This window comes from Amblyomma americanum, chromosome 11, assembly GCF_052857255.1.
Source record: "Amblyomma americanum isolate KBUSLIRL-KWMA chromosome 11, ASM5285725v1, whole genome shotgun sequence".
NCBI lineage: Eukaryota > Metazoa > Arthropoda > Arachnida > Ixodida > Ixodidae > Amblyomma > Amblyomma americanum.
In genome coordinates, this window is record NC_135507.1 from 33,444,465 (window position 1) to 33,514,946 (window position 70,482).

The window sequence follows — 70,482 nt, forward strand, 5'->3', positions numbered from 1 at the left end:
ATATATATATATATATATATATATATATATAGAAAGGCAACAGTAACCGAAGCCAAGTAGCATAGGGGACTGTTTTCTCTCGTTTTATAATTTGTGGGCTTAATCAGTTGGATAACAATAGTGTAGTTATTTTATCGCTGAAATATAAGTGCATAGAAAGAAGGAGAAAAACAACCATATGCCGCCGGTGGGACCCGAACCCGCAACCTCCGAATTTCGCGTCCGGTGCGCTAAAAAGTTGTCTTTCAGAGATAAAATATTTACAGTGATTACGCGCAGAAGTTATAAAATAAGAGAAAACACTCCCCTAGGCTTTTTGGTATCAGTGACTGTTGGCTTCGTTCATATATATGTCACAACGAAGCCCTCACTTCATTTCCCTATTCTCGGCATCAAGCATGAACTGAGAAAATCCGGAAGTTTATATACACAAACCGCAACGCTATGCAAGTTCTTTAATAATTTGCTTTGCCCGCTAGTTAGAGCAACTGCTAACCATCAAGCAGCGAAAAATTAAGGAGATAATTTTATCAATCTCAGCTTGTAAACTTTAGAGTTGGCTCTTTTTGATGAGAAACTCGGTTTATATGACCCGTCTTTGTTTGGAAAACTTTATTTCTATAGCAGTAATTCAAGCTCTGATGTTGAAAAACATTGCTTTAGCATAACTATCTTATGAATGCAGTTGGAAAATATTTGCAACATTCAGTTTGTGCAATCAGGGGCATTTCTGTACTCCATCACATGCAACTAAATATAAAAAGGAGGATTTTGTCAAAAGCGCAGAAATGGCAGCCTTTTGTTGTTGTGTTCACACTTCGGCAGCAGTAACCCGCACAAACTATAGAATGTATGGAAACTGCAATGCATTCCAGGTCACTGTAACATCCTAAATTCAGAATTAGTAGCAAAATGGCAGGTGCCGACAGGACGCGAAACGCAAGACAACCACTAATCCTGTCGTATCCCTACCAGGGTTTGAGGCTCAAGATTGCAAGAAGGTTTGGTTTATGGTGTTTAACGTCCCAAAGCGCCTCGGGCTCTGAAAGATGCCGTATAGTGCAGGGCACCGTATAATTTCGACCACGTGGGGTTCTTTAACGAGCCCTGACATCGCACAGTACACGGGCCCCCCGCATTTCGCCTCCATCGAAATGCGGTCGCCGCGGCCGGGATCGAACCCGCGTCTTTTGGGTCAGTAGTCGAGCACCATAACCGCTGGGTCACCGCGGCGACAGTTTACAAGAAAGATCTCACGCGTGGATTTAGCTCATTTTGATGCTCGAATCAGAATATGGCTCATTTCAGATTTTAAATCGCTCGCAGGTTCGGCAGGCGTTAAGCGGTCCCTTTAGTACTACCAGATTTTACAACGGAAATATCCTCAGATTGGCTTCTCATTAAAATATGATTCGGTCAAATGTTTAGTGATGGCTGCGCTTGGGTGGATACCAATGAGTAATTACTCCCTTATTGCAAATCTACTCCACCTTGGGGGATTTCCATAAACATTTGACCTACACTGTTCCCACTTCGAGTTATTAATCAATTCGATCACGCCCTACCATACATGCTAGCCGTCCCGGTTAGCTCAGTTGGCAGAGCGACTGCTCCGGTGAAGCGGTGGTCCAGAGTTGGAGCCCCGGACCAGGACGAATTTTTATTTATCTACGGAGTTTCTGACAAAGAATATACTTGCGCAAAGAACACAGAACACAACAAAGTAACACATCTGAGTAACACAACCAAGTAACACATTCTGAGAAAGCTGTACAGCTTTCCTTTGTAGCCGTGTGGCTGCGCTTGGGTGGATGGCAATGCGTAATTGCTCCCTTATTATAAAGCACGATTTCGATTTATGGACTTAGTTTCTGTTTCTGGATTTGGCTCTATTCCAAAAAAAAAAAACTCTTCGCATATGTTTCTCGAAATACCAGGGCACCTTTCCATCTATACGCGAAAGCGCTGCAGAACGTCAAAACTTGGAGCCTCTTCACTCGTTGCAGGTATCCTTGCAGACACTGGGTCAACAGGGGCAACGAACAGCCGTCGTATCTTCCGGAACTTTCCATCGTTTCGCGTCCTTGTCTTATCTCTCTTTCCGCCTCTGGTGTGTGCGAGCGTTATCATCAGCGCACGTTTGTTATGTCTCGTGCGGCCGCCGGGCTGTGTTTCTTTCCTATAGGCAAATGAAGAAAGCGTACAGCAGGGAGCAATGTACCATGGAGATACGGCCCAACAAGCATCTCTTTGTTTCCTTCACGTGGCATCGCTGTTAACAACTCTTTCCCCTCTCCTTCATAGAGTAATCATTTGTCCCGCGTCAAACCGCCACCCTGTATACACGCCCAGTACAAAATGAAAAGCAACAGAACGCTTCGTGTCTCTGTAGTCGGATGCAACTCAAGAACGCAGCGCATTTTCCCGGTCAAAGAACTCCCTTCCAGCCAATGGCGTCGGCCAGTTCTCATGACCCTGCTGGTGCGACAAAGCAGGGAGTGGTAGATGAAAGGGGATAATCGCTTGCTTCCTTGGTCGGGGATAGAGCTCTCTCTCCATTGTGGCGCTGCTCCCTGCACTGTCACGCTAGCAGGGTCATGAGAATTGGCCGACACCACTGGCTTGAAGGGAGTCATTTGACCGGGAAAATCCACTGCGTTCTTGAGTTGCATCCGACTATAGATGTAAGTTAGTGCACGGTTTAGGTCTATGTTTATGGGGGTTTAACGTCCCAAAGCGACTCAGGCTATGAGGGACGCCGTAGTGAAGGGCTCCGGAATAATTTCGACCACCTGGGGTTCTTTAACGTGCACTGACATCGCACAGTACACGAGCCTCTAGAATTTCGCATCCATCGAAATTCGACCGCCGCGGCTGGGATCGAATCCGCGTCGTTTGGGTAAGCAGACGAGCACCATAACCACTGAGCCACCGCTGCGGCCCGTAAGTATTCCTCTTTTAGTCACAGGTCTGGCGTTGCACGACGACGATGATGATGACGGAAACATTCTAATTGGTCCTAAAATTGGTGATCGGTGCCCCCATTCTTGGAGCCCGTTGGATCAGCGGTTTTGTACGAGAATACTGAAATCTGCGGACCGTCGAGGCACTGCTGGGGCACATTGAGAGCTGCGTTTGTAGTAAGCCACGAAATCAGAGTCTCTAGCGTGGGCGGGTAGTGACAGGCGGGAGACGTCAAATCATGAACAGCCACAAAGGACATTTCGTGATGGTCTCATTAAATCCGCAGCTGTCGCATGCCGGGCTCTCTGACGCGCCAATCAAGTACGAGTATATGATCAATCGCAGCTGTTTTCGGAAGCGAAGACGCGTGTACCGTGACCTCGCCGTCCGATAATGCACAAAACCAATTAATTGTTTTTGCAGTACTAAAACCGGCGGGCTTCAGGAGCCGCATATGGACTTCGTGTGCCCCCCCCCCCTTTTTTTTTCTTCTATATGGGCTATACGGGTCTGAATGCCTTAAGAAGACCGTAACAGCGGCTTCTGAGAAATATTCAAGTCAATACATACGCAGAACAATACATATTAAAACAAAAAATCGCATAATATCCTGGCGAAGATCGAGGAACTTGGCTATTATTTGACCGCTGAGAGCAGGAGGCTGATTTACACAATGCAATCGAGTTAAAAAGCTGTTCGGAGCGCCCCCTACTACACAATCCTTGAAATGGTGACCATGCGAAAGTACAGTGAGTATACTCTTTAACTGCCAGTGGCACTTTGGCTGTGGCACAGGTGCTTCATTTAAAATCGCCGGAGAATAGAGGTGTGTTTTACAGTCTAACGTTGTTATAACGACGTTGAAGGAGCCCGGCGATTAGTTCGTTATAGCCATAGATTCGTTGTAGCCCGTGTTGACCGAGCTTCCGAGGGGAATGGTCATTCCTTCGTTAGTACGCGTTAGTACTAAGTCATATCCAATACTGCAGCTTGGTTTGGGGAACAACAGGGGTAACAAATCTTCATAAATTGCATTTGCTGCAGAAAAAAGCCGTCCGGTCCATAGCAAATGTGCCATTCCTTTTCCCCACAAGAAATATCTTTATAAAGTATGATATCCTTCCAATCTTCGCGTTATACTTTTACAGGCTTCTATTATGCTATAAATACTCTTCACAACAACGTGAAAATCCCTTTATTGTACTTGGACAACTGAGAGAAAATAACAGCTGCCGTAACACTAGATACAAAGAAACTTGGATCACTCCAACACCAAGAACTTACTCTATGAACCAGTCCTTAAGTTACAACCTTCCCCTTTTGCTAAACAAACTAATCCATGATAATTTTGATATTACCAGAAATTCAAAACACAATATCCGTGACTACTGCCGAGACAATTTCAATCTGTGAAATTGTGTTTTTGTATATTTTAGTGATGTAAAACATTTGATTTGAGTACATGTGTGTATTGCGACTTTCGTTTTGCATGTGTGTTCGCGCTTCGCGTAAATGTGGATTTGCATCGGATATCCATGACATTACTAATTGATGTAAATGATGTGACCCTCGCCTTCCTTCTGTACTGCCACTGTCTCAAGGAGTCGGGACCTCCAGTCAAGCTGTTACCACAGCTTTTAGTCCCGGCTCCTCCTTTGTAAGAAAGGAAAATAAACTTGAACTTGAACTTGATATCCGTTATTTCGTTATAACGAGGCTCGACTGTATCAATTCCAGCTTTCTCGGGCACAAATTTTGAAAACTTGAAAATTGTAGGACACCGTTATGACAATATTGAAGGTAATGGTCCATTATTCCGATATGTGGCAAAATCTTTCTTTTGAAGTGTTAAGACAGCCAGTTAAGACAGTTAAGACAGCCATAGAAACCAATGGGGAACGCTTTTGACCATAGAAAAAACGTGAATATAAAAAAAAATGCAACACTGCCGTCGGGTGATCCGCGGATATATCGTTATAGTGAAATCTTACATTATATGAAAGTATTGCGTTCATAAACGGCTTCCCCCTCAAAAATGCCTTTGTCCAGAATTGCTGATTATCAATCCTTGAAAAGGTGACCACGCGGAAGCACAGTGGCACTTTGGCTGCAGAGCAGGTATGTTTAATTTGGACCCGCCAGAGAAGAGAAAGGCGTATTACAGTTGCACCTCGTTATAATTGAGTTGAAGGAGTGCGGCGATTACTTCGTTATAGCCATAGCTTCGTTATAGTCCGTGTTGACCGAGCTTAAAAGGGGAATAGTCATTTCATCGTTATATCCATTATTTCGTTATAAACCGTTTCGTTATAACGAGGATCGACTGTATATATTTGCATTGTACGTATACCCTGGTGCCCGTGTGCTGTGCTATGTCAGTGCAGGTGAAAGATCCCCAGGTGGTCAAAATTATTCCGGAGCCCTCCACTATGGCACCTCTTTCTTCCTCTCTTCTTTCACTCCCTCCTTTATCCCTTCCCTTACGGCACGGTTCAGGTGTCCGCCGATATGTGAGACAGATACTGCGCCATTTCCTTTCCCCAAAAACCAATTAATGTTATCTTATGCCCTGACAGGAATAAATACTGTGCACATCCTTTTCTTCCGACAAACAGGCAGCTGGGTACAAGCACTGGAGTCTACGCGCATATATCTCTTAAACCACTTCAGTGCTAGGTGTCACGAAAACGTGCAATGCACATTCAATCGCAATCCGCAGTTGCGAGAAACGATCCACGCGTTGCACACCTGCACGAGCGGATGAGCACTGACGCGCAGCGCCGTGTGAAAGGGGAAAAAGTAAAGACAAAAAAAAAAGAAAGCCCACGTGTCACGCGGTGCACATCAGAATCGCCCGGCAAGCAGTCAAGCATACCGGTACAGGCATATGGATACAGCTCACAAGTGTACCTGTACCGCTGTCCGCTTAAGAGCGTCATTGTGCGATGACGCACCCCACCGCGAAGCGTATAGTCGTCCCGCTTTTGGCAGCGTTGGCTGTTTCATCTCCTACTCGAAAAAAAAATTGAAAAAAAACCGCGAAGCTCGATCGTGTCTCGTTACAGCAACCGTCGTTCAAAACGAGAAATCGGTAAACAAAGACTTGCACCGCGACCGGGATTCCGTCTTTATCCGACGATAACTATCGCCAAAGCACGCCGAAAGACAAACCAATAGCCTCTTCTCTTTTTTTCCTCTCCCCCTCTCCTAGACGCCCTCGCCCTCCTTTCAGCTGCTGCTGCAGAGCGAAGTTTCCCTATCTCTCTCTCCCCTTCTGCAGCAGCACAGAGCAGCCGGCGTGATAGGCACCGGAGGTCTCGTTAAAGGTATACCAACGCATCCGCATTGGACAATACTTGGAAACACAGCTGTGTGTCCATGACTCACGTATACACTGGAGTCGATAAGCGGACCAGTTCGGTATATGAATAGGAGCCTCAGCCATCGGCTGGTATAGTCCGTGCGATTCTCCATCGAAGTCGGAGTAGTGTGCAGTTTTACGCCGAAGGTCAGCAAGCATGCATCGCTACGCGAAGACCGTCTCGGCTATGGTGCTGCTGCTCGCAGCCACGTGCGTCGCCGCCCAGAGGGCTGTCACTTTCGACAAATGCGAAGGTGAGGCTGTCGCGTATGACGAAGTCGTTCGATTTTCGCGTTGAACGTTTCTTTTAGCGTTCGCGAGCCAATCACGATACTAGCACTGGGTATGAGTGTTGTATCTCTAGAAGCTCACCAAGACCGCTAGTCTACCACCACTGTGTGGTCCTGACTTTGAGCAAATATTTTTTTGTTAGCGATTGGTTTGCCAAGTCTTACTCTTCAGTAGCTCAATCACTGCAGGTTGCGGGAATATAAAACTTTTTTTTTCAGAACTATATATGAATTAAAAGTTGCGCACCTGTCTTGGTTCCCTAAAATGGAGTGATAGCAAGGGCCTTTAGGGCTTTAGGGTGCCATTATTTTAGCTGATGTTCGTTTATTATTTTACAAGGAATGGATTTTTTGCTCTCAATTTAGTGGTGTAGCACTCTTTTTTTTCGATATTCAGCTCATAATTTAGGTAACATTCATTAAACGAGGATGAGAGACACATTGTCAACCTGACAGGACGTCGGCTGCCTGAAATAGAACTGGAACGAGCTGCTTTGCGGCTTCTTGAACGAAAAACGTATATAACAGCGACGCGAAAAGCAATGTTACATAGTGTCCCGTAATAAAAGGACGAAATTGTAGTCGTCACGTCTGTTTCATCTACACTGGCATCCTGAATTTATTTGTTGCCGGCCCCCCTTACGAAAAGTCGATGTATTTTGAACTGAATGAAGTTTATTTCCACGCATACAGGAAATGGGCCACGGGCGAAAAGCTACTGGATATGCGCGGCTATATAAGGAAAAAAAAAACAAATGCAGATAGCGGGAATTGGGCATATATGTCCGTATATGGAGGCGTATATACCCAAATCAGCCGAATATCCATATATCTTTATCTAGAACGTAATGCAGGGCAGTATATGTAAATATGGCGCATATATACCCGTATGTTCATATCTGCACAATTCCCTACTTATCTCTATCTGGAAGAGATCAAATACGAAGTATGTACGAATATATCTGCCCAAATTCCTATATTTATATATCTGGAAGGTTCTCAAATACGGAAGATTACAATATGCGCTATATAGAGTCATATTACGTCAATTATATGGAAGTATATATGGATATTTCAAATACGAACGACATATAGATATATCTACAGAAATTCCTATATTTTGTGATGCCAGTGCGCGTTGAAGAATCCCAGGTGGTCAAAATTTCCGGAGCCCTTAATATACGGCGTCCCCTTACCACCCCCCTCCGCCCTCCTGCCTTGAGTGCTTATAAAGTAGCCTCATTTAAAGCACCAATATTTGTCGCAAAATAAAGAGTTTATGGGGATTTAACGTCCAAAGCGACTCAGGCTATGAGGGACGCCGTAGTGAAGGGCTCCGGAAATTTCGACCGCCTGGGGTTCTTTAACGTGCACTGACATCGCACAGCACACGGGCCTCTAGAATTTCGCCTCCACCGAAATTCGACCGCCGCGGCCGGGATCGAACCCGCGTCTTTCGGGCCGGCAGCCGAGCGCCATAACCACTCAGCCACCGCGGCGGCCAAAATAAAGAGTAGGCTCCAACTGTACATATATAGAAACGTGTCTCTTTGAAACTCTTCACCTCAGCGCATTGCAAAACTAAAATGCCTCAAGAGATGCGCTCAGATTTCGCATTACCGACTATCGTAATCGTATTTTTCGCTGGGAGGCCTCAGTGCTGGCCTTGAATAAAGTTATTTTCCCCTCCTCCTCCTCCTCCTCCTCCTCCTCCTCCTCCTCCTCCTCCTCCTCCTCCTCCTCCTCCTCCTCCTCCTCCTCCTCCTCCTCGCACACCTGCGGTACGAATCTGTGCTGGCATGCCTCGCTACTTCAACGAGCAAAATAAAGTGACTAAACTGAAATAACTTTCATAAAGCTTTCAATGGACCACTGAAATTTCCTCGTACACAAAGAACACCTTTCACCTGAGGCTGAATGGTGCGCCTCAAATTGTGGTTTATTATATAACTCAGGCTTATTATCTGCATGCTTTTCTGCGCTCCTCCATATATGTGCTTGCTTCGGCTGTAGGTTTCCAAAACATGGGATACACCATTCTGACAAACGAATGATGTGCTGTTGATACAATTTCATTGATATTTTTATTTCATGCGACAAGTATTCTTCGGTTCCGAGAGAGACTTCTGATTATGGGACTCGATTCTGTGTAAAAGCACGCATGCATGGTCAACCTCGTTGAACACGTGCGCAATAAACCAGACACGCAAGATCGAGTTCGCACAGGTAACGGTGATGTTTTCTTGTTTATGTTTTTTACGTTTTCAATGTGGCTTCAGGACGGCGGTAGCGGCAATAACTCGCGTACTACTCCCCAGGAAGAGATTCGTGACAAACAACGTATATTTTGTTTTGCTCTTTCTCCTTGCGAACCATTGACTGTGACATATAGACTCCCTGCCTTCCACACCTCTCGCCAGTTGCGTCCCAAACCGCGCACGCTCAGAAAACAGGAAGCGATGTGCTCATCATTTCCAGCGCACTCGACTGTATACAGAACGCTTATTGCCTGCTGCTCGTATATTGGTGAGCAATCACGGGTATAAACTTCGGCGTTTGAAATTCTTCGGGGACACGTTACGTGCGGGAGAACGACACATGTTAGCTGACGCCTGATCACGCAAGTATTTTAAATAAAACTGGTGTATCGAGTCACCGGAGGCTCTGATCGCAAGAATGGCAAGCACCTTTCTGTGCATGTTGCAACATTAATGCCCTAAATGAGAATCGTGTTCACAAAAACACCAGTTGTAAGAACGTTTTTACGCCAATAAATGCCATTTCGTGTGGGTTCATGGGTATATAGACAAAGGCAGGCAAGGCAGGCAGGCCTGCATACAACAAAATGCAAGTGTGTAAATTATAGCAATCTATAGGGCAGTATTAAGGTTAAAGTTTTATTTGGTTTGGTTTATAGGGGTTTAACGTCCCAAAGGGACTCGGGCTGTGAGGGACGCCGTAGTGAAGGGCTCCGGAAATTTCGACCACCTGGGGTTCTTTAACGTGCGCTGACATCGCACAGTACACGGGCCTCTAGAATTTCGTCTCCATCGAGATTCGACCGCCGCGGCCGGGATCAAACCAGCGTCTTTCGGGCCAGCAGCCGAGCGGATAAAGGATAAAGTATACTCGCTCTCTGCATAAGTATATATTCAAGAATGCAATCATCATACTTACGAATCTCCGAATCAAAATCCACCTATCACCTGTTGCTAGCTTCCGGAAGTTTGCAGAGACGTATGCGCTGCCTCAGGAGATTAGCAGTCAGCTACATTTTTTCGGCTCACCCTATACATGTCCTATACAGCAGTCTTGTGCGGTTCATTTGAATGCCGTGGGCATAACAGTCGGCTAACAGACAAGTTCTGGTTAATCAAAATGCCGGATTTGAACAAATGAACCCTGAACGTGATACGTGAGTGGGTACCAGGGCCTAGCAATCAATGTAGTAGCGAAAAATCTCGTTGACTTATGTGCAGTTTGCATGGATAGAATAAGTCTAGGTAAATACATTACGCTCCAGGTATGTCCACAAGAAATGATGCTCAGAGCCAGCAGTCAGTGCTATATGTATAAGGGTTCTTCTCACAAGCCTTCTTTCCCACCCAGATGGCAAGGACTACCCCAGCTTCAAGAACGTCACCATCGACCCGTGCGAAAGCGACCCGTGTGTCATCAAGAGGGGCGAGCGCTACAATGTTACCTTTTACGTGGAAGCGAGTGAGTATTCAGCCTATAAAGTCAGCACCCGTGCCAACCTACACTATCCAAGAGCTAGTAGCATCCAGAACCTCAGCGATTCTAGAGCCAATAGCATCCATCCAGTACTGTGAATATCTGAAAAGTAGCCTAGGATCAGTGCCATCCAATGCCTGTAGAGTATCATACAGCCAGCAGTATTCAATATCTAGGGTATTCTAGAGCCATTATTGTCCAGTACCCAGGAACTCTACAGTCGATCAGTATAGTAACCAGTTCGCTTTGGCACTCTAGAGACAGCAGTACCTAATACGCTAGTTTCTAAAGCTAGTAGTACTGATGATTATGGATCTGTATGGCGCAAGGGCACCTATGGCCAAAGAGCGCCATGGCACAATGTATTTTCAATTTCTCAAGGTAGGGTCGAAGACCCATTCCTCAAGAATTTCACCCCAAATAAGCCGAGCACCAGACCAGAGGAAAGCTTGTACCCATTGTATCACCGCTGGGTACCCGGCGGCATTGCATGGGGATCGAACCCCGCACCTCCCGCATGCGAGCCACTAGTATTGAATATCGCATATTATTTTAGAATATCACACATCTAGTATCGTCCAATACCCTACCGTATCGTGTATTACTCTGCAGCCACTAGTCTCCGATCCCTTGAGTATCCTGGAATCAATAAGAATCCACTACAGCCAGGTATTACCGCAAATTTCCGGGGTCCAGTATGCTGGTCATGAATACGGACCCAGTGGAACCCTGCCGGTGACGTCAGGAGGGTCACCTTGGACTGGAGCACGAAACTACGTCATAAGAACGCTTAAACAAAGAGCAACACGAGATAGAACGAAATCCACACGTCAGGACTAGCGTTGAGCTTCCCACTCATAATTATTGAAAGAGTAATTCAGTTTGAAACATGCGCTACGCATTTCATCTGTTGCATGATCAACGAACGCAGAACCGAAAAAAAACTGACAATGCTCTGATTGCATAAGCAAATTATGCGCGTTGTCGTAAAACCAGGGAAAGCGAGAAGTTAGAACAAAAATGTACCAAAACAACAAACAGAAATAGAAGTAATAAAAATAAAACAAAGCACTTGCTCTTTATTTTGGCTCTTTTATATGAATTTCCATTGGGAATTCAGAATTTGTCCTGTCGTGTTTGTTTTGTGCTGTCTCTCCTTTGGCGCTGCGTTTAATCGACTAGAGTACTAGGCCAACAAGTACGACTGCTCCAGTAAGGCGGTGGCCCCAGGTTCGAACCCCGGACCGAGACGAACTTTTCTTCAACTACAAAGTTTCTGTGGAAGCTGTACAGCTTTCCTCTGGTGACGTCAGGGGGGCAGCTTGGGCTAGAGCAGGAAAGTACCATACGAGAACACTCAGACGCAGAAAAACATGAGATAGAACTAAACTCACACGGCAGGAAAAGCTTTGAAGTCGTTTGGCTACGCTTGGGTGGATGCTGATGAGTGATTACTCCCTTATTACCAACCTAAAAGCACAGGAAAAGATGTTGATGGTGGGTGAACAAGGCAACAAAGGCGGGACAAAGGCCTTTGTCCTTTGTCCCGCCTTTGTCCCAAATGCCTTTGTCCCGCCTTTGTTGCGCTGTTCACCCACCATGAATGCTTACCAACTCGCCCAAATTTCAGCTTTACGAAAAGGTGTTGCACATCAGGAATGCATAACAAAACAAGAAAACGCATGTAAGCGGACTCGAACTGTCACCCAACGCTCTTTTGACATAAGCAAGGCAGCACAGTAAAGCAAAGAACAGAAGGAGGACGTACGCTACGATTGGTGCTGTATTACGTCATCGCTATGTTAATGCATGAAAGCATTACGCTCAGAGAGTACGCTCCCCTTTGTGAACACGACGCGACAAGCATAGTTGCGCCCCCCCCCCCCCCCCCCCCCAGACGGCTCGGCGCGTTCATTACCGCGGAAAGTGCTGTTCGTCAAAGTATAAAGCACTTGTTAGGCGGACATCGCGGAGCTCTGCTGAGAACTGTTTTCTTTGTTGTATACGTTATTTCGTTATGGACCGTTTTTGTTACTGCACATTTCAAGCGTACATAGGACCCGAAAGGCAGGGGTGCCTATCTTGAACACTTAAGGCAGCCACTCAGTAGCTGTCTCTATGGTTGATGTAGCTCACGCAGATATTTGCTCATACGTACATTCAATGGCTGCTTTAGCACTACAGTACTTAAAGGGGCCCTGAAAAGGGTGTCTGAGGTTGCCTATATAATGCTCGCATTATGTAGCGTACAGGCCAACGAGCATTCATGCCGCGTACAAGACCTCGAAAGCGAGCCGGTAATTTACAATACAATTTAAAACTCCCGCTTCCGCGCCTAGAGGCGACCTGCGGTGCTGGGCTTTCGCCCTAATCCGTGCTCGTTACGTCAGCAGCGGACTGCTAGCATTGGTTCGCGCGCGTCGGCAGCCGGCAGAGGGGGCGAGTGAGAGGGGCCGGCGGAGGAGCGCCGACTATTCAGCGCGCAAGAGTGACGAGAGGAGAGGGAAAGGCGCGAAGACGCGGAAATTCAAATTTTGACTACAGGTAACTCAGCTTCCACAAAACGCATCTAAAAAATTTTTGCTGAAGGTTATTTGTAAAGCGGCGTCCTATAGCATCCTAGGCACATCGCATCTTTGTTGAGGCCCCCTTTCACAGCCCCTTTAAATGTTGCCATTGAAGCCACCCGATGCATGTATGCAGCCGGAATCAAGAGCATAAAAGTGAACTGTTGGGATGTTAACATGCACAATTAATTTTAGTGTGAGTGCAGTCCACTTGAATTGGTTTAATTGCTTTGAAATCAAACACCAGAGAACTTATGCGTATATTTCATGTAAATGAGAGTGTCTCCACCTTGTGGTCGCAAGATGAAGCTTACGCGCGGCTTTCCGGCGCCAATTCTTACGCAGCCACCGACGAAGACAGCGTCCAGGTGACCACGGTCAAGCAGCACCACTCTGACAACACCCAGATAAATATGATGAGCACGGTCGGCTGCTCCTTCATGGACGTGCCCTGCAACGTGACGAAAGGCGAGGTCTTCCGCGGATCGGTGGAACTGAAGCTCCTCAGGTTTTTTGCACCCGTAAGTGCCTCTCCACCCTCACCGGTATACCAGTCGTTCTCGTTCTCGATTAAGTTGACTACAGGCATTCAAATAAGGTGGCCCTAGACAGACAAATTACCTCGCAGCGAAATCTGAGCAATAGAAAATTTGCTGTGGTTCTACCTGGCTGAACCTGGTAAGATGAGCGAAAGTTCTGTTAAGTTAGTTAGACGTGGTTTAGCTTTGATTAAATTTTATCGCATACCAATGCTCTGCCTTGTACGGCGACGGTACATCGTCGAAGCAAGTTGGTCATCCACGGCTTTGTGCGAAGGTAAGCACACGCCACACGCCTTTACATAGCGAACGGCCCGTCACGCCATTTCCGGCAGTTGTGAGAGTGGCGTCGGCTCCGCATACGCAGCTGTGGCGAGGCGCAGCGAATCACGTGATTCGATAGTCGCGAGGCGAGCGAGCGCCGTCGGCTCAACGCGCGTAGCCGTGGCGAGTCACGTGCCATGACGTCAGCGCCAAGCCTCCGCTCCTCCTGGTCTGAAGGTCAAATTCAAGAGCCACATGACCTTGAGCTTTGTACGGGAGGAGTAGAGCTTTCGCACAAAAAGAAAAAACAGCTGTTTAACGCCGTGATGCAAGACAATGGAACTGTAGTTAAAAGTTCCGAACTTTCAACAATGTTTAGTGTCGTCCGGGCACCTACCTTGCAGAAATGAAAAAAAAACTAAATTTATTATGAAATATGTTACGCTGCAGATAAGTTAGAAAACTGTGTTAATATCTGATGGTCTAGGAGCGACTAAATTGTGCACCACATTTCCGGGCACACGCAACAAATTAATCGCAAAATTCAAAACCTATACATCACCTGTTGAAGTATTCGTACTCATAATATAGAGAGGGCAGGAGGTTGGGATTCTTGATAACCAAGAGAACAAGGGTTGAGCAAGAGCATTAATCCGCTACCCAACGTCTCGACGAGAAGACTTGTCTTCGTATCAGGTTGTTGCGTAGGGAGGTTCAGCTTTCGCAGTCTTCAGCACGTCTTCTACATGTATTTTGCAACGAACAACGAACAGAAGCGTGTTGGGATGCGTGGTTTGTGCACAACTAAGGGGATTCGGTATTGTTTTGCCGCGAACAGTGCAGAGAAGTTCTGGAAATGGACCCGGAATTGTGTGAAACTGAAGCTCGCACCGTTTAACGAAGGCACCTTACCTAGCGAGCAAAGTGAATTTCAAGGGGAAATAAGGAACGTACCCTTGACCGGCCCGAGAGTCAGGTGAAGAAACGAGTTAGGAAGACTGCTTAAATAAGATGGCCTGGCTGATACCAGGTAGGACTAATAGGAAATTACTTGGCGAGACCTTTGCTTTGTAGCGAACGTGATCTATATAGCTAATGAATTTTATTATAATAAGGAAAAGCCTTGTTTCGTTAGCTGCTCAAAAGACGAGACTAGAGGATCCACTTGAGGCCTCAACGTCTGGACAATTTAGATGCCTTCCTGTCCACATAAGGCTGGCGAGCTCTGACTACACCTTTTCGATTGAAAACTAATAACGGTAAAACGGGTGTCTATTAGACGCTTTTGCCAATTTTTGGTTTTTGGCTGCGCTTAATAACAATATTGTTCTGGCTAAAGTAAGCACCAATTACGGGAAACAGGCAATTCATTTCTAATCAGTTGCTATCTGGAACACTATACCATTAGAACTAAAAAAATGCTCATTCAATCTTCATCTTTAAAGCATACTTTAAACGAGCAATTCTTGGCTAAGAGCCCTCTTTGTGATTAATTCGTTTCCTTTTCTTCTTACAAGTATTTTGCGCTGCCTCCCAACCTTCGTTATAATTCAGTATGATATATAATTCAGTATGTTTCGGTGGTCCTTTGTAATAGCTTTTTAATAGTGTTTATTTCTCTCTCACGTGTCTCTTTAAGTTGTACCCCATATGTATATATTCAATTTCTCATATTCATCTGATCTGTCGCAGCTGTTAGGTGTTTTACACGATGCTTTTCTACTGATTTTCGAATGTTTTTCTAGAATGCCTGAAATCTTACCTGGACCGTAGTACACCAATGTAATAGTTCTGCCTCAGCACATGAGTTTTCTTTACTGTTTAATTTTTCCTTAATGTCCTTTGTGACGATGTCGTAGTTGTGAAATGTACCTTGTTTTGAATATGTATTTATTAGATTTTCCACTCCTGTAATAGCCTGAGAAAGGCTGACAGTATCAATAAATGAATGAATGAATGTATTCGATTAGGAGGTCCCATTAGAGTCTTTGACTTCGGGACCTCCTTCTGTATGATATACTGTACGTATGTAATATATTAACAAATAGACTGATACCGTGTGCGGTGTTACCGTTACTGGATACCGAGAGCCCGCGCGCTGTCAGTGCGCATGCGCAGATCAGCTTGAGGGCGCCAGGTGGCGCCAGGTACCTGGCAGCTGCGCGTACGCCTGCTGTATCGGGGCCAATCAGCGCGAGCGCATTGGCGGTGGGCGGGATCCTGGTACTCCGGTAACGGTGACACTACACTAAAGATGCCTCATAACTCTGTATGCAACGTGATGACACCTGCTACTTCTCCTTTATCACAGGGTGAATTCTCCTATGAGCTCCTAGTACGCGGCGACGAAAGCGTGTTCGCCTGCGGAAAGACCGCGCTGACAGCCGAGTGAACGGGGCCGTCTAACAAAGCATGCTGAAGAAACGGGCACAGGAACAGGCTGCAAGAGCGTCGTGGAGACCCCTGCGTTCAAGGCGTGCAGCTGGCATCAGACAACGTTTTTCACTCTCCTTTCTTTTCGCCTTTTTCTTCTTTAAGACGCCATGCATTAGGCAAAATCTATTTTGCTAATCGTTAGACGCGATGCTAATTAACCGGCACGGAAGGTCTTAGGGCTGGTTGAAAACCTGTGATACTTAACGCCCTGTCGCCTTTCAAGATTCACGTACGCTTTGGCGGACCTTAGCAAGAATAATAAGAGTAATAAATTTGAGCATTTCTATATATTGATACGCTTCTTTCTCCGCGTATTCCAGAGACAACCAATAAAACGCTGTTTATGCAGTCACTTGTTTAATAATAATAATAATAATAATAATAATAATAATAATAATAATAATAATATTAATAATTGGTTTTTGGGGAAAGGAAATGGCGCAGTATCTGTCTCATATATCGTTGGACACCTGAACCACGCCGTAAGGGAAGGGATAAAGGAGGGAGTGAAAGAAGAAAGGAAGAAGGAGGTGCGGTAGTGGAGGGCTCCGGAATAATTTCGACCACCTGGGGATCTTTAGCGTGCACTGACATCGCACAGCACACGGGCGCCTAGCGTTTTTCCTCCATAAAAACGCAGCCGCCACGGTCGGGTTCGAACTCGGGAACTCCGGATCAGTAGTCGAGCTGTTCGGTTTTCTGTTGAAACAGAAAATCACGTGAGTTGTCTTTAAGCGAAAGGATGTGTTGAAAACAGTTTTAACGCTGATCTACTGTGACACTAGGCATAGAGGGAAGGGAAGGGGATGGAAGGCGGTTGGTGGTAGTGATGATGATGGTGTTGATGAATGCAAAAATAGCCCACCGGACATGCACAAAGTGGAAGTCTACAGCAGTCACGGAGAAAACAAGTGTTCAGTGATTTCAGCACATACTCATGATAACGGCAGCCTCCTGCTGACAACGTTGTAAAAAATAACTCGGCAGTTGAATACCGAGAGCACTTGTATAAGCTCTTAATACATGCAAAATAAAGTACAGACATACACAATTTAAAGTCAATCTGCAGGCAGCCTTAGGCTCCCTCCAGAAGGCCCTATCCAGCTGATTGCCAAAGGACATTTTCTACAGACTGATTACAGTGCCTTATCACTTCACACTGTACGTGAGTACACAACCGAACAGCTTATGGGTGCAGAAGCATTTAGCGCTTGAACGGCAGGGTAATATAATATATAATTGGTTTTTGGGGGGAAAGGAAATGGCGCAGTATCTGTCTCATATATCGTTGGACACCTGAACCGCGCCGTAAGGGAAGGGATAAAGGAGGGAGTGAAAGAAGAAAGAGGTGCCGTAGTGGAGGGCTCCGGAATAATTTCGACCACCTGGGGATTTTTAACGTGCGCTGACATCGCACAGCACACGGGCGCCTTAGCGTTTTTCCTCCATAAAAACGCAGCCGCCGCGGTCGGGTTCGAACCCGGGAAGCAGGGTAATGCCATTCACGAATGGCTGAGAACCTGACCACGTGTCATATCGGTTAAAGGCGGTTCACGACGATTCAGAACACGACTAAGAGTCGTCACGGTGACCAGGAATATCAAGTCGAGGAGACTGCAGGTACTGTTGCCAACACACTCCGCCGCGTACATTTGCCGCCCTCTACAGACATGTTTGCGAACGGCATTAAATGCCTGAGCTCGGATGCATCGCGGATAGCAACTATGGTGCGGCTCCGTAAGACTGGTAAGCATAGCACGCTGCAACGAGAGCTTGATTCCATTTCCTTTTCGCAAAACCCTTTTCTACTCACATAAGCGACCAACTCTATCCATGATCGGATACTACTCAAGTCTGCAGTGAACCTCCGCCCACATTCGGGACACGCGAACGGAATTCCTCATTTACAAAAAAAGTACAGCATTGTTAAATCTTTGCTTGTTACCTATAAATGAGAAGCTAATCACGAGACGAAATTATAAGCTCAATAATTTTGACGCGCCTGGCTTGTTTGACACAGCCAAACATTAACTAATTTTGTTCAATGTTGTGATTGGCTAGGGGCGTAATACAGGACGCCGCGGACCGTTGCCTACTGTTACCAACTGCTGTTTTTTTCTTCGTGTATTCTACTATAGCATCTTCGCCTCTTGAAAGGACCCCTAAAAGCCGAATCAAACTACGGTTTTCAGAAAAATTAGTTGCATATTTAAAACCACATTTAAACCCATCAACCGCGGGCCTAATCTCGGCCTGGTGGTGCAAGGACTGCTTACACAGTTTTCAATCTCAGCTTTTTCTTTTGCGGAGGCTTCAGTTATTCTCGTTTCTTTGGTATCCATTTTTTCCTGTCACAAGATATTCCTCGGACATAGGTTTGCATTTGTGAAAATGGCAGTGCCGAGCCAAATTTCCTGACCGCTCGGCTCTAACATTCCTAGTGTTCACTTGGGCGCTGACTCACGTAACGGCCTGCCCGCCCTATATACAACTTGCCACTAGAAAGGCTCGGTAGAAACCATACAGCGCGTACACACCTCAACTGTGCCGTGAAGCAGTGGATTGAGGAGGTGGTGAAAGGGAAACGATTATGATACTGGGTCATGCGTAATTGCACTGAAGCTGTTTTATACTCACAGAACGATTGCGATCCTTGGTAACCATAATTGTGATTGGTAAGCGTTTAGCAGTCCCGTTTGCACATACTCGGTAAGCGTAATATGGTAGCGTTTACCGACACTGTCGCTGTTTGAAAATCGCAGAACGATCGCGGTACTTGGTAAGCGTAATCTAGTTCGATAACGCATTTACCTGTCGCGTTTATCTGTATACTCAGTAAGCGTAATACGGTGACGTTTACTGATTTAAACTGATTTAAACTCGCAGAACGATTGCGATACGAGGTAAGAGAAATCGTGATCGGTAAGGCGTTTACCAATCACGTTAGCTGATACTCATTAAGCATAATGCTGTAATGTGGTCAGTAAAAGTAATCGCAAACGTGTCACCTGTGCAGAAGGGCTGCGCCGACGTCCACAAGAGCCAGTTACGAGATCGCTTAAGTACATTAGTTATAGCGTAACAAAAACTTCTACATTTAGACACAGACATCACCCCCATTAGCTTCGCTTTAATAATGCAGTACATAGTATCGTAATCTTGCTGTGCCGTTTTTGTTCGCAGTCAGTCAAACCCTTATTACAATGCACCAGTGAACACAATTTTGCAAATTTGTTTAGCAGGAGGTCACGAAGCGAAAGTAGTGTAGACTTCTGTCTATAATGTCTATAGACTCTCTATATACGAACCCTATAAAACAGTCTATAGGCAGTACAGATCCTATAGACAGTCTATAGACAATCTATAGATTTATGGCCATACACTTTTAGTAGACTTAAGTCTATAGTCTATGAGTAGACAAAAATAAATATCTATAGGAAGGCAATAGAGTCTATAAGAAGTCTATAGACTGTCTATAGACCATTTTTATAAGACCTCCTCTTGACTGAGACGGTTTATTTTTACCGAGACGGTGAAAACAACTAAAGCACAAGTACAACGCTGCAAGAGGAAGTCACGGGTCAGTAGCGCCTTTGAAAAGCTATTTATAGCGCTTTGAGTAAGATATTCACTTTCTTCTTTTTTTTTTCTGGAAACCCCGTTTGCTGTCGGCGCCATTATTGATCCCCGACGATACACATCGGGAAATGCACGTTCGATACGGTCGCGGTTCCGGCCCCCACAAAGGAGCCAGCAGACAGACGAGAGCACACTTCCTCGCAGACGCTATGAAGCAGTCTTGTACTTGCAAACTTTCATGCATTTTACGTATTTATCTCAAGAAGAGAAAAGGAAAGACTGGAAAGAAGTTCTACGTTGACGGCCAGACTGAATATCGCCTGCTTTGCTGGCCTATCGGTATTATTAATTGGATTTACAGTACTATATATAATTGGTTTTGGGGGGAAAGGAAATGGTGCAGTATCTGTCTCATATATCGTTGGACACCTGAACCGCGCCTCAAGGGAAGGGATAAAGGAGGGAGTGAAAGAAGAAAGGAAGAAGAGGTGCCGTAGTGGAGGGCTCCGGAAGAATTTCGACCACCTGGGGATCTGTAACGTGCACTGACATCGCACAGCACACGGGCGCCTTAGCGTTTTTCCTCCATAAAAACGCAGCCGCAGGTGTCGGGTTCGGACCCGGGAACTCCGGATCAGTACTAAGAAAGACACGAGAAACCGAAAAGAAAATAAAGGAGAGTGACAGCTGCCACGAGAAGGGTTGCAACACCTACCTACTGCAGAAAGAAAACGGAATAGAAAGAATGCAGAAGCAAAAAGTAAGAAACAAATGACATGTCACGTGACGGCACTTACTGCACGGTAACCTATAACAAACAACGACAAAACCTCAAATGGTCTGAAAACACAGAGCAATTACCAATGTTCTATTGCATGCTGAGTCAGACACGCATAATATGTAAAGTACAATTGGCAGGTATCCGACAAGATGAAGGCCATGCGAACAAAATGTCTAAATAAGGCGCTATGTATTTTGTACGCTTCTTTTATCTTGTGTCTATGGTTGCGCCAAGGGCTTTCTTTGGGTTAAGCCCGCTCACACTTACATGAAGCATGCCGCAGTGGTTCTGTCATCTCGCGCGGAGTCAAGTCCACGCTACCAGCGTTTTCCTGCTGTTCCAGTCACGTGACAAAACAGGCGACCTCATACACCATAGCCGTCCGAGAATACGAAGGAACTGCAGCCGGCGCCAGATTGCGCAGCAGACGTCCTTACGTCATGAACGCTGTCACCTCCCATTGGCTATTTTCTGCTGCGGCATGGTAAAACGAGCTTTCGGATCCATAGTTCTGCGGGACGGAAAGTCAGACGGTCTGCGGTGTAAAAACCCACATGGTGCGACGCGCGCGGTGCGCTCTACGCTGCGAGTTTTGCCGCTAGTGTGCATAACCAACTAGCCCCGCAACGTGTTTTACTAAGTGACCGCGTCCTTTATTCTTTAATAGCTTTGGCGTCCCGAGTATGCCATGACCGAAAATTGGGTCCAAACTATAACGTATGTCCCAATTATGGTAAGGGACATGTGACCAGGGGGCGAGAGCTCGCTATCGGGATGTGCTGGTTCAAGTCAGCTCTTAAAAGAAGATAGGAGAGGTTAGAGAGTTCGGCGCACTCATCGCTCTCAGACATGTTCGCTGAGGGCGAGGGAGAAGACACTGTTTGCCACTGATCCCATGGCGACACACAGGAAAAAATAAGCCACAGTTAGCTGCCCATAGACTCGCAGTTCGTCGCGAGAACTCAGTAGTGCAGTTTTCCCACTTGTAACGACTTTCGGTATTTTTTTTATTTGGTATGCGAAATTGAACGTCCCAAGCTGGCCGTGGCCTATGATGGACACGGTTGTGGAGTGGCCCGCATTAATTTCGAACCACCTGGGAATCTTCGTCATACCCTGGCATCTCACAGCAAATGAGCGTCTCTCGCGCTGCGCCTCCATCGAAATGCGACAATCATTCGATCCCGCCCTTATAAACGGGGTCTATAGACTGTCTATAGATTTCTTAGACTATTACCTTCCCATAGATATTTACTTTCGTCTATAGTCTTTAAAGGCAAAAGTCTATGGATAGAAAGTCTATAGACAATCTATATATTCATGGCCATACACTTTCAGTAGACTTTTGTCTATTCAAGGTCTATAGACAAAAGTCTACTAAAAGTGTATGGCCATGAATGCATAGATTGTCTATAGATTGTCTATCCGTAGACTTGTCTATAAAAACTATAGACTTTCTAGAGACAAATCCGATAGACTAGTCGATAAGATTTGTCTCTAGAAAGTGTATAGACTTTATAGACAAAGTCTATAGACAGTCTATAGACAGTCTAAACATATTTTTGTGAGGGCGCGGCCTTGGCGTGAGCAACCGCACGCCAAAGCCACACTGCGGCCGATGCCAATTTTGGCGCAGAGTTTACGCGAAATCCTCACCCTGATGGAGGCAGTCGGGTAGGGATGCCGGACTGCCTGCTGTCCCATGTTCCGCGATGTCATGGTCATGTGCAACACTTCGCGTTGCACAGCTGCTCGAGTGAATGAGCAGCGCTGCCGGACGCAGAATAAAGCGAACAAAGAGAAAGAGAGAGGCGGCAAGAATTATTCGACGGACACACACCACACGCGATTTAGGACGGGGAACAAGCGGAGACTTGTATGACGAGCTGTGCGCACGGGTGCGCAAGATCTCCCCAGGCAGCTATAGACCTGTACTACCGGCCCGGGGTTTTTGCGGAAGCACTCGCTTCCATTCCTTTCGTATTACCTACCGCCCCCGTGTTTGACTTTTCGTCGGAAAGCGAAATTTTGTAGCGGAGATTTTCCGATTGCACCCATCTATATCGTTTCGTCCGAGAACCGGGGATGCAATGCAGATCCATCTTTATATTTCCTCCATTCTTCGCCTTTTTTCTTGAGCAACAGAAAAGCGAAACAGTAAAAATTAACTACAAATAAAATAAATGAGACACCGAATGGTTTTCCTGCAGTCTTCCTTCATTACGAATACCGATGTTGCGCGGATTGGCGACCCAAGTGACTTCCGGCATCTCACGTGTTCTGGCGACCATGTACTTCGATGATAGGAAAAAAAATAGGGGTACCGTGTCTTTGCAGCTGCCATGGAGGGGAAGTGCTTTGTCTTATTAAGCGAAAGCAGGCCTTGGTAAAAGAAAAATGTGCAATAAAAGCGAATAGGAGCCACTTTTGGTGACCCTTCTGCGTAAAAGCGTGAAGTTAATAATGAAATTCCCCAGATGATAGCTAAATCTTGACAGCAAACGAATAAGGCGCGGCTCTCTATATATAAAAAGGACTCATCTATATATTCACATTCCCATATTGTCTGCCAAGTCTTCATATCCCTTCATAGCCACCCTAGCTCATATACTGCAGTCGATCCTCGTTATAACGAAACGGTTTATAACGAAATTATGGATATAACGAAGCAATGACGATTCTCCTTGGAAACTCGGTCAACACGGGATATAACGAAGCTACGGATATAACGAAGTAATCGCCGGGCCTGATTACTTCGTTATGACGAGGTTCAACTGTATGAACGTCCACGAGACAAACCCCCAGATGACTTGCAGCTCTCGAACCCCGAGCAGTGGGAGTCCTCTTTGCTCAGATCCGCCATGGAGAGAACTACGGATAGATGTCGCCGAGCGCCAGGAGCTCATTCAATGCAAAAATTTCTTTAGGCAGTCTATAGATTGTCCACTAAATTCTGTCTATAGGGTCTACAGACTTTCTATAGACAAAGCCTATAGAATAGTCTATAGGCAATATATAGACTAGTCTATAGGCAATACAAACCCTGTATAGTGTCAATAGACAATCAATAGATTTATGGCCATACACTTTTAGTAGACTTTCTTCTATGGATAGTCCGTAGACTATGAAAAGACAAAAGGAAATATCTATAGGAAGGCAATACAGTCTTACAGTCTACATGAAGTCAACAGACAGTCTATAGACCATTTTTAAGGGATGGCCACCTGGCAGGGTTTGACTTCCCCCATCCCACTATAAACTGTCTATACACTTTCTATGAAAAATTTTATAGACTAGACTTTCAGCAATAGAAACCCTATAGAGTGAATAGACAATCAATATATTTATGGCCATACACTTTTAGCAAACTTTCTTCTATGGATAATCCGTATACTATGAAAAGACATAAATTATGGTGAGGCATAAAAAAAGGAAAAAAAATAGAGCCTCTGCCTACTATGAAAAGACAAAAGGAAATATCTATAGGAAGGCAATACAGTCTTACAGTCTACAAGAAGTCAACAGACGGTCTATAGACCATTTTACAAGGGATGGCCACCTGACCAGGGTTTGACTTCCCCCTCCCACTATAAACTGTCTATAGACTTTCTATGAAAAATTTATAGGCTAGTCTTTAAGCAATAGAAACGCTATAGAGTCTATAGACAATATATAGATTTATAGCCATACACTTTTAGGAGAACTTTTTCTATGGGTAGTCCATAGACTATGAATAGACAAAAGGGAATACCTATAGGAAGACAATACAGACTTACAGTCAATAAGAAGTCAACAGACAGACTGAAAACCGTTTTTATAACAAATGGCCACCTCAAGGGGTTTGACCCCCCCCCACCCCTCCCCCTATAGTCTAATCAAAAAACTCTTTGGGACGACGAAACAAAGTTTTACCACACCCTTCACAACGGACACAGTTCAATTCGCGTTAATGCGGTATGTAACAGGAGGAGCCGAACTTTGCAACCTTGGAACCATGTAGCTGGGTTCCCGGTTGGGACAAAACAAGCACGACCAGCTTTCTCTCGCCCGCCTCTATTGATTCTTTCTTTAAATGGTTGGCAAGGGCTTCTTTTTCTCCCTCGCGTGTCCGGTGATTGTGAAACACGCACTTGTGTGGTAAGAGGACAGCTGTGTCCGCAGAGGCCGCCGATTCCAACAATACCTCGCCTGTCTACCCGCCGCGGTCGCCAAGCAATGTAAGCCGTGCGTAGACCATACAGAGGTCCCCAGAACCATTCGTAGTACCGTCTGGGACGGACACACAGCACGCGAAGACCGATGGATCTCTCTGCGAAGATCGGCGTGGCTGTCCTGGTTGTGGCAGCAGCCGCGACTTGCGCGGCGCAGAAGACCGTTCCTATGGAGGAGTGCGTGAGTAAGTCTGTCTTAGGAGCGTAGATTGCGGGCTCAAGTTGTGCACTGCCGACTCGGAAAACTATAAGCCCAGTTACTTATGGTAAGAGCCCAGTTACTTATGGTAAGAACGAAGGCTCGACATAACAGGCTCTGTCATCAGTAGGACACAGTCCATGCAAAAATGGTCTATAGACGGTCTGTAGACTCCTTATAGACTGTATTGCCTTCGTATAGATTTTTCTTTTTGTCTATTCATAATCTATAGAATCTCTATAGATAAAAGTCTATTATAAGTGCATGGCCATAAATCTATACATTGCCTATAGACTGTCTATATGATTTGTATTGCTTAGACATTGCTCTCTAGGGGTTGTCTATAGAGATCCAATGGACGTTATATAGAGACGTCTATGGTCAGTCTATAGACTGTATAAAGAAATTTTTGTAAGGGAGGTGCTTTCGCAGGCATCCGGTAAATTATACCTTGCCGCGCACATCGTTACTGCGGTGACGTCGACGCGCAATAATCTCATTATTGCGGCTGAAATTACAATAACTCCGTCAAGTCAGGACGTTTTTGCCAATGCTTGCTGGGCGAAACGTGACACTTAGTGGAACCTAATCTAGCAGAAACATAACTTGGAAATATAGCTTTAAAGCGTAAAATGCTCGGTTTAATGGTAAATTGCTGACTAGGCAGAGCCTGTCTGTGCTTAGTTTTCTTATGGGCATTAAGCCAGCCATGTTACAATTTGCTTTGTGAGACAAGGTGGGTCCGAAGCGGACACCGTATTAAATAGTGTAGAGAGGGATTCAAACGGAAACTTTCTTAATTGTTATTCCTGGAGTGTGCTGCGCTTGCTGAAGGGCTCAGCGGCTATGGAGTTCCGCTAATTAGCATGAGGTTGCGGGTTCGAACCCGGCAGTGGCGGCCTTATAGCTTCCGGTGGAGGCGAACTGCTAAAACGCTCGAGTGATGAGATGCTAGTGGTAGAAATCAGCGGTATTTCGCTACCCGATATGCCTCATAACCCTCGCTGCAGCTTTTGCTCGTAAAAAAAAGGTTTGTTAGTGCCTCAGGTTAGTCGGTCATCTACTCTTTCAGTAAGTGTGCGCTTGGCATAGGGGGCCTCTTCGTGTTCACGTGAACCACGGTAGTAAACGATTGAGACAATGTATTGCGTTCCATTCATAAATGGTGTTCGCGCTTGATGCCGCTTCCTGCTATTTGTGCTTTGCACTCCGATATTCATAAGCTACTCCAAAATGGTCCCCCCAACGCAGATAGAATCTCGTTTTACCACCGTTTGTTATTTCTCAAATACAATTTATGAGGTGTATTCATCAAAGGCATTCGTCTCTAAATCGTCATCGCACCTTGTACAAGGCGGTAAGCCACGGATACTTGGTATTTATTAATTTATTGATAAATTAATTTATTGATTTATTAATTTGTTAAGTAACTTATTTTGTTTATTTATTTCATCAACCTAGGCTCTCTTAGTACTGGGATTTATAGTCGTGGGAGTTATAGCCGTCCGCACATTCCTTCCCATCTGTGCAGAAGGCAAGGCGATCCCCGGATTCAGGAACCTCACCATCGACCCGTGCGACAGCGACCCTTGCGTAATCAAGAGGGGCGAACGCTACAACGTCACATTTTTCGCCGAAGCGAGTGAGTACGATTCTGCAGCACTATACAGTTGCGATCAGTAGGTTGCGCTCGGGCACACGGCCGGCAGCGATGAGTCTGACCAGCTTCCTCGGCCTTTTCTGGGCCGAGTTTTAGCTTCGGACCCTCAACACTACATACGGCCATTGACGTGTTGTGGTGTCATACTGTTAACTCTTGCTCACAGCAAGAATTTAAGTTGCAGCGCAGAAGCCTCTCATTGTCGTCGTCTGAAGCTGGACCTGACGCTGCGGCCATATCGTTCGGCTGCCGAGCACTAGGGCACGGGGTCGAATCCCGGCAGCAGCGACTGCAGTACAACAGAGCAGTGATGCTGTTGTTGTTGTCCTCAGGGGAAAAATCGCTGCGCCCACTGCGGGGGATTGGAGGCAAAGACACAGGCGGCGACTGACAAATCCCCAAAAGCGTTTAAAAAACAGGGTGCAAATTAGCAGGTTAAAATTATCAGCAGATCGGTTCTTGTGACATCGGTGACTAAGGAATGAGGGTTTATGTGCAGAGTATTGGATGGTTTGATTATGGATACATTTTGTTCGTGGGCAGAAATGAGTAGAAGATAGCTCCCATCCTGAAATCCTGCTATCTTCTACTCATTTTATTTCTAAACCGAAGCTGTGAATGACGTTATGCAGAAACGACAGTGGGCTTCCGCTTTCTCAGTATACATCCTTTCATTTCCTCCTTCGTTCCACTCCTTACGGCGCAGTTCGGGTGTCCACCGAGAATGCAACAACTACTACGCCCTTCCTTTCCCCAACAAACATGTGCACATGTTTACCCACTCATTCAAAAAGTTCCCTCGGGTATTCTAGAATGTGTTAGACAATTTTACAAATACTTCTTACTGAATAGTAAAAAAAATGTTTTCGGTAAATCAATAATAGTTTATAGTTTATGGGGGTTTAACGTCTCAAAGCCACTCAGGCTATGAGAGACGCCCTAGTGAAGGGCTCCGGGAATTTCGACCACCTGGGGTTTTTTAACGTGCACTGACATCGCACACTACACGGGCCTCTATAGAATTTCGCCTCCGTCGAAATCAATAAATAGACGGATTCCGCGCTCAGCAATGGCTCCTCAGCTGAATGCACGTCCTTGGCAAGCAGCTACCCCAAATGCGAATTTCACACTTCCCGGCGTTTGCGTGGTATATGCGAAGAGATCTCTTAAAAACTCGCGTAGACGCTGGCGCCTCTTTTGCGTAAACGCGAGATAATTTTAGAAATTGTTCGGGAGAGACAAGAACTTCTACTTGATCGACTTGGCTTATGACGACGATGACAGTGATTGTCTTCAATATGTGTGCGTTATTTTCTTGCGAATGCAGACGCTGACGCGAACGTCGTCGTGCTGAGCACCAGCGCGATTCAGCAGTCCAACACAACCTTCCTCCAGATCGGGCAGACAGTCAGCTGCCACTTCAGGGACTTCCCCTGCAACGTCGCGAAGGGAGAGGTCTTCCGGGGATCGTACATATTCGGCCTCGCAGACGCCAGCTTCGTTTCTGTGAGTACTGAAGTGTGAAACGCTCTCTGCAGAACGTTCCTTGCGAAAACTTAACCCAAGCAACCAATATCGAATGAAAGTGTGTCAATCCCGGCAAAGCCAGGGAAGCACGAAGAAGAGATGCCAGCGTATAAGCCAAAGGAAGCCAGGATATCAGGCAGATACAACAAAAAGGATCTCGTCGACAGCTTCCTTCGCGTTTCATGTATACGTACAAGTGTTTGGTGCACTAGCGCGCACAATAATATGCAGGCTTATAATAAACTGCACATCTGCAACCAAAAAATTTTGTAATTTTAACCGAACGTTTCGAAGCCGACTCGGCTCCTTCATCCGGGGTGACTGAGGGCAGTGGCTAGCGTCTTTTAAGTATAGAGGGGGGGGGGGGGGGGGGGGGGATTAAAAATTAAAAAAAATTGTTTGGTTGGAGATGTGCACTTTATTATAGGTCTTCAAACCCAACCAGACAGGCAAATCTGTCAAAATGTTTAGTTTTCAATAATATGCAGGGTGTTTCACGCAAGACTTAACAAAATTAAAGAAAAAATAGGCTTTTGACTTAGAAGAGAACTTTTTTAGGCATAGCATTGTCAGCAGTGTAGTACATTAGAATACAACTAAGACGTGCTAACTGGCAGGATGGTTAACTAATATTCAATAGTTAACTTGTCAACTATTACTGTTCGGCTCCTTAATTATTAAGAGACGTGTAGCCCACCGTAAGTAATATGCATATATCAGTTTCTAGAATTTCGTAAACGCGGTTACCTTCGGCGCAGTGGCCCAACAAATTTTGTCTACATCGCCCCCCCCCCCCAAAAAAAATAGAGTACAGAGGTTTTCGAGTAGCTTGCAGGCAAACAAACCTCGTCGAAATAGCCAAAATTTGTTGGGCCACAGCGCCGAAGGTAGCCGCGTTTACGAAATTCTAAAACTGATACGGATGTTACTTGCGGTGGGCTAGACGCCTTTAAATAATTAAGGAACCCAACAATAATAGTTAGAAGTAAACTAATCAATATTGTTAACCAGCCTGCTAGTTAGGACGTCTTAGCTGCATTCTAATGTACAACACAGCTGGCAATGCTATGCCGAAAAAAAAACGCTCTTCCAACTCAGAAAGCCTAACTAATCAATATTGTTAACCAGCCTGATAGTTAAGACGTCCTAGCAGTATTCTAATGTACTACCACGGCCTGCAATGCTACGCCAAAAAAAAAACGCTCTTCTAAGAAAACTTATTTTTAAAAATTGTGTAAAGTCTTACGTGAAACACCCTGTATTTGAGAGTATCCCGAGTGTTACGCGAGTGTAAACTCAGCAGAAGTAATCTCTCGAGGGCCAGTTGCCTCTTCATCCGGGTCTTTTCGCACTGCGTCAACCTTGAATATAGACTTGATTGCTGAACATTTCATTTTTTTAAATACAACCGAATAGATGGCTAGGCCGCAAAAATTTCTACATTTGATTGTTCTCTTCGCCCTTCTTTTTTTGTATGTTAAGACGGCAGTATATGGGTGCACTCAGACTATGAATTAACTTGAGGTGCTTACTTGGCCTTCGAAACAGGACCGAATCTCAAGTGGTTTGGCTAAAGGTAATAATAGCTTGCCTGACTAGGGACGGACCATTCAAGGCAGTAGCCTTCACGCTCGGTGGTCCAGTATTCGAGCTTCAACTTTGAACTCTGCATGTTTTTACTCTTTTCTGAAGTCTGTGGTGCGTCTTATTGTTACAGCAGGACGACATCTCTTACTGGGTGCAAGTTGGCACCGACAAGTCTCTCTTCGCCTGCGGACGTACCAAGCTGACCATCGAGTGAACCATACCGAAGACGAAAGATCACAAGCACAGTGAAGAGTAGAACCATTGTGGGACTGCTTGACATTATTCTCATTCATGTCATGTAGCGTTACAAACGGCGCCCAGAGTTAATACAACATACTTTTGATACTGAAGGTCTCGTCGCTCAGAGAAAAGCGCAAAAAGTTCTCCCGTCCAAACCGCTGGTTTCACGCTAAACCATTTCGCGAAGAGGTGGCTTTCGGCGGTAAGTTTTGAAGCGAAAAGCTTCACTGGGCTCGGTAAAGCAGCCTTCGGTAGGCAGCACAACGACCTTGAATGACCTTCAGCCCAATTAAGAATAGCCGTGTATGACCGTATCTGGTACAGTTATAGTGCCGAACGCTTGACCCCTGACCTTGACCTATGATAGTGCCGAACGCTTGACCCCTGACCTTGACCTATGACCTTTAGTTGACCTTTTACATTGGGGACCTCTGGGTTGACCTCTGACCTTAAGAACGTTCGAAGGGATGATGTGAACCCACGTGACGACATCCGATGGGGGTGTCATAACACCATGTGATACACGTCATAGCCACGTGGTTGGTCGTGTGGGTATACCTATGTAGAACAGCTGTCGCGAGCGTGTAGCGGAGCTGCCATAGACGAGCCTCAGACTAAGCTTAGCAAGCGTGCTTGCTTTTCGCTGGATTCCAGGGTTAGCCAAGTTAAACCATTGCCAAATTTTTGTTTTATACAACGTTTTAACCGTGTACCTGCCCGATTCGGGGATAATTAATTGAAAGTCCGCATCGTAGGCTGTGCTGCCAGACAAAAAAAAAACTGGCTGTGGGTCAGCTCACCTCAGCCAGGATATACAAAGACAAAGCTGTGGTAAGTATGGCTAGATACGGTTTACCTTTGGTTCATCTTTTTTTTTCAAGACTTCAGCGAGATCAAATCACGTGATGCATCACACGCCACAAGTGAAAGAGCGAACGTCCAGAGCGGCGGAGGTGACTCTCAAGCGCAAGAACGAATCACGTGACGCATCACGTGCTGATGCGTCACTGATGATCACTGATGATGATCTCGTCAGGACAGCACGCCGTTCACTCGCGAGTTGGTTTTTGAGGAAAGGAAATGGCGCAGTAACTGTCTCACATATCGGTGGACACCCGAACCATGCCGTTAAGGAAGAGATAAAGGAGGGAGGGAAAGAAGAAAAGAGGAACAAGATGTCGCAGTGGAGGGCTCCGGAATAATTTCGACCCCCTGGGCCCGGATCTTTAGCGTGCATTTACATAGCGCAGCATAAGGCGCCTTTTGCGTTTCGCCTGCCATAGCCTTGAATTTACGAGAATTGTGTGTATAGAGAGAGAGAGAGAGAGAAAAAATACTTTATTTGCAGCTTTTGTGCCAGCCGCTCAGTTGCTAGCGAGCTTGCCGCACAAAGGCCAGCTGGTCTTGGAGCTTGTCCGAAGCGAGCCAAGCACTTCATGAACTGGGGGGTGGGTAGGGGTAATGTGGTGATTTTATGGGTGACAGGCATTCAAAGAGATATGGGAGAGGTTGGGGTAGCGTTCTGGGCAGTTTGGGACATAAACGTGTGGCCCGATGACGGTATATATCCTGTCCTCCGGATTGGAGGTCCTTGAATATAGGAAGCAAATGAACGTACCCAACGACAGCCTTCGAGAAAATAAACCATTCCATAACTTCACCCCGCATTAACCACCTCGTCTATTGGTTTCCTACGCAGTTTCGCTTAGCATTCTTTATACTGTTTTTATTACTTTTTTGAGGGCCCACTCTAATTTATGTGTCTTTTAGGGAGCCCGTTGTGCCCTAGATGGTGCGGGCACGGCGAATTTATTTTTATTTATTTTTCTTCACCGACACTAATATGCATGCCTTGTACCCATGAGGCAACATCCATAGGCATGCTGAGAAGGGGGCAGAAGGAGGTCACTGTCCCACCCTCCTTAAGAGACATGAAAAGGGATGCCCAAATTTTGTACGATATTTTTCCGTGCTACACAGAAGACATGACCGTTCGCTACTATGAAATTTGCCCCCTCTCTATTAGAGAGACCTGTGCACGCCTACGGCAACAGCTCAGGAGTGATCCACGTCCTGCTTGCTCCAGATTTATTACACACCGCCGGTTCAGTTAGACCCAAAAAACTACTTATCTACACCCAAGCCCTAATAATTTCCTACGATGTCGGCCCACCATTCCAACAATCCCAGCATGCATCGGCGGATATGGTCTAGAGTCACAATTGCCTCGGCTCCTTCATTTGGATAACTTTACCCTCCTTTCATCAAGAAAGGAACTCCTCCGGCGCCGCACACGTGCTCTCATCCCTCCGTGTGCGGTAACCCTCCCCGGCGGTCTTACCCGTGCAGAGGAGGTTGCGCTTAGGAGGATCCGCGTCGGGGTTGCCCTCACACCTGCCGTCATTCGGAAGTGGCCTCAGTACATGGGTGTCCGATATGTAAACGAGAGGACATTGAAGCTGACATTCACCACTTACTGTGGGACTGCCCTGCTCTCAAGCCTACAAGGATCCGGCACCTGAAGGTAGCAGGTTCCCGGGTTCGAACCCGACCGCGGCGGCTGCGTTTTTATGGAGGAAAAACGCTAAGGCGCCCGTGTGCTGTGCGATGTCAGTGCACGATAAAGACCCCCAGGTGGTCGAAATTATTCCGGAGCTCTCCACTACGGCACCTCTCACTTCCTTTCTTTCACTCCCTCCTTTATCCCTTCCCTTAAGGCGCGGTTCAGGTGTCCAACGATATATGAGACAGATACTGCGCCATTTCCTTTCCCCAAAAAAAACAATTATTATTATTATTAGCGGGTCTTTCACCAAGCAACCCTGCTTCATATATTGCCTGGACGAAGGGACCATGCCATCGCTCTCTACTGGACTTCATAAAATCAACTAGCCTTTTTTCATTAATTTAATTATCACTACATCTTTCATCACACCTTCGCCCATCCCTTATAAAAATGGTCTATAGACTGTCTATAGACTTATGATTGACTCTCTTGCCTTCCTGTAGACATATCTTTTTATCTATTCATAATCTATAGACTGTCTATAGACAAAAGTCTACTAAAAGTGTATGGCCATAAATCTAAAGCTTTTCTATAGACTGTCTACAGGATTTGTATTGCATATAGACTTATTTAGGGTTTGTCTATGGAGAGCCTATATACTTTATAGGCAGAAGTCTAAAGACTGTCTTGAGAAATTTCTGTAAGGGATCACTGATGCCCTGAGGCAATAAATCTCGCTTTTAAAAAATGTTCCAAACTTCACATACTGTCAATGTAAAACTGACGGCCTGCATGTCCGGCTGTGGTGCCGCAAACTTCGCAAAGACGAAGTTCGCCAAACCATCGCTCTGTGTGTCGAAGACGAAGGAAACTGTAAAAAGCCCTGAAAGTTGCCTCCGAACCCATCCCAGTCACCCTTTCTGAAAAGTTTTTTTTCTTTTCGCTACCATCACCACCTGCCTGGAAAGCGGACATGATGAAAACGAAGATCGCGCAACAGCGCGCGACGCTCTCGCGCTTGCCCTTGGGTATTGGAAGCGAACAGCCAGGCCATTCGCTCACCCTTACAATAAGAACGCCTACTTCGTGTTACTGAAGACGACCACCGCGTACCGCTCGGAGTGTGTAGCCGTTGTCAGCCAGTGGCAGCAGCCACCATGCGGCCCGACCCGCTTATGGACTTGCTCCTTCTGGTGGCGATCTTGCTGGGTGCCATACTGACGTTCATCTTCCTCTGGCTGCTAATGCGCAAGTATGGGGCAAGCGCTGGCCTGGAGCCCAGAATCGACGAGGTCTCTACGCTTCAACAGCAGGCTAGCACGGGATCCATGCGCCCCGCTGGATACGGCGAGAAAGCGCACGAAGCTGTTGGCCCTGACATACTGCCATACGAACGGAATTTCGCGAGCTCCGCTCGCCGGCCCTCCTTAATCGTGGAGGCGAATACCACCGCACAGCCACCGGCACCCATCGCGCAAGCGCTCCCGTCCAACCCCGACAAGGTACCGGCGGTTCCCAGTGAGAAAGATTCGCGCAGCCACAGAGTTACAGCGCCAGCTGACAAACGCCGGCAAAAGGAGGCGACCCGGGGTGGCGCAGTCGAGGGCGACGCCGGAGGCGGCAAAGCGACGGGAGAGTCGTCAAGCCAGGTTAGCAGAGCGAAGAAGTCGTCGGGCCGGCAAGCCAAAGCCACGGAGAAGCCGCTGACAGCCAAGCCAACGGAGGACGCCGCTGCTGCCGCTAGTACTTCAGATGCCGCCGGCGGGGCCGACAAAAAAGCGCCGGGAAAGGAAGAAACTTGGATCACGTCCGGTCTGTCTAATCTCGCGGAGCAGACGAGGGAGGACACTGGCGTCACCTCCGGAGAGAACACCACAAGCAGAGGCGGGCGGCGCCACAGGAAGAAGTCGAAGAAGCACGGTCCAGCTGGCGTCTCTGCCCTCGAATCAATTTCCCCCAAGTCCGACATCAGCTCCAAGAAGAAGCGCATGTCTCGGCACGGCAAGGCAGGAGGGACCTCGGGGGAAGGGACCTCGGCGGGAGAAGGCATCGTGGGCAGCGGGCAGCCCTCGCCTACACAGGAGCAGGCCGGCGGCTCTTTCATTCCGCCCAATTTGCGAAGGCGTTCCTCCACCAGGTCGAAACTATCGCGCAAGTCCGGGAAAACTCCAGAGGGAAAGTCAGCCGGCGTGTCCCCTCCGGCTGGCTGGACTACCCACGACCCTGGCGCCGCCGTGGCCTCTCCTGGGGGCGCTATTGATGCGGACGCCTTTTTGCCCGAGCTGTCGGACCTCGGCGAGCTGTCGCCTACCATGGAACCGCCCACGCCTCCAGTACCGAACCTGGACGTCTTCTCCCGAGAGCCCTCGACGATCGAGACCGGCGCCCCGCCGATAGCCGTTTCGCCCCTGGTTCCCAACCTTGACCTCTTCTCCCAGGAGCACTCGCCGTACGTGGCGGCTACTCCGAGCGGGCCACCTCGCGACAAATCGCTCAAGGGTTGCAAAGAGGCGCCTACGCCCATGAAGCCGAACTTGGACGTCTTTTCGCTGGAGCGCTCGCCATATGTGCCGGCTACGCCCAAGTCGAGAGACACGCTCCCGGATCACACGCCTAATGCCCCATCGTGATTCCTCGCGCCGGGTGTGGTGGTAGAAGACCAGCCCGCGCTACGGCTACATCATCAGTGTTGAAGTCCTGATGAGTCGCGCGCGGCAACTTTGTAGCACAGGGGGGCGGACAGTATCCCTCCCAGCTATTCGTCTACGTTGTGTTCCTTGGAGCGGTTGCACACCATTACTTCGCGTTTGGGCAGCTTCGAATCTGACGTTTATTATTTCGTTTCTTAGCAGTAATCAGCAACTCCAGATTCGAATACTTTGTTGCGTGAATCTATGCTTAATAGAACAGTATTTCTCGACCTGGTAACGCTTCACCGCGCCGAGATAGAAGTCCCAACTGCTTTCATCCAGCGCATCGCAGGTGAATCTTTGTTAGTATTGCACTTTACGATGTCCCCTTCTGTTTCACCAGCAGTGAGTAGTGCTATATGTTCGTTTTTAAATGGCAGTATTGGCTGATATTGAAACGATTTTTCTGACTTCCTGTCCGCATCTCACGAAGCAGGCGACTGTCTGTTGATCACTAAGAAACGCCGCGATATGCGTGTAAAGCAAGTACATTGGTAAATAGTTCGTCATTCAAATAAGGTTCTCCGAATTATTTCACTCAAATAAGTCATTCAAATAAGTTGAAGACGACGAGCAATGCATAGCACGAGAGAGTGGCAGTTTAACACGAGGCGTGATTGGCTGCGGCGATAGCATATAGTGCTCTCGTGCAGTGGCCAGCGGTTCGTGCAGTGGCCAGCAGTTCGTGCCACCGTGGGTTCGAAACCCAGTCGCGGCAGTATTTATTTCATTTCTGCAGGTATCGGAGAGGTTTCCCGAAAGCCTGGTCTTTTTCAGGATTGCTAGTGAAATAGTGCTTTCGAATTGAAAGACTCCGCCCCAGCGCCGCCAATGACGTTCAAAACAATGCTGGAGCTAATAGTGCAGCTTCTTTTCTCGACGCCTCGTGGCCATCGCGTGAGCGCCTCGCGCTTTGTATTCTAAGAGCTTCAAATGGGCCTAGTTGGTTTGTAATCTTCGGCATTGTTGTTGCGCTACTCAAGGTTTACACAGGTCTTGTCTGTGTAAACCTTGAGTAGCGCAATAACAACGCCGAAGGTTGTATTCAAAGTTGGAGCTATGTTGTTGTTGTCCTCATACTATGGCACACGCCCACATAGGGGGATTGACCAAGAATTGGGGGGTACAGAGATTTCTGCAGGTAAATAATTTCTGGAAGAAATTAAAATGAATGGTAAGGACGGAAGAAGTAAACAAAAAGGAACAACGAAATGAAACGGGAAATGCAGAACGCACGCCGGAGATCGAGACTGGTGTTTATAGCCGAGTAGTTAAATGATAACAACAGTAAGAATAAAAATATTATTGAAAAAAATTAAAAATATATAAAAATAAATGGCGCTATGTATGCTAGAGACTAAACCGTTTTCGTCATCTTCCAAAGTGGCGCAGCTGTGGCCACCGCAACAGAGTCGGATGAGCAGCGGGAAAAGCACAAAAAGAAAGCAAAACTGGCGAGGAACGCCAAGCGCGCTGTCCAGATGGAAAAGCCCTTTAAACGTAGTGGCACAGAGCGAGAAAATATTATTCCTCGCTCTTTATCAGTCCAAACAAAGTATTTGTTCAGATGGAAATGAAGAGACTGATGACGGCGCCTCCTCAAGCTGCAAAGACAGCTTAGGAGCACACAAGTGCGCGAAAGCGGCGGTGCCACGTCCGGAAGCCGAGGGGCCTGATCGAACAAGTAGACGTAGACAGGCAGCCTCATATGCCATGATAAGTTGGGATTATAATTTGAATTACAAACACAATTTTACAGGAAAAATACAGCGCAAACAGAGACGACGGACGAAGAAGAGGTGCACAACACAAGCGCTGTCTCGCAACTAAAATTTTATTCAAGAGGAAAACACATATATAAAAGCGTCCGAAAAAACGGCGAAGTCAGCAATCAGCTGAGGCAATCAACACAAGGAACAAACTCAAAAACTGAAAAGATAGCGCGGGGCGCCCTTTTTTCCATGACCCATGGCAAATCAGGTATTGTTGTTGTTAGCCTATCAAATGATGGCACATACCCACACTGGGGAATCGGCCAAGAATCGGGTGGCTATTCACCTGAACGCAGTTAATAAAAAGGAAAAGCACGTGGGAGCGCAACACCGGTGAGTTCTTCGTCATGAACAGAAAAGGGATGAGAGTTTTGATTTCATAATTGTAAGAATAATAATAAAGAGAGGGATTGAATAATAATGATTTTGTCAAAATGTAATAATTGATAGAAAATAAAAGTTTGGAACACTTAGCAAGGCAGTCGGTGAGATTCTATCAGGAAATTTAGAACAGCGGTACAAACAGATCTGTGGCTGAACCCAAATGTGGTGGCGCCAAATGATAGCAAGAGCGGGCTGCTCAAAACTAAGGCCAAAATGCTGCAAGGGCTTCTCCAGCAACTTTTTTCCCAGAGAGTTGAATCGGCGACAATACAGCCAAAAATGTTCTATAGATTCAGGCTCACGGCAGAATGCACAAAGGGGAGAGAGCGCCAAACCCGGCTTGTGTAAATAGAAATTTAGACGGGGGATGCGGCAGCGCAGCCTCGTCAGTGATACTTCAAGCTGTCGAGAGCAACAAATTTTACTGTTCCAATAATATTTAAGGTGCTCATAATCCGCCGATGTTAAAAGTGTTGTGTCTTGCGTGCTTAAAATTGTCCAAGAGCTTGTGTTGTGGACCTCTTCTTCGTCCGTCGTCTTTGTTCGCGCTGTATTTTTTCCTGTAAAATGAACGTAACCCAACTAGCCCACCTTTCCATCCAATTACAAACACCACGCAAATGGCGTTCCGTTCTGCTATCGCAATCGAGGTGTAAGTGGTGTCTAATCAAAGACGGCCTCGTGCGTCGGCTGCAATTTGATTGGATTGGAAAACATTTATTGTCAGCATTGAGCCCTATGTGGGCGCTATACTATAGATGGCCTCGAGCACGTGGTTCCCGGCGATCTTGTGAGCCCACTCAGTGGCCCGGACTTGTGTCAACGGGTCTGAGCTGGCCAGTATTAGACTTGGCGTCGGTTGCAAAACATTTTTCGCTGCACGCTGTCCAGGATTCTTCCTCCAGAAATAAACCCGGGGAAGAAAACACCGCGTGCGTGACTGGAAAGCGAAGCGAACGCAGTCATAAGAAAGGCCCGAAAGCGCACGCGACACCCGATACAAAGCTCCGGACAAAAGAGCCACCGGTACACGTTAATTAAATACGGCTTCGTGCGTGACGGAGACACCTGCATACGCCATGTATAGACTTCCCTACGTGACTAGAGAACATTCAAGAGGAAACCCTACCTCCAGCGCTGCTATCCAAGCACGCAAAATCGTGTTAATGACTTTTTTTTTTTCTCAGCCCCCACCCGCCGCGGTGGCTTGGTGATTAGGGCGGTCGACTACTGATCCGGAGTTCCCGGACTCGAACCCGACCGCGGCGGCTGCGTTTTTATGGAGGCAAAACGCTAAGGCGCCCGTGTGCTGTGCGACGCCAGTGCACGTTAAAGATCCCCAGGTGGTCGAAATTATTCCGGAGCCCTCCACTACGGCACCTCTTTCTTCCTTTCCTCTTTCACTCCCTCCTTTATCCCTTCCCTTACGGCGCGGTTCAGGTGTCCAACGATATATGAGACATACTGCGCCATTTCCTTTCCCCCAAAACCAATTATTATTACTATTATTACTATTATCACTATTACTACCATTAATATTATTATAATTATTCTCTGCCCCCATTAATCGCACATGGATGAAGCATGTCGCTCTTCGGAGAGCAGATCGGAATCTATCTCGCCTATAACGACTGTTGAAAGCAGAATTCTTATTAAGATCCTTATTTATTTATGACGAATTATCATAAATGAAGAGATAGTGAATATCAGCAGGTTATTTTTGAATAAAGTAGAGTGATCTTGCGGGCTAGTTGGTTCATTGCAGAAAAAAGGTTAGTAGTGCTCGAGTGAGACAAGACAGGAGAACAGGAACAAAAACGACAACACAGGCACAGACTTCCAATAAAGGCAAACGCTATATAAAGCATGAACCTAGGCGCACAACCATCACTGTCATTCACACAAGACCTGATCAAAATCTGGACAACGTTGATTAAATTTTTTACGTTGCCGAAGGGCCGATAACGCACACAGCATTCAGTCAGCATGTCCCCGGACACCCCATGTCAAGAAAATGATTAAAAATAAGTAACGAACCTAACAATCAACCTGAGTAAAGAGGCTGAAAAATTCGCGAAGTGACAATGCAGGTGACCCAACAGACAACAAGAGTAAAAAAACCATGCAAACGCGAGGAAATCGTGGTGTGACATAGAAAAATCGGCATGAGAGTATGACAGCACGGAAACAACAAAGAACACGTGGAAAGGTGAAGATTAACAGCAGGTAAAGGAGTGGAATGAGGTATGCAAAAACAAGCATGACATGGAAGCCAACAAAGAAAAACTGTAAAGGTAAAACTACATTTCCGGCTTTGAGGTACGTATATCTTAGGAACCAAATTAGGACAGAAATGAAACACTTATAGGTGGCCTTCTAAAAACGTGATTTCACTCAGTGAAATCCGCCGCGGTGGCTCAGTGGTCAGGGCGCTCGACTACTGATCCGGAGTTCCCGGGTTCGAACCCGACCGCGGCGGCTGCGTTTTTATGGAGGAAAAACGCTAAGGCGCCCGTGTACTGTGCGATGTCAGTGCACGTTAAAGATCCCCAGGTGGTCGAAATTATTCCGGAGCCCTCCACTACGGCACCTCTCTCTTCCTTTCTTCTTTCACTCCCTCCTTTGTCCCTTCCCTTACGGCGCGGTTCAGGTGTCCAGCGATATATGAGACAGATACTGCGTCATTTCCTTTCCCAAAAAACCAATTATTATTATCACTCAGTGAAATCCCGGGTTCGAACCCGACCGCGGCGGCTGCGCTTTTATGGAGGAAAAACGCAAAGGCGCCCGTGTGCTGTGCGATGCCAGCGCACGTTAAAGATCCCCAGGCGGTCGAAATTATTCCGGAGCCCTCCACTGCGGCACCTCTTTCTTCCTTCCTTCTTTCGCTCCCTCCTTTGTCCCTTCCCTTATGGTGTGGTTCAGGTGTCCAACGATATATATGAGAAAGATACTGCGCCATTTCCGTCCCCCAAAAGCCAATTATTATTATCACTCAGTGAAAGCGAAATAGACGGAGTGATACACATTTTTCACCATTCTCTAAGATGTGACAGGCACCTCCCTTTCAGTCTTATCTCTTGATTTAAACAAAAAGGTAGTGCTGCACAAAACTGGGTTGCAAGGCACTTATTTCTGCGGGTAGCTCTGTTCAGAACAGCCGCCTGCCAGTGCAGGGGTTATTCACTTGACACCTACACCAGTCCGCCAGGAACATATCACCAAAACTAAGCGGCTTAACAGGCATCGCAGAGCATCCCGTTACACAGTCGTAACCGTCCTGCGAATTTTTTTTTTTTCTCGTCGGAATCTCGTCCTGCTGGATGCACTTACCAGGCCTCCCAATTCTCGGCCGATCCCCCCTCCTTCCCCGGGTGGGTATATTGGGCAGTATACGTCATACGCTGGAGAAAGACAACCTGCCACGCCTGAAGCCACGAATCAGTCTTCGACTCTCAAGGTTGTGAGCGTGTCTGACCGTGCCCTCATTTTTTTCCGCTTTGCAAACTCTGAACTCGGCCACGCCGAGTCCGATTCTTCACGCGTGCATAATGGATCTATGTCCCCCCTCCCCCTGTGTCAACACCAGAATCGTGAATGTGTACGTGCGCTCAGCTGGCTGTCCTTCGCAAAAGAGAACGTGATCGAACTTTTGCTTTCTTTATTTATTTTTTTCGTGGAGCCTCGGCGCGCTAACGCCGCTCCGCTGGCAAAGCACCACCAAGTCGCTTCCATGCCAGGAAACGGGAGATAGTGCAGTTGCCGCTGTAATGTGTGTACTTGGCTGCAACTCAATGTAAGTTGTCTACGATAAAATGCATCTGCATAATCCAATTTAAAAAAAAACCGAAAGTATCGTGCCCAAAATGCGACAAAGTGTTTTGCCCTTTTGTCTTATAGACACATTTTTCTGTACTACTGAAGTATTTTCATGCCCACCAATTCTGAACAAAAGCATTTCTGAGCGGGAACCGTTTGTGAACGCAATTTATTTTTTCATATAATTGCTGGATACATATAGTCGCTGGAAACACTTTAGAAGAAAGATTGTGGTACATACCAGAATAATGGACCATTACCTTCAATGTTTCCATAACAATGTCTTACAATTTTTCAAAATTTTTGACCGAGAAAGCTGGACTTGTCTGTAGTTCTGTACTATGATTACGTTGTAATTTTCTGTGGTTATACGACAAAAATTGTTGTTACGACAAGTTTATGACCAAGAATACTACCAAAAATCCGTTGCGACATAAAATTTTCTGTTGCGTTTAATACAAACAATCTCCAATAGGTTCTGTCTCCAAGACTATAAAATTTTGTTGTTGTTTAGAGGGCGTAATGGAAAAGCGTTGCATTCAAATGTAAATTTCAAATGTCCGCTTTCCCTGGAGCGCGTGTGTTTTCCAGTTTGGACTCCTGTAGCGCCGACTCACTCCGCTCACAAGTCCACCATAGCCTCTAAATGCCGTCGCAGCGTATGAAAGGTGCCGACACACTCTGGTCACAAGTCCACCATAGCCTCTAAATGCCATCGCAGTGTATTAAAGGTGCCGACTCACTCCGGTCACGACTCCACCATAGTCTCTAAATGCCGTCGCAGTGTATGAAAGGTGCCGACACACTCCGGTCACGAGTCCACCATAGCCTCTAAATGCCGTCGCAGTGTATTAAAGGTGCCGACTCACTCCGGTCACGAGTCCACCATAGCCTCTAAATGCCGTCGCAGTGTATTAAAGGTGCCGACTCACTCCGGTCACAAGTCCACCATAGCCTCTAAATGCCGTCGCAGTGTATGAAAGGTGCCGACTCACTCCGGTCACGAGTCCACCATAGCCTCTAAATGCCGTCGCAGTGTATTAAAGGTGCCGACTCACTCCGGTCACAAGTCCACCATAGCCTCTAAATGCCGTCACAGTGTATTAAAGGTGCCGACTCACTCCACTCAAAAGTCCACCATAGCCTCTAAATGCCGTCGCAGTGTATTAAAGTTGCCTACTCACTCCGGTCGCAAGTCCACCCTAGCCTCTAAATGCCGTCGCAGTGTATTAAAGGTGCCGACTCACTCCGGTCGCAAGTCCACCATAGCCTCTAAATGCCGTCGCAGTGTATTAAAGGTGCCGACTCACTCCGGTCACAAGACCACCATAGCCTCTAAATACCGTCACAGTGTATTAAAGGTGCCGACTCACCCCGGTCACAAGTCCACCATAGCCTCTAAATGCCGTCGCAGTGTATTAAAGGTGCCGACTCACTCCGGTCGCAAGTCCACCCTAGCCTCTAAATGCCGTCGCAGTGTATTAAAGGTGCCGACTCACTCCGGTCACAAGACCACCATAGCCTCTAAATGCCGTCGCAGTGTATTAAAGGTGCCGACTCACTCCGGTCACAGGTCCACCATAGCCTCTAAATGCCGTCGCAGTGTATTAAAGGGACCTTGAAATGATTTCGATGGGCATATTCTAGTGCAACAGACCTGTAGAGGTGGTCTTTATGGGTATTCGAGTCAAATTTGAATGCTCTGCGTACACAGTATAATTTAGAAATAATTTTCAAAAATCGCTGTTCACAGTAGCTCGCAACCGACTAGGGCGACACACCTCACCGCACGTCCCCTACCCCGATGACGATTACTTCAATAACGTACTCTTTAAATAACTGATTCAATGCCATGGTGTGAGGCGGAAAGTGCGGTGAGAGCGAGATAGTCAACACTCGACACTGCATCCGTATCTTCTAAGCTAAAACTCCAGTTCACCGCATACCCGCGGAATATCGCCATACTTGTCAAGACTAGCAACCTGTCATATCCATATGCAGCGACCTCCATCTTTACAGGGCGGCTACATGAGTAACTCCTTTTTGATAACAATGGCGTCATGTGCGATGTAAAACAGTGATGCACCTTTGTTTCACCTTTGCAACTTAAACCTTTGCATCTGCGCACCTTGCAATTTTTGCACACTGTACCTTGTACCTGTGCACTTTTGCCCCTTGCACATATGCATGCATGCGCGTATGCACCTAGTACATTTGCCCCCATGCAGGTAAAAGTCATCCCCATCGTAATCGCACAGCCAAAGACTGGCGCTTTGCTTAGAAATTGGGCGATTACAGAAAATCAGAGTAGTCACACTGGTTATATCTCTTGTAGCTCCCAAGGAAATCATAAATGGGAGACAGCTGTTCCCCTGAGGGAGACCTTCCCAACTATGCCCGTTGACGCATAAGTAATTATTGTGACGTGCCAACAGTAAACACAGCGTCAGATCTGTTATTTGTTATAAAAACTTTTTGGCGTGCTAGCTTAGTGGTTCAGTCCAACGTCGGTGTTGTGCATGCTGCATTGCGTGCTTAACTATACTATCGTGGGGAAATTTTCGGGGTGCACCTGCGCAGATATTTCTTCCTCCTGTTGCTGGCGATTGGCACGTTCCTCCACTGGCGGACAGGGCAGGTACATGCTCGCATGCTGCCCAGGGACGCCGACGCCGACAGGGACATTGTGAGTACGCGAGTTACTTTCTCTTCTTAACAAGGTATAAACATGACCGTTATGATAGAGGGATGCGTGTCTCAACGGGGAATATTTTATCAGCGGGCATAGGATTCAGTACTGATCACCGTGTCATCACTGATGGCGTGGGAATTTCCCAAGAGAACGGAAGTCTCCGTGTGTTACCCAGGACATCGTCGACCCGCGACATACTGCGCCGAATCCTAATTGTAAACGAAAATTACTCAAAATTTACCTGAAAAAGGATGACACGACATATGATGGCGCTGTGATTGACTGAAAACACCCTTAATCTGTAGTGGGTGGTACGGCTGTGTATCAGGACATGGGTAGTCAAGAACACGGCTTACGATCCTCAATGTGTGGCGCTTGGGTTGAATCTCATAGGCCACGCTTTGTCGCTCCGAAAAACGCGGGAAATGGTAGGCATCGCGGGAACTGTTCCTTATACCTCTATCCCAACCCCTGCCTTTGGAATATGCTGCTCCGCTGAGCTGATTATTCGATATAACCATTCCTTGTTAATCCTTGCCAATCCCGACTGTGCTATAAGCCTGAGGCTTCACTGATAAGGCACTCGTAGTGGGAATTAGTGGTGATGAGGTAGCATTATTTCGAGCTCGGCTATGCGCAGCGAATTTTACCGGCGCTTCCTAGTATACATCCGCTGCTGGGCCACGTCTCAAGCCACGCTGCTGCCCTGTAAGAAGTAGTTACCGGAGGGCCGCTGAGTTGAGAAGTGGTCCTGTCTGATCTGTCTTATCTACAATACAGTCGTAGAGGCTACACGTCATCCGTATAGACCAAACTCACGACCTCGACGTGTGCTATGCTCCGACACAATTTAAAACGAAGCGGCAAATACCCTTCGAAGGAGGTTCTCCAGGCAATGGCAAATCAACCGATTTTTATGACGTAGTGATTACTCCAGGATTAATCCCTGATCACGCTAAGGTATTTCCTTGTCATGGTAGCGTGACAGGGGATTAACCACTCATTAATTGCGACATGATGACAAGAGGTAGAAGCCATTAGCTAAAGGACCTCCTTTGAGGGTCACTCGTCGCTTCGTTATTGAGATGTACCTCACTATACACATGCAACATGGAGGTGGATATTCAAGTGTCTCCTAAAGAAAATACTGCATAGTCTACAAGACTCACGATACTGAATGTGAAGGTAAGAGAAAAAAGGTGAATTTTACCAGGACGTGTAATACGTCGAACAGTGACAGGGGGAACACCAAAGAAAAAGAGACATACCAATGTCATAGTAGCAGCATTCGAACGGAGTGACGGAGCAAGAAAATTCACTTTTGGACGTTGACGCGAAAAGCGTAAATCGTAGAGGACACTGTTCTGGAGTGGACTTATCTCGACTGGCGATGGTGATGATGATGACTGTCCTCACGCGCGCACAGGTGCAGCTTATCGAGGCACGGGGCTACCCCGTCGAGACTCACCAGGTGGTCGCAGCCGACGGCTACGTACTCACCATGAACAGGATACCAGGTGGCAGATCATCAATAGGGGACACTGCCGCCCAGGAGTGTGACGGCTCCAGAAAACCCGCCGTACTCGCAATGCATGGGCTCCTCGGGTCAGCGGTCAACTGGGTGGGGAACTTCGCAGACCAGAGCCTCGGTGAGGCACTTGTCCACTCCAGCACACACCTGAAGGAATAATGGGACGCGTTATCTTGGTCGCACCATCACTGAGACTGATTTTGCTCTGAAGAAGGAAGGGTAGCTGGGCTAGTTGGTAATAGTTCACTGTAGGTGGTAAAGCGCGAAAATGTACGAAAGAACGAAGAAAGAGACACCACAGAAGAGCGCTGTGGTGGATTGGATTATACTACGTTCATTTCCCCAGTAATTGCGCTCCTCCAACGCTGACGTGTGTTACCCGGTAAAAAGTGGCACATACGCAACAATGTCCGCGCCCCGGCCTTCCTGGTTGTCTCCTCTTTCAAGCCTTATTGTTATTATTATTCCTTGGTTCGTTCAGGTGCCCGGTCTGGGTGTGACAGTTGGTGCAACTTTCCTTTCGTTATAACCCCAAACGAAAGGGAATAACCCCTCCCTTCAGCCGAGCGTCCTAACCACTGAGCGGGTGAAGACAATGCTGGAAGGGGACTATCCCCTCTCTCCATGGTCGGGAATAGTCCCCTCCCAGCATTGTCTTCATCCGCCGCGGTGGCTCAGTGGTTGGGGCGCTCGGCTATTCATCCGGAGTACCCGGGTTCGAAACCGACCGCGGCGGCCGCGTTTCGATGGTGGCGAAACGCTAAGGCGCCAGTGTGCTGTGCAATGTCGGTGGACGTGAAAGATCCCCAGGTGGTCTAAATTATTCCGAAGCCCTCCACTACGGCACCTCTTTCTTCGTTTCTTCTTTCACTCCCTCCTCTATCCCTTCCCTTACGGCGCGGTTCAGGTGTCCACCGAGATATGTGAGGAAGTTACTGCGTCATTGCCTTTCCTCAAAACCAATTTTAAGGCTAGCAGGGTCATGAGAATCGGCCGACGCCATTAGCTGGAAGGGGGTCCTTTGACGGGGAGAACCCGCTTCGTTCTTGAGTTGTGTCCGACTACAGAGACCAATTGGGTGAAGCTGTTGTCCTGCAGTGGACGTAGCTGTGATGATGATGATGATGACGACGACGACAACCCTGTACAGATGTATCTCGTAACACGTTTGTCCATGAGAGAATTTGGCGGGGTACATGGATAATAATGTGCCCTGGTGCATGTCTCCTTGCAGGATTCGTGCTTGCCGACGCCGGCTACGACGTGTGGCTGGGAAACCTACGCGGGTGCACGCTCTCCCGCGGACACCTCAACTTGAGCGCCGATAAGGACGCCCGTTTCTGGGACTTCTCGTAAGGCCGCGACTCTAAAAGGCTGCGCGGCCATTAACGCGGTATCCATCGTCACTTTCTCCATGGTTTCTCTCCAGCTTCTTCGTATGCTTGAACGGTGACATAGAAATATCAACGCATACTCGACAGAAACGACAGAGTCTGTATCATAGCATAGTAGCCTCACTGTAGCAAGAAGCCGGCGGCGACAGTCCAGAAGAACAATCCTGATTGGCTGGCGGGCAGTAGCGTCATCAGTGACGTTACCAGACCGGGGAAATCCCATTGGCTGGAAGGACGGGACGTCACCAGACCAGATTCGTCTGTGTGAAGCCTCCACTTGTCAACCGTGCCAGGTGGCGTACGAGAAGAGATCTGGAATATTAACCTGGGACTCACAATCTTCGCCATTCACTTCCGGCATAGGCGTCAACAGCTTCGGATCATATCGCCTTGCCAAGCCATAACGTAATTAAGTGTCCCTGTGTACTCTTACGACATAATTCCCCGTCACTTGTTCTAAAGACAGAAATTATCGTATAGCAATACGTTTCTTAGTTTAGCAGGATACGCATTGCTGTGCAATTGAGCCTGCATGTCTCATTATGCTAGAAATGCTTCAAACACCCTAACGCATGTGCACCGAGATGTTCACTTCGTTTAAAATTTATCCTGTGATTGGTACCCGCCGCGGTGGCTCAGTGGTTAGAGCGCTCGGCTACTGATCCGGAGTTCCCGGGCCCGAACCCGACCGCGGCCGCTGCGTTTTTATGGAGGAAAAACGCTAAGGCGCCCGTGTGCTGTGCGATGTCAGTGCATGTTAAAGATCCCCAGGTGGTTGAAATTATTCCGTAGCCCTCCACTACGTCACCTCTCTTCCTTTCTTCTTTCACTTTCTCCTATATCCCTTCCCTTACGGTGTGGTTCAGGTGTCCAACGATATATGAGACAGATACTGCGCCATTTCCTTTCCCCCAAAACCAATTATTATTATTATTATTATTATTATTATTATTATTACTTGAATTGGTACATTTTCTTTTCAGAGCTAGTTACAATGTTCTTGTTATCTTATGATAATATTAATTGGTTTTTTGGGGGAAAGTAAATGGCGCAGTATCTGTCTCATATATCGTTGGACACCTGAACCGCGCCGTAAGGGAAGGGTAAAGGAGGGAGTGAAAGAAGAAATGAAGAGAGAGGTGCCGTAGTGGAGGGCTCCGGGATAATTTCGACCACCTGGGGATCTTTAACGTGCACTGACATCGCACAGCACACGGGCGTTATCTTATCTCTTTCCTTTTCTCACATTGATGATGCTTGCGAATGAGCACGTCGGTTGTTGACGAGCGTTCTCGCTTGAGCTGCTCGTCCGCGACGGTAAGGCTTTCGCGTGTGCCTGCGCGGTGGACGCAGGTTCCAGGAGATGATCGAGTACGATCTGCCGGCCATGATCGATCACGTCCTCGAGGAGACGGGACTGTCCAGGATCGGCTACGTCGGCCACTCCCAAGGGACGCTCGTCATGTTCGGCCTGCTGTCGTCGGCACCCGAGTACAACGACAAGGTCACGGTTTGGTTTATGGTTTATGGGGGTTTAACGTCCCAAAGCGACTCAGGCTATGAGGGACGCCGTAGTGAAGGGCTCCGGAAATTTCGACCACCTGGGGTTCTTTTACGTGCACTGACATGGCGCAGTACACGGGCCTCTAGAATTTCGCCTCCATCGAAATTCGACCGCCGCGGCCGGGATCGAACCCGCGTCTTTCGGGCCGGCAGTCGAGCGCCATAACCACTCAGCCACCGCGGCGGCTCAACGACAAGGTCACGCTTCGACCCCAATTCATTAATGCGTTAGCATTAGACGGGTCTGCGGAAGCGGAAATGGCGACCGCCGTCACATGTGACGCCTGACATGTGACTCGTGACACGGTGCGAACATTGTGTGCGCGTATGTGTGCGCCTGGGATGCGCGCGCACGCGCACACACCATAACCTTAATTATTAGTGACATTAGAGCCTAGCTCGCGGCAGGGATTTGAACCGGCGACCTATAATCGGGGGCGGCGTATAAATAAATCGTATAGTAAATTGAGGTACCGGTGACTGATGATTGACTGGTGTGTGATAGGCAATGTCGAGTTTATGAAGTCATTGTAATTGATTAATTGAAGAAATGAAAAACGACAGAATTGAAAAAGGTGGGTTCAAAGCTGTCAAAATGCTCAGAATGAAAATCCAATGCTTGATAATGCTAATTAAAAAAATTATAGTGTGTTATTAATCAATTATTGAATTGAAAGAATTTAAAAATCAAAAAAATGCGTTCAAAGGTGTCAAACTGCTCAGAATGGAAAGCCTAGCCCACTACGCTGTCGCGTCGTACCCTTAAGGCGAAACTGGTGTCCTTTTGCAGAAATTAACGTACCGACCTGTTCACTATTGCGGACGTTTACCCGTACGCAGGTGGCCCTGTTCGTGGCGCTGGCTCCGGTGACCGCCCCAGCCAACGTAATTCTTTACGGAAAGGAGCAGCTCCTAGCCCTCTCTCAGAAGCCAGAGGTAAGAGACGCCGCTGCGGTGGGCTTGAAACGAATTCCGACCAGGGGTTCCTACCCGCCGCGGTGTCTCAGTGGTTAGAGCGCTCGGCTACTGATCCGGAGCACCCGGGTTCGAACCCGACCGCGGCGGCTGCGTTTCCATGGGAGCGAAACGCTAAAGCGCCCGTGTGTTGTGCGATGTCGGCGCACGTTAAATATCCCCAGGTGGTCGAAATTATACCGGAGCCCTCCACTACGGCACCTCCTTCTTCCTTTCTTCTTTCACTCCCTTCCTTATCCCTTCCCTTACGGCGCGGTTCAGGTTTCCAACGATATATGAGACAGATACTGCGCCATTTCCTTTCCCCAAAAACCAATTATTATTATTATTATTATTAATTTTATGGGGATGTCAGTGGACGTTAAAGATCCCCAGATTCTTCCTTTCTTCTCTGACTTACTCCTTTATCCCTTCCCTTACGGCGCGGTTCAGGTGTCCGCCGAGGTGTGAGACAGGTACTGCGCCATTTCGTTTCCCCAAAAACCAATTATTATTATTATTCCTTATGAGTTTTTTTAGCTTATACAGTTAATTCCGGCCGTTATTTATAGCATGTGAAGGTGTAATGCACCTCACATAAAGCGGCACCCTTTCAACAGGCAACTATATGAAAAAATGTTCAACATTACCTGTCTGGGTTCAGTTGCCCCCCCCCCCCAAGACAGACATGAGGAGTTGGGAGGGTGGGGGCAAATTTTGTACCGTACTCTTTCCTGCAACTCAGACGACATGAAAGGGCACTACCATGAACGTTGCCCCCCCCCCCCCCCCTCCACTCTTGCGTATGGAAAGATCTGTGCACGCCTATGCGGACTACATATTAGGCGTTGCGAGTGCTATGCACGATTGTGCGTGTGTGCATCCGGTAAGGGGTCGCCGGGAAGACTCAGCAAAGAGCCCGAAACTTCTCCCTGGAAAATGGGCGCCCTTTTGTTAACCGCTTTTGCGCAGAGCTTCGCAGGGGGTTCTGCACAGAACTTGGTCCTCTTCACCCCGTGTTTTCCTTCGAGCGCAGCTGCGCAAGATGCTGTTGAAGATGGGCGAATTCGGCGAGCAGGGACCCCTCTGGCAGAGGCTGGGCGATGGGCTCTGCCGCTCCGAAGAAACTGTGTCCTTTTGCTACGCCATCTCGAACGCTTCTTTCGGACCCTCTGCCATGGCAAACTTGGTGAGTCGTGCGCGTCTGCGCGTGCGCCAGCGAATATTCGTGCAAGTAGCGAATGGTATTCGATTCGATCCGTTTCACTATTCAGTTAGTATTCGATTCGATTTTTTTCAGCTCTACTATTCGTATTCGATTCGGTGACAAAGCTGAGACAGATTTGTTGTTGTTGTGAGGTAGAACAATACACGAGGCGATATACAATGAAGAGTGTGTTCACTGATCTGAAAATTATTCTTTATAATATTCCACACTCTTTGAAGCGCAACCATTACGGGTACGAGCCCTTTTGACGCCAACATGCCGTTGCGCAAAATATTGGCAGTGGTTTAACTTGGCTAACCCTGGAATTCAGCGAAAAGCAAGCACGCTTGCTGAGCACCTGAGGCTTGTCCATGGCAGCTCCGCTACACGCTCGCCGTTCTCTCTCTCTCTCTCTCTCTCTCTCTCTCTCTCTATATATATATATATATATATATATATATATATATATATATATATATATATATATATATATATATATACATATACATATATACATATATATATATATATATATATATACATATATATATATATATACATATATATATATATATATATATATATATATATATATATATATATATATATATATATATATATATATATATATATATATATACATATACATATACATATATATAGCCAACAGTCACCGAAACCAAGGTGCATAGGGAATATTCTTTTTATGTGTTGTGCTTATCAATGGGATATTATAGTACTTAGATTAATAAATCGCTTAAAGAAAATTACTTATAAAGCAGCAGAAAAACAACCATGCCGCCGGTGGTATCCGAATATCGCGTCCGGTGCTCTTACCAACTGAGCTACGGCGACGGCTGTCCAATCTGCTGCTCTCGTGGGTATTTATGTTCATTGGGTGTAAGCGAACCTTGAGAGTGTTCACCAGCGCCACCCTCGACCATAGCGGCGGACGTAGCACGTCCTGTAATACCGCGAGTGTGACGTGGAACGTCATCTAACGACGAGAGCGGAAACTGTGCGAGAGCCCTCTTAAGCTACCTATGGCATCAAGACTGCCAGAACCGAGACCCTCGTTAAGCTATTAGCAGGTAAGTTAAATGAAATGAGGAGCCCGTTTGACAAACTTATGAAGGGAGCTAACAGTCACCGAAACCGAAATATACCCACACGACCACGTGGCTATGTTGTGGTATCACATGGTGTTGCGACACCCGCTTCGGATGTCATCACGTGGCTTCACATCATCCCATCGGATGTTCTTAATGTCAAAGGTCAACCTCAAGGTCAGCCAATGTCAAAGGTCAACTAAAGGTGATAGATCAAGGTCAGGGATCAACGGTTCGACACCATAACTGTACAACATATGGTCATACACGGCTAACGCGGTTGGGCTGAAGGTCATTCAAAGTCATTTCCGGCCTACCCAACGACTGCTTCACCTAGCGTAGTGAAGCTTTTAGCTTCAAAATCGATGGAAATAATCAGCGTCGAGCGGGTTGTTGCCCCCTACACGCCTTTGCCTCAACAGCATCTGTAGCGATAAGCACGCTGTTTGTAAACAGTCTGCCTCAAGCAAATCCGCATAACGGGTAAATGCGCGTGAAATCAACCAACAGCTGTACAGTACAGGTACTCACCTACGGGGCAGAAACGTAGAGGCTAACGAAAAGGGTTCAGCTCAAGTTAAGGACAACGCAGCGAGCCAAGGAAAGAAAAATGATAGGTGTAACGTTAAGAGACCGGAAGCGGCCAGAGTGGGTGAGGGAACAAACGCGCGTTAATGACATCCTAGTCAATATCAAGAGGAAGAAATGGGCTTGGGCAGGGCATGTATTGCGAGGGCGAGATAACTGTTGGTCCTTAACGGTAACGGAGTGGATTCCATGAGAAGGCAAGCGTATCGAAGCCGGCGTCAGAAAGTTAGGTGGGCGGATGAGGTTAAGCCGTTTGCATGCATAGGGTGGGCGCAGATGGCAAAGGACAGGGTTAATTTGAGAGACATGGGAGAGGCATTTGCCCTGCTGAGGACGCAGTCGAGATTATGATGATGATGTCTGGTTAAATTGATGTCTCAGAGCAGGCGAAGCTAGAAAGAGCAATGCATTTGGGAATAATTTAACAGCAGAAACTGTGCGATCCAAATTTCTCCCAGCAAGCGCCGTTTTGGGGTGCTCTTCGAGCAGTAACGCTCGCAATAGGCAGCGTCACTCGACTATAGACTGCTTTGCGGAATACCTGCACGACTGGAACCACGTGATTAGGACCTTCGAGTGCATGTGTATCTTTTCCGTTGCAGAGCAGATTCCACGTCTACCTGCACCAGATTCCGGCCGGAACGTCGTGGAAGAACCTTCTGCACTTTGCTCAGGCAAGAGCTGGCGTTACTTTTGTTGGGGGCAAATCGAACCCGCAGGCAAAAAGAAAAACAAGGAAACTTACAGGTGATCATACAATGCGATGCGGAAAGTCAGCAGTACAATGTCGATGTACAATGTCAGCAGTAAACATTTTTTTCTGCTTATCAAATTCAAAATATATTCGTCTTACATAATTGCGTCGCTGCTCCGTTTGCTCGGAAGGCGGCGCCTCTGACGCGAGTGCTAATGGAGAGTTACGGCATAGCGTGATCCGAAATCCGCTACTGTGATCTGCCTTCGTGGGGAGGCACAACGCATGCGGAGTTCGCCTTGAGGCCGCCAGATGGCGCCACGTTCCTGTTCCGATTCAAAGGGTTCAGCTTTATCCATCCATCCAGCGCACACGCCTGCCACATCGGGACCAATCAGCGCGTGCCCACCGGCGGGGTGCGGAAGCGGATTACGCTAGCGGACCACGCTGTGCTAAATGTTTCTAATTCCTCTTGCTGCCGCTAGTGCCTCCGTTGTAGCACGCCTCCTCCTCTCCTTTTCTCCTCTTTCTCTCGCATTTACCTCCCGCACTCCTAAGCTCTGTCCTCCGCCCACGACAGCAGATCTTGAAGACACGAAGGTTATACTGCTAACGCAGTAGAAGAGCCCAAAGAAGCACCCTTACTATCATTTATTGTTTAGTGTAATTTCAAGGCAGATGAGATTAAGAACTTTGTGTGCATACAGTGGCCGCAGCTGGCAAAGGACGGGGTTAACTGAAGAGACATGGGAGAGGCCTTTGCTCTGCAGTGGGCGTAGTCAGGATGATGATGATGATGATGTGTAAATACTAAAAATTGCCACATATCAAAGCATGAGATGCCCGTGGTTTCGTTCAACGCAGTTAAAGACACGGTGCAACTTTTGTCGCCGAGTGAACACCACAACATTGCGCCGCCTTTAAGTTTTCACGCGAATGTCTCATCTCGATTGGTTCGATTGTGTTTCGGTATAGTTAAGAGTGCAAAAAAACACTTGCTCATTGCATACATGCTTGTAGAAATTATCATGCATTCAAAAAACGTATTTTTTTGTCTATGCTGCACAATTAGGCACGGTTATTTTTTACCTCATGTATATGGTACACTTGTCTATTAATGTAGCCAAAGGATTACAGTACGTCGGACGAGCTGAAAAGTCTAATTGCCGCACACCTAGTCCTTATGTCTTCAAACTGTGTCATGTCGGTCGCACATATTACAGGCGGTAAGCCTCGGGTGCACCGCAGCTGAGGCCCCGAAAACATTACCTCGATATTCCGAAAACATTTGACTGTTGACAGCGCGTACCGTATACAACACTAACGAATATCGAATCGCAATTTTTCTTAAGGAAGCCGCTGAGTTACCCGCGTGACGTGTTCTCTGAAAAAAAAAATCACAAGCTTTTCCGTCTCAATGAGTTCTATATCATGAGCGGCGTTCTAGTTTTCGTTTTCTTTTATTTTCAAATTTCTTCGCAGATCGTCAGGACCGGCAAATTCTGCAAGTACAACTACGGTGCTTACAAGAACAAGAAGCGGTACGGTCAGGTGAGCACCAACCACAGCTGCACTACAAATGAACGGCGGCAAATGAACGGTGATAGTTACCTCCCTCCATAGTCGGGATAGTCCCCTCCCTGCACTGTCACACCAGCAGGTCCATGTGTATCGGCCGATGGCATTGGCTGGAAGGAGGTCCTTCGACGCGGAAAAGCCGCTTCTTTCTTTAGTTGTACCCGACTATAGTCGCCGCCGCCAATGCGTCGGCGGATTGATTGATTGATTGATTGATTGTTGCCAGGAAGAAAGAAAAGGAAAGTGCACAGGCCTGCTCACTGGCTCAAGACGAGCCACAATCGCTACCACGTGCAGATAGTAGGATACTTGAAAGATGGGATAGAAAGACAGGATAGTAAAGACGCGCTAAAGACAAGGCCCATCCCGGAGGTAGTGCACTACCGAGCCAATCGGTGGCGGGAGTGAAGCATCCTTAAAACTCTCCGCCACATTTCCAAAAATAAGTCCAATTGGACCCGTAACAGATACTCTACGGGGTCCGGACATTCGCAAAATAAACTGCGTCGGCGGAAGCTGCTGGAGTACAGGACTATGAGGACCCCCCACCCACAATCCGCTCCGGTCTCCTTTTATACAATAACAGCTTATTACCTCTCTTTCTCTCTTCCTTCTTGCAGGCTCTGCCTCCCTGCTACACCCTGGAGAAGATCCGTGCTCCCGTGGCCATATTTTGGGGCCACGGAGACACGATGTCCACCCCGCGGGACATCGACCAGATCCGGACCCGCCTGTCCAGCACAGTCGTGGACGAGCGCGTCGGGTCCGGACCGTTCGCTCACCTGGACTTCATTTACGGCTTCGACGCCCGAAGCGTCCTCCACGACAGGGTCGTCCAATTGTTTCGACAGTATTACGATTCCTGTTAACAGCGCAGTAGAACCTCTCCCTGGTGCAAACAGTGTGATGTCAAGAATGCGTGGCCCGATGGGCGAAATCGCTCACTTTCGGCTCTGAACCAGTTACTTTGTTCCCCAATTAGAAGCCTCGCAGCCTTTCTTCTCACTGTGAGAGCCTCCTCGGTACGGCGCATGTTTTGTCCATCGGACCAGAAGCACGTGCGCTTGACGTAGGCCGGGAGAGGTCTATGCCAGCCCACCAACTGGGGCAGTGCTGTGCACTCTCTTCAAGAAGCAACTGTTTCTCCCAGGTCGAGCTGGTTATGTGAGAAAAAGCTGCCTGCACTCTTGCTGAGTCAGAGTGAATGAACTCCAGCTATCTCGTGAGTAAGGGTGGTGGATCGAGTAAATCACTCCGCGAAAAGTGTCTGGAATACTCTCTTAAATGCACTCTCTTGAAGGAGTAACTGTTCCTCCCAAATCGAACTTGTTTTATTTCTGCATTCCTGTTGAGCCAGAGTAAACGAACTCAGCCGAAAAACCGTCGTCTGTCACTCAGTTTGTGCGGTCGCAGGCCTGGCCTTGACGAGCTGGCTGGCTGGGTGCCACCCGCCTGGGTGACAGGAGGGCCACCTAGGTGGTGTGACCTTGTGACGTCATCACAACCTGCCCACTGTGGCAGGTGACAGTTAAATTAATAATTGGTAGCTCGGGACGAGCAACCTGCAGGGGTCGCACAAAACCCACCGGTGGCAGCACCTGTCATCGTAGGGCAGTGGCGCATCTCTTAGCCGCTGTACCACACTGCCCAAGGAGTGGTATGAGGACTCCCACGGACCTATGGATGTAAAGTTGAGGATGGCTAATTGCGCATATACGGGCGTTAACTCATTGAAGTTATCGCGTCATACCCTTAAGGCGCAGCTTAAGTGTCCCCTCCATTTTTTCTCCTGGAGTCCTCGTTGAATATTCAATTGCCTCTTGGTACGTTCCTGCACGAAATTTGTCGTCTTGGCTATTCTTCACCTTCCTGCTGCGTGAACAGCTTTATTCCTTCCTGAATTCATTTATTCAGCGGACCTGTGCCCACATATTAAATTCCTGTCATGTCTTGAGGTATAATAAAAGCATGAGAACATATCTTACTGTATAGCACCCATGGTACCGATGGCCATGGTGCATTCCGCTGTTTTAGCTGCGTGCAACTTTAGGGGAACAGAAAAAGAAGAAGACATCGTTTTTTTTTGGCTGCACCTCAGGGTATCTTGCTACCAATCAGCCTGGGTGTCCTCACTACCGCAATCTGGCACGCTTGCTTTCGACCAGCGCGAATCATCAACAGTGCTCTGGTAAGTTCTGCGGACCTTGCAACACCGAAATTCGTCCAGCTTTCTTGTATCAGGACATAAGCAGCAGCGGCTGCGTCCTCAGAAAATGAAGGAGTAATCCGAATTCGCTGCGTGTGGCTAATCAGGCTTGATTGCAAAAAAGCGCGCCTTTCTCAACGTAGTAACAGCAGCAACAGATCGGTGCGTTCAGTTGTTAGACAACAAAACCCTCGTCCCCGCCTTTTCGCTTGCACCTCGGAATTCAGGCCTGAGGCTGCATTCGGTATTCGGTGCACGGTCGACACGCGTGCGCGTGACGTCACGGTCGCCATGATGGAGCAGAAGGCGATAAGCGGATTAGAAAAACGCTCATTTTTTCGCCGTCCTTCTGGTCTCCCACATGATGGCCGCTATGACGTCAGTGTCACTCGTGTCTACAAAGAGTATCATGAGACTCTAAAAGGATTGACAAAATGAAGCGTCTCGGCCCGTGTCACTATAGGTATATTGGGCCTAAAGCCATGTATACAGAAAGTAGTGCGGACAAAATAAAAACTTAGATAATATTGCCCAGCCTTACCCATGAATACATAGATTATATTGCGACTATAAAAAGAAACAAGAAAAATATAGCTCGAAATCCTCTTGAACCACCAGTCATATTTTTTGGGGGCTTTCTCACGCCTCTCGGCATCAGTGCTGAAACGCATTGATACTAATAAAAATAATTGTTTTTTGGGGGGAAACGAAATGACGCAGTATGTCTCATACATCTTTGGACACCTGAACCGCGCCGTAAGGAAAGGTATAAGGAGGGAGTGAAAGAAGAAAGGAAGAAAGAGGTGCCGTAGTGGAGGGCTCCGGAATACTCCGGAAACGCACTGGCCAAAGTACGACGCCGTCGATAACGTGCTTTAAAAATGGCAAGGCAAACGCCAGTAGTCTGTCTCGCATTTCGTAATCGAATCCCGTATATCATCGCGGGCAAAAGTAACAGACCCCCGCTGCAAGTTCCGGCCCGTGACACTCTGACTGGGGGCGCCACCTGACAAAGCACTTCTAGTGTCGAGACCGGCGACTCGGCGCAGTGGGTCCGTTTCGACACCCACCAGAAGTGCTTTGTCTCTTGGCGTGTATTACGTGTCACCGTTGTCTGGTGCAGGGAGTTCCCCGGCAATGGGGTCGATGGCAACGCTGGTCGCGTGCGGCATAGCCGTGCTCCTCGCGTTGTGCATGCCACGTCCTGCGCTCTCCTTCTCCAAGGGGCCACCGCTGAGCGCATGCAAGGAGATGGTGCCCAGGCACTCTGCCGGACCCACCTTTACACACCACAATTTTCAGGCGAGACGTGCAATTTTATTTTTTTCTTTGGGTCGTGTTTGTGTGTTGTTTGAAAAATTATGAATTATTACTAATTGGTTTTGGGGAAGGAAATGGCACAGGATCTGTCTCGCATATCGACGGACACTTGAACATCGCCATTAAGGGAAGGGACAAAGGAAGGAGTGAAAGAAGAAAGGAGGAAAGAGGTGCCGTAGTGGAGGGCTCCAGAATAATTTCGACCACCTTTTGAAAAGTTCAAAATTGGTTTTTGTGGAAAGGAAATGGCGCAGTATCTGTCTCGCACATCGGCGGACACCTGAACCGCGCCGTAAGGGAAGGTATAGAGGAGGGAGTGAAAGAAGAAAGAGGTGCCGTACTGGAGGGCTCCAGAGTAATTTCGACCTCCTGGGGATCTTTAACGTGTGCTGACATCGCACGGCATAAGGGCGCCTTGCGTTTCGCCTCCATAGAAACGCGGCCGCCGCGGCCGGGTTCGAACCCGGGAACTCCGGATCAGAGGCCGAGCACCTTAACCACTGAGCCACCGCGGCGGGTATATGTTGTTTCCATGGTATCATTTTGCCGATAGAAAGTAGTGGCTGGGAGAGCAGGGAGGATGCAATAAATGCAATGATGTTACCAGGTCATGCACAATTATACTTGAAGCACGACTATCGTACGCTCTATACGCAAATGAGTAAACAGGATGTAAGTTGTCCTCTAGCGCGCTCAATTTTACGAAAGGGAGTGCTCCAGAGGATAGCTTACACCCTGTTTGCTCCCATAGGAATGTATTCGTGTTCAGAATGTAGTACATAGCGAAAATGCAACGTTTTCGTTGGCCATCGAATCTCTAACGGCTCTCCGCTAAAAGATTCGTCCATTCTTTAAGCTAATGTGATACCGGTGTTTCGTCTTTTAAAAATGCAATGTGAGTTATTTTCCCGCCGCCATGTTGTCAGCACGTGTATCTTTAACTTCGTTTATTTCTGTTTAAATCAATTAAACATTTTGAACGAGCTAGTTGGCAAACACTGATCAGGCCGGCTAGCAGATCAGAGGGTAGGGCTGAAGCGAATTGATCAACAAATCGAAGTGGGAACGGTGTTAGTGCAACGTTCAGGGATATCCCTCAAGGTGGGATAGGTTTGTAATAAGGGAGTAGTAAGGGAGTTAGTTGATACTACCGACTTATTACTCCTGTATTACAAATCTACTCCACTTTGGGGGATCTCCGTAAACATTGAACCAACGATTAATAAGACCCGCCGCGGTGGGTCAGTCGCTTTGTGGCGTTCGGCTTCTGATTCCAAGGTAACGGGATCGAATCAGGGCCGCAGCGGGCGCATTTCGATTAAGGCTAAAAGCGTATGCTCCCGAGTGCAATACGCCCAGTGCAGAAGTCCACCACTCCCAAGTTACTACAAGAGGCGCCATAAAATATATAGAAAAATTCGGTGCTGGCGGTTGCAGAGGTCATAAAATAGATAAATGTTGACTGATAATAAACAAAATCTGGTAGGTACTTTCGGCGTCAAATGAAATGCGAACAGCGGAGCGCGTGGCAAACGGTCCAGCTTATAATAGGCCGTCTGCCTGTCGCTATCAGTTACAGGCGCGCTCTGCCGGTTTGCGATAGTTTTTCTTCTCTTTTATTTGACTTTGGCTTCCTCGTTTTGCCGCTGGGGCGCCACATGCATGCTTTTCACCAGTAACAACTTGCACAGCGTGGATTCGCCGGCGGCACCGAGTGAAACGAGCTGTCCCATCTCCATGGTTTGCCGCGCTTTGATTTTTATTCCATCACTGCCGCGTCATCAGTGTCCGGTTCCAATGTGAAAGGGGAAAAGATCGACCGGAAATGGTCGGTGTTCATCGTAGCCGTTGCCGAATCGCTTTCTTCTGATACTGGGCGTAACTTTAACGTCGCCAGAAAACCACAAATACGCTGGGATCCAACATTCACGCGTCATTTGAAACCGATGGTTGCATTACTGCAACCTAGTTTGGGGAGTTGTTCCAAAGACCACTCTTCAAAATATTTACCTCCTTCAAAAGAAGGCCGTAAAAATTATTTTTAACCAACCTTACGATTTTCCTTCCGCAGCCCTTTTTTCAAAATAGTAGCGTGCCGAGAATATTTAGTCTCTATGATATACGTCTGTCCTTGCGCTACAGACAGGAAACACGGGACAAAATTTCAACAATATCTCAAATGGCTAACCTTGAGCTCCTTGTGCCTACATACCCGCTACGCCGTCTGCGGCACTGCACCCTTAACACGCCACGAACTAACTACGGGATACAGGTGCTTAGATATTATCTTCCCGCACTACTCAACCGTCTCTTTGATGCAGGCATTGACATTAATAAATGCAGCAATGCTGACCTCCGGGCGTTCTTTCACTAAATAATTCTCTTTTTTTCTGGTTTGTGGTTGTTACGTATACGGTCGAAATATGCAGGCTCGTTGAATGCTTATCGTAACCCGTCAGCACGCCAATATCATGCTGTCTTCATTCATGTATGTTGAAAATTGTTCTTTTTTATGCGTTGTCAGTGTGTTCACTGCTGTGAAATTGAGTGCTTAATCTCTGTATATATAGAATGTTTAAATAATGCTTTCAGTGCATGCTTTGAATTTTGTATATTACTTGTTCTTTATGTTATATTGCGCGCTTAGTTTGTGTTTCCGCTGTTCATTCACAGATTGTGAATCATGCCTTAGGTTTATGTAAGCCTTTCTTGTTTGCACGTGACCAATGGCGCCACTGTGGCTGGATGTTGTGGGCCTCGGGAGCTTGTCAAGCTACGGCTTTTTTTCCCGGGGCCCACTGCTCTCTGTAGCAAGAAATAAATAAACTGAAACTGAAAATGCCAAGCGTACGACCCAAACAGAGAGCCCGAATCGTTGCTCTCTACAGTAATGGTGTGCCGCAACGGAATATTGCAAACGAAACAGGTCGTCCGCTGTCAACGGTTAATAGAATTAGCCAGGGAGTCAATTTGCCAGAGTTTGCTAGAATTTTCCAGGCATTATGAATGTGGCACTCCGGTGGCAGAGCGAGAAAAAACTAAAAAAAAAACAGAAGCAAAAGTACCGATAACCGGATGTGCGCGCCTATCGCTGATACCGACAGGCAGATGGCATAAGATGGACCGTTCGCCAAGCTTTCCGCTTTTCGTTTGACGCCGAGAGTACCTTTCAGGTTATATCAGCTAGGCGTTGGCTCTAATTGCTAAATTGCAGCGGCCAAGTGGGGCATTAAGCATCAATTATGAAAAAATGTAATCGCCCACGACGCTATGATTGTGGCCTCCCCGGACGCATGGAACCGGAGTACGGGCGTGGCAATGCGCGCTCGTCGGCCGCGTTTCGTGCCTCCAAAGAGCGGAGGGGAAGGTCCCCTTTACAGCTTCTATTGTAAAAAGAGGAGAGAGAGAGAGGCGGGGGCAATCTGCGACAAGTATTCTCTTTGATTTGGGCAAAGCAACTTTGTTCGCTTTCATAACCGTATACCGCAAGGATTACAGCCATGAAGGTTAATATTTCCCTCCCCGTAAAATCAGGCGCTTAAGAAGAGTTACAAGATTTATCACCACACCACGGAGCGAGATGATTTCATTTCCGCACCACAATATATTTTCCACCGCATCAATCATCGTCAGATGGGTTGGCACTGCAAAGTGCAATACCAACCTTTTTATTTGTTTTTGAGCCCTGCCTTCCTCGGTCATGTGTCGGGGTGGAACCACCTCCCTCTCGATATCGCAGCCTTTAAAGAGAGCCAAGGTTTTCGTGCTGCGATAACTTCATTCATTCTGGAGAAATATGAATTTGTAGTGCAACAACGTTCGCTGTAATTCGTTCTTTATATTCATTTCATGTAATCAAGTCCCCTCTGTAATGCATTTTGCCATGGGGTACAACGAATAAATAAGTGTTCTTAAAGTGTTATTAATGGGCTCTTGCCATCGATATTACCGTTATAATTATAAACAACTACAGTCGAACCTCGTTATAACGAAACGGTTTATAACGAAACAATGGATGTACCAAAAGAATGTCGATTCCCCTTGGAAGCTCGGCCAACACGTGTTATAACGAAGCTACGGCTATAACGAAGTAATGGCCGTGCCCCAACAACATCGTTATAACGAGGTTCAACTGTAGGTCAATCGATATAGAAATGTAGTGTAATTTATGCAGAAGACTTGCATATCGATTTGAAGTGTAAAAATAATGACCAATCTGCATATGTTTATGCACAGCCATGCGAGAAAACTCTTCACTCAGACTCCCAGGCCAATGAACCGTTACGTACAACCTCCCACTGAATGAGGACAAAGGCTACGCTGCCTGCGGGCACACTGCGATGATAAGCGTCTGAGTGCATGTGCTGGGTGCACGTTATCTCACCTTATCGCGACTTACTTTCACAACCCCTCGAGGAGTCAGGCTTCAGCTTTACTGTGTTACGAGTCCTCTTAGCTCTATACTATCAGCTACAGGTTGCACAGGCCATACAACAGCATCTCGAAACTTGAAGGCCCGCTCCTCTTATCTCGTCAGCACTGATTAATAATTTATGGGAACGCCATTCTATGCCCTTCAGAGCCATGAAACTCAGTTGAAGACCGTGCCGCCGCTAAGAAAGAAACTGCGGCAGCTGCTTTCATTTCGTTCCATTTTACTACCTGAAGTATCTCCATACCTCTAGACTATTACATGAGCCGCAGGACGAAGGATGACGTTCAAAGTGTGGAGAAAATTTGAACCAGTTGGCGATGGCTTTTCGAAGAAATAATGAAACGGAAAGTCTAGGTGTGTAGGACTGAGGACTTTAAACTTCTAGGGGGTGGCCATACTCTAAATAAGAATACGCCTATGTGGGAATAAAAAAGGAGTAAGCCGTCCTCTAGGGCACTCTCTTTTAAAAAAGAGTGTGCGCTAGAGGAGACCGTACTCTAATTTACTCTTTCCAGTTTAGATGTGCAGAGACAATTTTGTGCATTTCTCTAATATTTTGATTATTTCATACAATTTGATGTGTGCATTCTGCTTTTCATGTGTGTATATGGGTTCAAAATGTTTACAAGTGAACATTAAGTGCGTCTTTGAGATTCTAATACATGTGCATTTCTTAATTACGTATTATTTTTGCACTAGATGAGCCTAGAAGTTGCAGTTTTAACCATACAATTGCATGTAAAAGTGTATTCATTGTTTGTATTTGATAGTGTGTATATTTATTCTCCTTTGCTGTATCTTTCTTTTGTTCATTTCCATCAGCTGGTATGTCGAAGCCACTGCTATGTAAAGGTTTTCCGGGCCCAGTCATGTTGCAAAAGCAGCTTTTTGCCTGGAAATCCTTCCAGTTGTTCTGGAGAAATAAATTGAATTCAATTCAATCATAACAAGAGAGTAATCACTCAATGGCATCCACCCAAGCGTAGTCATAAACAATCATAGAGGGATCATATTAATCGACTTTAATCGCAACGGTGTCGATGCGACCAGTGATACGTCCTGGGAAGATTAGTATTGCTTTATGCAGATGGTGCAGGGTCGGCTACTCTTAAGGTGAACGCGCGAGCGCGTGGCTGTGCGGTTCAGAGCGCCAGTGAGTCCGACTCAGCTGCGCAACGCAGCAAAGTGACGCAGGTGCAGAGGAACCTGGAGGGGGTGGTTCGTGTCACGTGCCACTTCGATGCGCGGCAAAGACGGATGCTCGCACTGGTGCTCCGAAGAGCGCAGCCACGAGCTCGCGTGTTCCCCTTAAGAGTTGCCGACCCTGTACCTCCTCTTCGGAGGGATTCCTGTTTGAGGATATATGATCTACACTTGCGAACAAACGGACACGGGAAAGCAAAAATGCAACGGCATAACGCATTTCATGCATTAAAAATGTGTGCCGAACATGGCGGATGAACTGGTTTGCTCGCTTTATAGTTGGTGCTCTAGCATGAAGTGGAGCACACTCATTGCAGAGTATGCAGTCCGAGCGTTCTTAATGTGTAATCAAAGGATATACACTCTAAACATGAAAGGACTAAAAAGGGAGTAAGCTGTTCTCTAGCGCACTCTCTTTTATTAAGGGGGGGGGGGGGGTGCTGTAGAGGACTGCTTACTCCTTTTCTTACTCCCATATAGGGGGTATTTGTGTCCAGAGTGTACGCCTGTCCAATGCTCTGCTGCTAGCGAAAGCGTGTTCTCCGCTAAGAGCATGTGCCCGCGAAGAACCCCCAAGCTAAGGAGACGCAGCCGTTCTAGTCGCGCATGCGCATTCTGCTCCACTGTACGTCGCCGCTGTCGGATCAGCCGGCTCACGTCTGCATGGACGCGCGCTGCTGATCTGCAGCTGGTGGTCGACCGGGGCATCCGGGAACGCAGAGTCACGGTCCAGCTCCTGACCACAAGCAGCAACGTCACCTTCCGCGGCTTCCTCATCCGATCCATGGCGGTCAGGGGCAGCAGTTTCATCTACTTCCGCGGAATCTTCGAGAAGGACACGCAGTTCCAGGACTCGCTGTACCTCGACTGCGACGGGCAGGACAGGGTATACTTATGCTTACAGGGGCTCTTCCCATGCCCACTTTACTGGGTGCCTGCTACTATAGTCGGATACAACTCAGGAACGAAGCGGCTTTCCCTCGTAAAACGAACGACCCCCTTCCAGCCAATGGCGTCGGCAGATTCTCCAGAGCCTGCTAGCGTGACAATGCAGGGAGCCGCGTGCAAATTCAGGGAAGGGACTATCCCCTTTCATCTGCTACTCCCTGCATTGTCACGTTAGCAGGCTCTTGAGAATCTGCCGACGCCATTGGCCGGAAGGAGAGTCCTCTGACGGAGAAAAGCCGCTCCGTTCTTGAGTTGTATCCGACTAAAGAGTCATCCGTTGGCTGCCATTAACGTACGCCGAGCAAAACAACGGAGATATTTTTAACTTCTAATTTTCAGAGAGCTATAGTCAGAGAACTATGGCGGGCCGCCCCCCTCCCCCCTCTTCAAATCGCGCTCACCACCCCCCTCCCCCGGGCTTCGCCCTATACAACTGCGTCGGGCCCCTTCCGAAAAAAAATTTCTGGCTACGTGCCTGTGTACTTAATTGCCGCGATATCTCTGGTAGCTGCATGGCCATTAACAACACCACACGAGGTCGCGGGAATGACTACAAGCAGTGTTGGCCGCATTTCGAGGGACGCGAAGTGCAAACATTAAAGCGCCGGTAGGCTGTGGGATGTCAGCGCACATTAAGGAGCCACACGTGGTCAAAATTAAACCGGACCCTGCACTACGACCACACTTGCTATCTTCTATCACCCCATTCATACAACGACATCACACGGCACAAGGCGGTCGTGTGCTGTGCGATGTCACTGCACTTTAAAGCCACCCATGTAGTAGAAATTATTCCGGAGACCTCCACTATGGCACCACGTTCAGTTGTCCACCGAGAAGTGACAGTTGCTGCACCGTTTTTCCCCAAAACATATTCATTGTCCCTCAACGCCCGATACAGGCGTCCACTATGAAAGACCCTGAGTGACCTTGATTGAGTACGGTAGTTACTGGGCCTTTCCTTTCCTCAAAGCCACACACGCAAACACGCGTTAACAGTGGCACAACCATCTCACATCTACTCTTAATAAACGCGTAAGCATCACATCTTCATTGCTTGTGTGACGGAGCCACTCGTACTGTGATCAGTATTAGCGCTCATCACCGGTCATGCACTAGCGTGTGTCGCCTATATGTAATAGCGGAGGAAAACGCCATATCGTCCACGCCGTTACTCCACGCATCATTGCGCGGTGTTAAGGGACTGGCCGCGTTTATTGCGATGATGTTCAGTATATCCAGAAGCGCTGATCACAAGACTTTTGTGATAGTGCTGAATGTCTAAGCAAAAGAAGCATGCTCGTTCTTATCGACAGGCTGACGTCACATCTTTCCTTTTTTTTTCAAGCTAAGTACATTCATAGGAACTCTACAACACAACTCAGTTAATCATTGATTCCAAGTCGTTTCGGCGTCCTCATGAGACCGTAGCATGCGGCTCTGTGGTCCGGTAGCTTCACTGGCTTGTTGGCCACCATCTGACGGCGGCTGTACATCGGCATACTTGACTGGAAACTTGGCTGGCGACGCGGGAACCTGAGGCTTCTTCGGCGTTGCATCAATCCCATCTGGGTGATGATACCGTTGAATCGCCGATGATGAAATATCGTCGTCTCCCGTCTCTGGCAGTACGAAGAGGTGGCGTCTGTTCCGGATGAACTGCATCGTTGTCTGTGCCAACCCTGTATAGGACCGTGGTGATTGGGACAGTCGTAGGACAGTTCCGGAAGAGCCCTTGTATATCAGCCATACCAGATTTCCTGCACAAAGTCTGGGCAAAGATCGGGCAAGACACTTGTCAAAGTACTTTTTCTGCCTGTTCCTCCACACCTCGTCTGTTTTCTGCCAGGAAGAACTAATGACAGTAGGCTCTAGCCTATATTGAACGCAAAGTATTCTTGAGCGCAATCGACGGCTCATCAAAAGATGTGCTGGACTGTAACCTGTGGGACCTGGCGAGTTCCGGCAGTTCAGCAAGGAAGCGTACGTAGGGGTCCTCTGCTTTCTTCAAAAGTAGCTTTAGCGTTCTCACCGTGCGTTCAGCTCCGCCATTGGCTTGCGGGAAGCGAGCACTAGTTAATTGTGACGTGCTTGAACCCGTGCACATTTGAAAACTTCTTGACGGCAAACGAGAAAACTGCGGCCCGTTATCTGATACCACAGTGTTTGGGATGCCGCCGTGCCTGGCGAAGATGGTCTTCAGATGGTTGATGAGCGCAAGTAAGGCCAGCTCCGGATATCCGGAATGATAATCCAAGACAACGAGATACACGGCGCGCTTTATCTCAAACAAGTCAACGCCGACTTATTGCCAGGGCAGTTCTGTCGTTCCCGAGGGAATCATCGGTTCCGCGAAATGAACACGTTCGGCCGCACATACGCGGCAATGAGTTCCAGCTTTCGCGAACTCTTTGCTGAGCCCCGGCCACCAAACAGATTATTTTTCTTGTGCCCTGCAGCGAACGATACCTTGGAGTCCGTGTATTCATTCGATGATTTCTTTCCCGGGGCTTCACGGAATTATGATGCAAGCATCTTTTAGCAACAATTCGTTGCAAACTTCAGGTAGCCTTTGTTGCCTTGACCACCGATGGTGGCAGGCTTCCAGCAATGACAAGCACTCGTCGTCCTATCGTAGCTCGGCACGTATGGCATTAAGCATGCTTTCTGCTGCATGTAGGCCCTGAACGATTCCATCGACGAAAACAGATAAGTAAGACTCCGTCAGGTCACCTATATAGTATAGTTAGCTGCGTTCGGTCGTACTCTTGATAAGGTGTATGCTGTCGTAATGTTTTTGTCTGGAACGTGCGTTAGTGTAAAGTAGTACCTCATCAAACGCATTCTGAATATTTGAATGCGCGGCGGCATGGCGTCCAGAGGATCACGTCCGAGTAACGGAAGTAGAGGCCTGTGCTCTGCTTAGAACAAAAATTTCATACCTCTTAAAGAACTCGTCGAAACGTTCAGCTGCCTACGTCAGCGCTAATGCCTCCTCCTCTATTTATGAGTATTTTTGTTCCGTCTTTCTCAGCGATCTCATTCCCCGGATGGTGGGACCTGCATTAGTACAGCACCAAGACCATATGACGAAGCATCTGCTGAGGCTATTGTCACGTAAACGGGGTGGTACCTGGCGAGGCACCCGTCCGAGCTGATCGTTTCCTTCATCTTGCAGAATGCTGGTTCTTGTCAAATGTTCTTGTGCAAATGCTTGCATCACTTGGTCCTCTCAGATTTTCTGCTTTATCTAGGTAATGCGGTATTCCTGGGAAAGTTTCCCCTGCAACCGTGACTTCTGGTCCAGTATCAGCTTTCATTTTCACTTCATGGCCATCTATCTGTGAAGTCACGAAATGCGTGGACGCCCTGTTTTGTTGCGGTGTCACTGTGCCTAGTAATTGGCCTTCGTTATCAGGTTCCGTTACCCCGTCGAGTTTTCTTTCTCGGTTTTTAATACGACGATCGAGCCTTTTGGAATGCCTCAAATTCTAGCTGTAAAAGAATTCTTGCCGCTTTGCTGGGCAACTAGTAGTTCGTGGGTGCGTTTAGCTAGCGCAATACGTGCAACTTTTTGCAGAAGCGTGCTTCTTACGACGCACAGTTTTAGCATCCCCTTCTCTCTTCTGTTTCCTTGCCACGTATGCTGCCATGTATGCTTCAGCACTCGTACCTTCATCATCATCGTCATGAGACTCGTACCTCCACGCCCTTTCAAGTCTGCTTGCTGCCACTTTACCGTTTCGATTGTTCTGCCTTTCGCCGGTGCGTTGGCCAATGTTAGCTTGGGATCCATTTGAAGCTCTTCTGACAGTGCTTCGTCCAGAAGGCCAACTACAAAGCGATTCCTAATTAAACTATTCTTCATGCTACCGAAGTCGCATCGTTCTGCTAACTTGTGGAGCTCGGTTGCAAACTAGTCTGCAGTTTCCCCGGCTGTTGACGATATCGATTAAAGCGGGCGCGCTCATAAACAATATTCTTCGTGTGCACGAAATAGGCTTCAAACTTTGACTTTACGACCTTGAAAGACTTCAGGTCTTCGTATTTGACAGCTAGCGGCCGAAGAACTTCCTTTGCCTTCCGGCCCATCGTGTAAAGAAGGGTTCTTACTTGAATTTTTTCGGTTTTCCTCGCGGCGACCGGATGCGAAGCTGTAGTCCTCGATTTCCCCGATCCAAGAGGGCCAGTCTGCGGCGTTGTGGAAATCAAATGGCTGCGGAGGCTTTATCCCCGCCATGGTGATTTGATGCTCGCTGCTGCCTTTACTTCCGTGAAGACTTGCACCGCATGCAAGCTGCTGCTCCGCCCCGTCAGTCTGCCTATGCCTCTGACGGTCTATCTCGGGGGCGGCACCCCGGCACCCAACAGGCGTCATTGAGCGGTGTTAAGGGTTATTGCGATGATAATAATAATAATTGGTTTTGGGGGGAAAGGAAATGGCGCAGTATCTGTCTCATATATCGAAGGACACCTGAATCGCGCCGTAAGGGAAGGGTAAAGGAGGGAGTCAAAGAAGAAAGGAAGAGAGAGGTGCCGTAGTGGAGGGCTCCGGAATAATTTCGACCACCTGGGGATCTTTAACGTGCACTGGCATCGCACAGCACACGGGCGCCTTAGCGTTTTTCCTCCATAAAAACGCAGCCGCCGCGGTCGGGTTCGAACCCGGGAACTCCGGATCAGTAGTCGAGCGCCCTAACCACTGAGCCACCGCGGCGGGGCTGCGATGATGTTCAATATATACAGAAGCGCTGATCACATGACTTTTGTGATAGTGCTGAACGTTTGAGCGAAGGAAGGGAGCTCGTTCTTATCGACAGGTTGACGTCGCACAAGAAAATGGCAGGTACCCAAAAGATTTATTTAGAGCTTGTTGAAAAATACGGGACCCAGGCTTTTAAATACAGCACCTTTATCGCACCAGGCCCATCCCATGAATGCGCCCACTCGACCCCATGCCCAACTAGATCATATGGCCATAGCAACTCGAGAAAAGAAGCGGCTTTTCCCAGCCAATGGCGTCGGCCCATTCTTCTATCGTGACAATGCAGGGAGTGGCAGATGAACGGGGACTGTCCCCTCCATCCACTGTCGGGGATAATCCCCCCCTCCATAGTCGGGATGGTCCCCTCCCTGCACTGTCAGGCTAGCAGGGTCATGAGAACCGGCCGACGCCATTAGCTGGAAGAGGGTCCTTTGACCGGGAAAAAGCCCCTTCGTTCTCGAGTTGTATGCGAATATATATATATAGAGTGGATTGTTATTAGGATGAACAGTGTGGCTTAAGACATTATCGCACAGCTGGGAATCTAGAGCAAAGCCATTTCCTTCGAGTATATACGTGTCATTAAAAGATTCGTATAGATGCTACTCGCAGTGCCAGTGAGATCCAATCCGAATGCGTGCAGAGTGCCATCTCCCACGGAGACAACAAGACCAAGAAGGAAGTGGTGGTGCACTGGAGACCGGAACCCGACCCCAAGAACCTCGTCCAGGTCTTCTTCAGGTATACGGCTCGGTGTGCACGCCGCGCAATTGGCTTCGGCTGAAACAGCGCCTTTTTAAAGCTTCGCCGAATAGCACCCTTAAATAATAATAATAATAATAATAATAATAATAATAATAATAATAATAATAATAATAATAATAATAATAATAATAATAATAATAATAATAATAATAACTGGTTTTGGGGGAAAGTAAATGGCGCAGTATCTGTCTCATATATCGTTGGACACCTGAGCTGCCCCGTAAGGGAGGGATAAAGGAGGGAGTGAAAGAGCAAATGAAGACAGGTGCCGTAGTGGAGGGCTCCGGAATAATTTCGACCACCTGGGTATCTTCAACGTGCACTGACATCGCACAGCGCACGGGCGCCAATTTTCGAAATCTTCGCCCGAGAAAGCTGGACTTCCAAACGGTGACATTTTTGCAATGTTTCGGTGCTAC

The 70,482-nt window shown here is 47.4% G+C and overlaps 5 protein-coding genes across 6 annotated transcripts in view; all 5 read left to right on the plus strand.

The window, feature by feature from the left end:
* Nucleotides 1–6,414: 6,414 nt before the first annotated feature.
* LOC144111511 (mite group 2 allergen Lep d 2-like) lies at nucleotides 6,415–16,446 on the plus strand. The gene is made up of 4 exons (XM_077644835.1): nucleotides 6,415–6,579; nucleotides 10,225–10,335; nucleotides 13,263–13,438; nucleotides 16,032–16,446. Exons 1-4 carry the CDS (start codon nucleotides 6,483–6,485, stop codon nucleotides 16,110–16,112), a joined length of 465 nt encoding a protein of 154 aa, XP_077500961.1. The 5' UTR covers nucleotides 6,415–6,482; the 3' UTR covers nucleotides 16,113–16,446.
* Nucleotides 16,447–24,460: 8,014 nt separating this feature from the next.
* Nucleotides 24,461–30,029, plus strand: LOC144110118 (mite group 2 allergen-like Ixo r 2). 2 transcript variants are annotated; one of them, XM_077642939.1, is made up of 4 exons: nucleotides 24,461–24,912; nucleotides 26,458–26,568; nucleotides 27,914–28,092; nucleotides 29,834–30,029. In XM_077642939.1, the coding sequence occupies exons 1-4, from the start codon at nucleotides 24,816–24,818 to the stop codon at nucleotides 29,912–29,914; spliced, it is 468 nt and encodes a 155-aa protein (XP_077499065.1). In that variant the 5' UTR covers nucleotides 24,461–24,815; the 3' UTR covers nucleotides 29,915–30,029. The 2 variants fall into 2 exon arrangements, with proteins under 2 accessions (XP_077499065.1, XP_077499064.1); XM_077642938.1 differs by having other exon boundaries at nucleotides 24,469–24,912; nucleotides 29,831–30,029.
* Nucleotides 30,030–33,489: 3,460 nt separating this feature from the next.
* Nucleotides 33,490–35,102, plus strand: LOC144110517 (uncharacterized). Its single transcript, XM_077643501.1, has one exon. It carries the CDS (start codon nucleotides 33,604–33,606, stop codon nucleotides 35,074–35,076), a length of 1,473 nt encoding a protein of 490 aa, XP_077499627.1. The 5' UTR covers nucleotides 33,490–33,603; the 3' UTR covers nucleotides 35,077–35,102.
* An 8,498-nt stretch (nucleotides 35,103–43,600) lies between these two features.
* On the plus strand, nucleotides 43,601–55,772 carry LOC144109548 (gastric triacylglycerol lipase-like). The gene is made up of 9 exons (XM_077642372.1): nucleotides 43,601–43,797; nucleotides 45,230–45,452; nucleotides 46,569–46,686; nucleotides 48,082–48,232; nucleotides 49,132–49,227; nucleotides 50,282–50,434; nucleotides 52,752–52,823; nucleotides 54,326–54,394; nucleotides 55,042–55,772. Exons 1-9 carry the CDS (start codon nucleotides 43,762–43,764, stop codon nucleotides 55,288–55,290), a joined length of 1,167 nt encoding a protein of 388 aa, XP_077498498.1. The 5' UTR covers nucleotides 43,601–43,761; the 3' UTR covers nucleotides 55,291–55,772.
* An 8,344-nt stretch (nucleotides 55,773–64,116) lies between these two features.
* LOC144111101 (uncharacterized) overlaps nucleotides 64,117–70,482 on the plus strand; it is a 6,807-nt gene continuing 441 nt past the window's right edge. The window contains exons 1-2 of the mRNA XM_077644240.1: nucleotides 64,117–64,471; nucleotides 69,942–70,039. Coding sequence (XP_077500366.1) covers nucleotides 64,139–64,471; nucleotides 69,942–70,039 — 431 coding nt within the window. The 5' untranslated portion in view covers nucleotides 64,117–64,138. The remainder of the gene's footprint in view (nucleotides 64,472–69,941; nucleotides 70,040–70,482) is intronic.

Coding starts and splice junctions, on each gene's coding strand:
- LOC144111511 (XM_077644835.1), top strand. CDS start 6,483: ATGCATCGCTACGCGAAGACCGTCTCGGCTATGGTGCTGCTGCTCGCA. Junction 6,580..10,224: donor CACTTTCGACAAATGCGAAG/GTGAGGCTGTCG, acceptor TTTCCCACCCAG/ATGGCAAGGACTACCCCAGC. Junction 13,439..16,031: donor TCCTCAGGTTTTTTGCACCC/GTAAGTGCCTCT, acceptor CCTTTATCACAG/GGTGAATTCTCCTATGAGCT.
- LOC144110517 (XM_077643501.1), top strand. CDS start 33,604: ATGCGGCCCGACCCGCTTATGGACTTGCTCCTTCTGGTGGCGATCTTG.
- LOC144109548 (XM_077642372.1), top strand. CDS start 43,762: ATGCTGCCCAGGGACGCCGACGCCGACAGGGACATT. Junction 45,453..46,568: donor CTTCGCAGACCAGAGCCTCG/GTGAGGCACTTG, acceptor GTCTCCTTGCAG/GATTCGTGCTTGCCGACGCC. Junction 46,687..48,081: donor GCCCGTTTCTGGGACTTCTC/GTAAGGCCGCGA, acceptor CGGTGGACGCAG/GTTCCAGGAGATGATCGAGT.
- LOC144110118 (XM_077642938.1), top strand. CDS start 24,816: ATGGATCTCTCTGCGAAGATCGGCGTGGCTGTCCTGGTTGTGGCAGCA. Junction 26,569..27,913: donor CACATTTTTCGCCGAAGCGA/GTGAGTACGATT, acceptor TTGCGAATGCAG/ACGCTGACGCGAACGTCGTC. Junction 28,093..29,830: donor CAGACGCCAGCTTCGTTTCT/GTGAGTACTGAA, acceptor TTATTGTTACAG/CAGGACGACATCTCTTACTG.